General features: G+C 42.5%; 2 protein-coding genes across 7 annotated transcripts; one reads left to right on the top strand and one right to left on the bottom strand.

The window, feature by feature from the left end:
• Window positions 1-19,915: 19,915 nt before the first annotated feature.
• On the top strand, window positions 19,916-51,176 carry DHX8 (DEAH-box helicase 8). Its single transcript, XM_051994346.1, has 23 exons — window positions 19,916-20,083; window positions 22,559-22,644; window positions 23,342-23,414; window positions 24,587-24,672; window positions 26,312-26,418; window positions 26,967-27,290; window positions 27,712-27,856; window positions 27,982-28,185; window positions 28,775-28,862; window positions 29,294-29,391; window positions 33,729-33,876; window positions 35,546-35,727; window positions 36,131-36,325; window positions 36,532-36,717; window positions 36,880-37,090; window positions 37,255-37,436; window positions 42,339-42,479; window positions 43,525-43,680; window positions 45,064-45,201; window positions 45,600-45,728; window positions 45,908-46,104; window positions 46,712-46,891; window positions 47,686-51,176. Exons 1-23 carry the CDS (start codon window positions 19,972-19,974, stop codon window positions 47,903-47,905), a joined length of 3,588 nt encoding a protein of 1,195 aa, XP_051850306.1. The 5' UTR covers window positions 19,916-19,971; the 3' UTR covers window positions 47,906-51,176.
• Window positions 51,177-52,149: 973 nt separating this feature from the next.
• ETV4 (ETS variant transcription factor 4) lies at window positions 52,150-69,126 on the bottom strand. 6 transcript variants are annotated; one of them, XM_051994339.1, is made up of 13 exons: window positions 68,938-69,033; window positions 68,261-68,372; window positions 67,841-67,934; window positions 67,483-67,530; window positions 60,848-60,901; window positions 59,626-59,752; window positions 58,910-59,068; window positions 58,268-58,530; window positions 56,517-56,591; window positions 55,138-55,206; window positions 54,780-54,952; window positions 54,448-54,549; window positions 52,150-53,235 (listed from the first exon to the last, which is right to left on the bottom strand). In XM_051994339.1, the coding sequence occupies exons 2-13, from the start codon at window positions 68,318-68,320 to the stop codon at window positions 53,011-53,013; spliced, it is 1,449 nt and encodes a 482-aa protein (XP_051850299.1). In that variant the 5' UTR covers window positions 68,321-68,372; window positions 68,938-69,033; the 3' UTR covers window positions 52,150-53,010. The 6 variants fall into 6 exon arrangements, with proteins under 6 accessions (XP_051850299.1, XP_051850300.1, XP_051850305.1 ...); XM_051994340.1 differs by having other exon boundaries at window positions 59,626-59,749; XM_051994345.1 differs by lacking the exon at window positions 68,261-68,372 and having other exon boundaries at window positions 68,938-69,126.
• Between the last annotated feature and the right edge of the window lie 1,692 nt (window positions 69,127-70,818).

Genomic DNA, 70,818 nt, shown 5'->3' with positions numbered 1-70,818 from the left:
ATATATATATATACTAGGTATATTTATTTTATACATATTTATGCATCTATATATTGGAATTACCTGTGATTTTGCCAGAAAAGAGAACTTCCGGTATGGGATATCTCTCTAACAATCTATCTATGATGCAGTATCTAAGTCTAGGGAAATGTCTGAGGCATGTAGATGTTAAGGCAGGTCACATAGCTATGGGGATTTAAATCTAAGCCTAACTCAAGGCTCAACACTTTATCCACTCTGCTGCCTTATTCAATCAATCACTGGATGAGCAAATATTATGAAGTGTCTATTATGTGCTATTAATTGTACTAGGGCTAGGGAAATAAGTACACAGAATAAAATAATCCCTACTAGCAAGGACTTTATGTCCTAATGAGAGACAAAAAGCATGTTTAACTATATAAACACTATAAAGTGAATAAATAGAAATATATACAAAATAATTAAATAAATAAAAATAGTTTGGGAGAAAGGACACGAAGAATTGGAAAAATCAGGAAAGGTTTTATGTAGGTATATACATATATACATATACATGCAGATGCATATATACATGTGAAATCTAACATCTATATGTCTAGTTTGGGAGGGAGGGCACAAGGAATTGGAAAAATCAGGATAGGGTTTATGATCTTTGAGCTGTATATATGTGTAATATACATGTGTAATCAATCTACCATCTATATGTCTAGCTCTCTAGCTCTATCATCCATCTCTATCTGTCTCTATCTTTTGTCTGTGTCCATCCATCCTTTCGTCTCTCTCTCTTACTGTCTGTCCATTTGTCTATATGTTGAGTTTTCTGTTTATCTCAATATCTTTCAGGATCTGTGAGTTCTTCAATGTGGGTAAGCCCTCCACTAACAGATTGCAACCCCTCTACAATCTTGTAGATGATCTTTTGAGAATGGGGGATGAAAAATTCCTCACCTTGTAGCCACCCTGATGATCTCTCTACCAAGTTACATTGATTCTCAACTTTGTAGGACTGGACAGAGAACCCAGGATCGCCTTTATACCACAATGAAACATTGCAGTAAAACTTCAGTAAAGATTTTGTGGCCAATACAACATCATATATTCTATATATACATGCATATAATGACACATAATATGTGTTGGGGCAGATATTCTAGGCCAAATACTCAAAATAGCAGAACAGCTATTTAAGCTATAATTTTCTATATCCCAAATTAGCACATTCACATAAAGTCTGTCAATTATGTTGTCAATCAACCAATCAACACACATTGGTAAAGTACTCTCTGTATGCCAGGCATTGCAGATAAAAATACAAAAATAAAGCAGTTTTGGCTTTCTTTTTCCTCCTATATATATATATTTTAAAATTTCTTCTCTTTTTAAATTTTGAGTTTCAGCTTCTTCCCTGCCTCTCACCCACCTTCTACCCACTGAGAAGGCAAACAACATAAGTTATATGTGGGATATCATACAAAATATATGTCCATATTAGCCATCACACCCAAAAAATGCAAAAAAAGAAAGAAAGCGAGAAAAATATGCTTCAATATGCATTCAGAGCCCTCTCTGAATATACAGAGTTCTCTCTCTGTAAGTGGATAGCATTTTTTTTCATCATGAGTTCTTTGCAATTATCTTGGATCACTGTATTGAATGGAGTAACCAAATCTTTCATGGCTCATCATCATTACAACATTGCTGCACAAGGATCTTCTGATTTTTTTCATTTTACTTTGCATGAGTTTAAATAGGTCTTGCCATGTTTTTTTGAAACCATACTCAGTTATGTCCTAAGGCAAAAGAAAGATTGGGCAATTTTTAAAGCAGATTATCTGAGGTTATCTGGGGCTCTCAGTATTAGATTCTTTAACTGAATTCTTCTTACTGTGTATAAAAAATAATTGCATATATATTGTTTTTACTTGCTATTCTATTATTTATAGTACAGGAAAAATGATGCTAAGGGTCTTCTAAAGATTTAAAACTCATCTTTATGGATTATTTCTTTCAATTCTTTCCTTCTTTGTTGTTCTTTTCCTCCTTATTTCTTATAGCACAATAGCATTCCATCACAATCATATGCCATGCCTTATCCAGCCATTTTCCAAATGATGAACATCCTCTTGATTTACAATTCTTTGCCACCATAAAAAAGAGCTGCTATGAATATTTTTGTACATATAGGTCCTTTTCCTTTTCCTCTGATCTCTTTAGGGGTACAAATCTAGCAGCTGTATTGCTGGATTAAAAGGCATGTCTAGTTTGATAGCCTTTGGGGAATAATTCCAGATTGTGTTTCAGAATGGTTGGAACAGTTCACTACTCTACCAACAATTCATCAGTATACTATTTTCCTTCACACTCTGTGCTTTGAAGAGGCTTACAAGTTTCAAAGGGAGAGAAAACATGTATAGATATAAACATTTACTCAGTAAATGCCAAATAAATCTAAGGTAGTTGGGGAGGGAATCAGAGTGTGAAGGTAAAATTTTAACAACTAGCCTTTGGAAAAAAAAATAAAGTACATATGACTGGCTCAGGTTGAAAAATTTCAACAACTAGCCCTCTGAAAATAAATAAAGTACATATGATTGGCCCAAGTTAAAAAATGTCAACAACTAAGCCCTCTGAAAAAAAAAAAAAAAAGTACATGACTGGCCCAGGTTGAAAATCAATCAGTTCTCGTGATCCATATGAGCTGGCTCCAGCAAATATGGAGGAAGGTCACTAGCAGCTGCTGGGGACTGGGAAACGGTCTTGTAGGAAGTGATAATTCTTGTTTGTCCTTGAAGACAATTATGAGGTCAGGGAGATATATAAGTGATAGGGATTTAAGGGCAGAGAGCCATGCAAAGTCATACACACGCTCTCCTTCAGACCTCTCTGGGTCACGTGGCCAGATAGGATCAGGATGCGCGGAGACGGCCCTGAAGAGATGATAAGCTGTGACTCAAAGGAAGTAAAAGACTACCTAGTCAGAAACAGGGAAGGGAGTGCCTCCAGGTGTGATGGAGGGATAGCCAGTGCAGAGAAGGGGATGAGAGAGGGAGCTCTTTGTATGAGGAATCCCCAAAATAGAGAATAGAAAATAGAATGTGGTGCGGAATCCTGAACAATGGGGTTGGAAAATTAATTAAACTATTTTTATTTTATCCTAGAGACAATAGGATTTCTTGTATGAGGTAACTTGGTAGCAGGAATAGTACAGAGTCAGACTTGCCCCTGAATGTAACGGTCTTTGCACATGTCCAAACCACACAAGACGGAGACGCTCATGTGGAAAACTCCAGGAATCTGCTTCGGGGAGAAGACCGTGTGAGGAGGGTTAGTCTCTTTCCATTAGCTTCAGAGCTGGAACAAACTGTATCTTTAAAACTACAGTTGCTCAATTCTTTATGAGGGCACCTGGGGGAGGGTGGAAGAGGAAGTCGGTCAAGGTCCTGCTCACCTCTACCATGGGCTATTTGCTGAGCTGTGAGGGAGAAAGGTTCACCTCCCTTGCCCTCTGGGGTTCTGGGGCCACCCCAATCACAACTGAGGTACTGGTCTTTGTGTTGGTCCTTTCCATTTCTAGGTGCAAGTGATGGAGCCTCTGCACTTAGAAGCTAGAGCCACGGTGATCTTGAAGTCAGGATTTCAGGTCTTAGCTGAGAAACTGAGAATCCAGAATTCCTGGGCCTAGAGCCCAGCAGAGGTTTTGGTTTTGGTTGGAGTGTGCTAGATAGCACATTTACACAATAAATATAAATTAAAGACGAGTTAAGCTGTGAATTTCTCCTCAGAGACAGTGCTGTTATAAGGAGGGGCAGATGATGCTTCCCAGGTTTTCAGGGGGCAATGTTTGCATGTAAATGATTTTCTTGTAAAAGCTAATCTAATGACTAAAATATAAAATAATGATATAAACAAATATAAATAAAATAGAAAAAAACCATTAAAATTGAGAAAAATGATATTAGTGGGAACTTGAACAAGAATAGAGACTAAACAACCCTGGACTCTTAAGGAGACTGAAGAATTCTAAAGGAGGGTAAAATTTAATATACTTAGTCTTTAGGTAGTGGAGATGAGGGCAGCAACTGTTTTATAAACAATTCTGTTCACCAAAGGGATGGGAGTGGAGAAGCTTGAGGCAGAGACATCCATTACGAGTTCATTGCAACAGTCCAGGAAAGAGGCAATAAGGGCCAGAACTGAAGTGACAGCCATGTGACAAGTAAGAATGGACAGGATGTAAGACAGTCTGGAAGCTGACATGGCAAGATTTATTAACTGATTGGATATATAGGATGAAGGAGAATAGGGAGTTAAAGATAACAACACTGAGGTTTCAAATGTGGAAGACTAAAAAAGGTGCCCTGGATGGATATAGGGAATTTTGGAAAAGGGGATGTTGGGAGGGGAATGATAATGATAATGAGTTCTGTTTTGGACATGTTGACTTGGAAATGACTATGGGACTTCCAGTTGGTTGGTACACATTCTACATGGTACACATATGGGACTGTGAAAAGATGCTGAGTCTGACTGGACATATGGACTTGGGAGCCAACATTTATACGGTTCTTTAAAGTTTGCAAAACATTTTTATGTGTGTTATCTCATTTGATTCTATGAGGTAGAAACTATTATTATCCCTGTTTTACAGATGAGTCTAAGAAAGGAAAAATTATTTGCCCCAATCATGTAATTAGTAAGTATCTGAGTGATTAAATTTAGATCTTTTTGACTTAAAACTAAAATCTCCTCTATAGGTTGCTTGCTCTTTTTAGAAAATGAACTCATTTTAGGGAGAGCTGAGACTCTTTCTACTTTTCTCTTTGTATCCCCATTGCCAATACCTGGAACATAGTAGATGCTTAATAAATGTTTATTGATTGATTGATTGATTGATTTATTCCTAATTCCATATCTAGCCTCATTCCCTTATACCACATGCCATGTTAAATTGGCAATAGGCAAAAACAAAACCAAACCAAACCAAAATCCAATTTAAAATTATATGTAGTAGAGATAGATAGTTTTATACATACTTTTTCTTTACATAGAGAAAATGCCAGTTTGTTTCTGTCTGTCAAATTCATAATAATAAAAAGGAAGATTTGAAAAAATAGACAGGAGTGACACATATGTTTGTACCCAGTAAGGAAGGAACCAGTAGGCAAGAAATAATTGAAGATTAGAAGATAACTGAGGGGACAGAAATCTGCTGGAGATGACAGGAGAGATTGGAGGGGATCAAGAGCGCCAGCAGTTCAATAGAAGCCACTTGATTAACAGGACTTGGAATAATAAAGGAGGAGGGAGTCCGGAATCAAGGATGTCAAGGAATCTTGAGATGAAGAAAAAGGGAGAAGAGGGATCTTATAGCAAATTAATTGTTTTCTCAGTAAAGTATGAGTAAAGTCCTTCAACTGAGAGAGTAGAGAAGAAGAGATATGGGAAGTCTGAGGAGGGAAGAGATGGTTGAACAGCCTCTGTAAAGATAAGATAGAAAATCAATTAGGAAGCAGTAAAAGGATTACTTTGCTGCAAGGGGATGGGGGAGGAGGCAGTTGGAGTTAGATAATATGTAATGGGACCTCCTGGAGCATGCCCAAATCATTTACTGTGGAGGCTCTCTGCATTCTGTATTCTTTTACCACATAGCCAGAACAAGCCGTGACTTTAAAAGCTTACCATAACTTGGCTCTTTTCAATAATGAGATGATTCAGACCACTTCCAATGATCTTGTGATGAAGAGAGCCATCTACACCCAGAGAGAGGACTGGGTGTGGATCACAACATAGCATTTTCTCTCTTTCTGTTGCTGTTTGCTTACATTTTGTTTTCTTCCTCATTTTTTTTTTTCCTTTTTGATCTGATTTTTCTTGTGCAACACAATAATTATAGAGATATGTATAGAAGAATTGCACATGTTTAAAATATATTGGATTATTTGCCATCTAGGGGAGGGTGTGGGAGGAATAAGGGGAAAATTTGGAACACAAGGTTTTGCAAGGGTCAGTGTTGAAAAATTACCCATACATATGTTTTGAAAATTCCTTAATTAAAAAAAAATAAATAATTTTTTTCAAAAGCTACCATACTGGGACAATCTTTCTCTTTCCTTCACATTCCTTTCTGCTATGTTTGGAGAGCAAAGATTATAATTCATCCACCAAGATATATGCATGGGTAGTTTTTCAGCATTGACAATTGCAAAACTTTTTGTTCCACATTTTCCCCTCCTTCTTCCCATCCCCTTCCCCAGATGGTAGGTAGACCATGTTAAATATGTTAAAGTATATGTTAAATACAATACATGAATACCTGTCCATAAAGTTATTTTGCTGCACAAGAAGAATCAGACTTTGAAATAATGTACACTTAGGAAATCAAAAATGCAGGCAGATAAAAATAAAGGGATTGGGAATTCTATGTAGTGGTTCACACACATTTCCCAGAGTTCTTTCGCTGGGTGTAGCTGGTTCAATTCATTACTGCTCTATTGGAACTGATTTGGTTCATCTCATTGCTGGAGATGGCCACGTCTGATGGACGTGGAATTGATCATCATATAGTATTGTTGTTGAGGTATATAATGATCTCCTGATCCTGCTCATTTCACTCAGCAGCAGTTTCTGTAAGTCTCTCCAGGCCTCTCTGAAATCATCCTGCTGGTCATTTCTTACAGAACAATAATATTCCATAACATTCATACACCACAGTTTATTCAGCCATTCTCCAATTGATGGGCATCTACTCAGTTTCCAGTTTCTGGCCACTACAAAGAGGGCTGCCACAAACATTCTCTGCTTTCCTTTTTATCCCATGGCTCCAAGGTTCCTCTTGGTCTGAGATTTCTATTTCTGTTCTGTGTCATTTGTCCTTCTTAGTTTCAGGTATTTTAAGTCATCGCTATCATCCTTGGACTGAGTTATGACAGCCTTGGAGCTAGGCTTCCAGGCAGTTTGTTGCAGCCAGCCAGCTTGGCAGAGAAGTCCAGAGAAGCCAGGGTACGTAAAGGAAGTTTGGATTTAGAATTTGGGACTATCTTCTCTAGTAACTGAACTAAACCATGAACCTAATTTCCTTTCTTTCCCCAGAGACTGAGATGATGGAGGGGGAAGTATTAAGCCTCTTGCATTGGGGGAGTAAGTTCATTTATTTTGAAATAAATATTCCTTTGTAACAAATGAATATGACTGGTAAGTGAGTAAATGAAACTCGGGTGCAGGAGATCACCCCTGAACTTTAGGGTTTATTATCACTGGGGCTAGAGTCATTTGCAAAGAGTCCAGATATCTCCATACTCTCTAAGGATACTAGAGAACTCAGGAGAGGAATGAAAGGTGACATATCTATCTTTCAGAGCAGTGGGGGGCCTTAGTAGTCAGTGTTAAACATCAATAGAAAAGCCCATTCAAAAGTTACAGATTTAGTCTATCACCTAGGTTTTATTCAATAGTGTAGTATAGAATCAATATTCAGAAACTTTTTTTCCTAGTGGATTCTCTCTTTTTTTAAAGATAAGTTTTTAGTGATATTTTCTGGTTTTTATATCACCATCATATATCATGTATTCCTTCTCTTCCCTCTCCCACACAGCTATCCCTCATGACAAATAATCTTTTTTAAATGGAAAGAAAAAAAAGTCAATACAACTGATCAATGTATTAAAAAAGTATGAAAACATATATAAATACCTTTGGGTCTCCCCCCCCCACAAAGGGTAAGTCGGGATATAGAGAAGCTCTTAATAAGAACCAAAAAGCCCCTCAAAAATCAAAGACAAATAACAAAAAAGTATCAAACCCAAATCTGCTATTACAATGTGGATTGACTAATTTCTCTTCCTTGGATCTGAATTGAAATACAGTAAAATACAAACAGAAAGTGAAGAGTCAAGCTCTGTTGAGTGGATAAACTACAGGCTGATATTATAAAAGGCAAAGGGGATATGACTTGGGGAGTCATGATAATTACTGCAGTGAGAGGGAAAAGCCATTGACTTTGGTCTTGTGTGCCCCTAAGGCAGAACTGGCCCACCTAATTGCTGTGCCATTTGGAGGCCTAGCTGGGTGGAGCTCTGCTCTGGGAGGAGACGTTCATTTTTAGCCACCTTCCAGATTGCTAATTTTCACTGTGGAGGCATAAATCAACATAATAACTGTAATCTAGGATGAAGAGGCAGTTACTCTGGGGCAACTGCAGCTCCTGCTGCCATTTGGAGCATTCTACCTGACGCTGCTGGTTAGCCCCGAGAAGGGACTGGAGGGGATCAGCGGAACAGAAATCATTACATCCTCATCCCCAGGGAGAGCCTTATTGCCAGAATCACCCCTTTGCGCATCTCCCAGTCTATTGTTCATGGAAAGGAGCTGCAGAAAGGCAGTCACTCACATTTAGGATCTCAACCCCCTGCTGAATGGACAGCTGTTCATGTACCTGGGTCTCTGCTCACAACTTTTGGTTTAGTTTGGCTCAGAAATATGTCCTGTGGAGAACTTCAGAGATGTCCATAAGTGAAACCAGAAACTGCATAACAATTCGGTGGTTATTCAAGGGGCAGAATGAGAACTACATTTTTTGAACATGACCAATATGGGAATATGTTTTACTTGATTCTACTTATTTGTTACAAGGGTTTTGTTTTTCTCTCTTTTTTTTTTTTAATGGAAAGGGTAAAGTGATTGATGAAAGAGGGAGGTTCTAGTTTGAGGGTTGCCTCCTCTCCTTTGTTTTTAGGTCATTGAATCATTTTTTAAAATTTTTAAAATTTTTAAATAATTTTTTTATTGATAGAACACATGCCAGGGTAATTTTTTACAGCATTATCCCTTGCATTCACTTCTGTTCCGATTTTTCCCCTCCCTCCCTCCACCCCTTCCCCCAGATGGCAAGATTCCTTTACATGTTGAATGGGTTGCAGTATATCCTAGATACAATATATGTGCGCAGAACCGAACAGTTTTCTTGTTGCACAGGGAGAATTGAATTCAGAAGGTATAAATAACTCAGGAAGAAAAAGTTTATATTGAATCATTTTTTTAAAAAATGCACAGAAGAGAACAAAAGAAAGGTCAGAAGGAAATACAAAAATGGCAATTTTGAAAGTTATGCCTTAAATTGATCATATACTTAAAAGAAAAATGAGCTTAATGTAATGGAGACTCTCAGTTTTATATATAATCCACTTTTTCTGTTTTCCTTTGTATGTGGAAATACTCATTTTTATTTGGTATTTGTAAAGTTTAGAATTTTTTTTAATATACCCCTTATCTTTTTGTAAAGGGGACAAATAAATCTAGTGTCATAGCTGACATTTATATTAACATTTTTTTACAAAACATTTTTCAAAGTATTGTGGAGTAGTGTGTATAGGGAACTTCCTTAGGATTCAGTGACTCTAGACAAGTGACTTAATTTTTCACTGCCCTGGGCAAATCTTAAAGACTAAGTTGAAGTGATTTAAGACAATTCCAATAGACTTGGGATGGAAAATATGAATCACAGACAGTATTTTCACTTTTTTGTTTGTTTTTTCTTTCTTAGGATTTTTCCCTTTTATTCTGATTTTCCAGTAACAACATGACTAAAATGGAAATATGTTTTTTAAATTTATTACTTTATTTTTTATAGCTTTTTATTTACAAGATATATGCATAGGTAATTAATAGGTCATTGACAGTTGCAAATCCTTTTGTTTCAACTTTTTCCCTCCTTCCCCCCATCCCTTCCCCCAGATGGCAGGTTGACCAATACATGTTAAGTATGTTAAAGTATAAGTTAAATACAATGTCCAAGCAGATAATTTGCTGTATAAAAAGAGTCAGACTTTGAAATAGTGTACAATTAACCTGTGAAGGAAATCAAGAATGCAAGTGGACAAAATTAGAGGGATTGGGAATTCTACGTAGTGGCTCATAGTCATCTCCCAGAGTTCTTTCCCTGAGTGTAGCTGGTTCAGTTCATTACTGCTCTATTGGAACTGATTTAATTCATCTCATTGTTGAAGAAGGCCAAGTCCATCAGAATTTTTCATCATACAGTATCATTGTTGAAGTATATAATGATCTCCTGGTCCTGCTCATTTCACTTAGCATCAGTTCATGTAAGTCTCTCCGGCCTTTCTGCAATCATCCTGCTGGTCATGGAAATATGTTTTAAATGACTGTATATGTATAATATATCTGATTGCTTGCTATATTGGGGAGAAGAGAGGTAAGGGAGGAAAGGAGAAAAACTTTGGAACTCAAAACTTTACGAATGTTGAATGTAATGTTGAAAACTACCTTTACATGTAATTGGAAAAATAAAATACTATTGAGAAAAAAAGAAAAAGCATAAAGACTGAGTTGAAGAAAAAGGGTCCATCTGCATTGGTAAAGAGTTTCATATATATATTAGTGAAATCATTGGTAAATATGATTCTAATGAAATAGATAAGTTTCTGTTTAACATATATTAAATTACTTGCCATCTAGGGAAGAGAGTAGAGGGAAGGAGGGGAAAACTTGGAATACAAGTTTTTGCAAGGGTCAATGTTGAAAAATTATCCATGCATATATTTTGAAAATAAAAAGCTTTAATAAAAAAAAGAAATAGATATGTTTCAGTAGCAGGTGGAGTCTATCATCTCTCTCAGGAGGTGACTAGCATGTTCCATTATTTGTCCTCTGTGATTATGGGTTCGCCATTGATTTTATCAGTATTTTCATTAGTCTTTCAAAGCTGTTTTTCTTTATAACATTATTGTGATTATATGTTTTTTTTCCTGGCTCTGCATAACTTTATACAAGTTTTTCCATCTTTCTCTGAAACTATCCCCTTCATAATTTATTACTGCACAGTAATATTTTTTACATTCATATACCATAATTTGTTCATCCTTTCCCCAATTGATGGGGACACCCTGTTAGTTTCCAGTTCTTTGCCATTATAAAAAGAACTATTTTAAATACTTTTGTACATAGAAATCCTTTTTTTCTCTTTTTTTGATCTCATTGGGATATTAGCCTAGTTGTTATTTATTAACTTTATGAGCACAACTTCAAATTGCTTTCTAGAATGGTATCAATTCACAGGCCAGGAGTATTTTGCATGAAATTCTCCTAAGTGATGGAAAGAAGTTGACCTTGTGTGACTGAATGAAAGCTGGAGCTGGTGGGAGTGCTTTGAAGGAGAGACACATTCTTCATCCCTGCTTTCAGCATTACATGTTCCAGAGTCTCTTTAGAATTAACTTCAGAGAAAAGACAAAGACTCTTACAAGCATGTAAGAGAAACTACCTCCTCAATATGTTTCTGATTGCCAGCTTGTCCTAGAGACCTCAGGGAATTTCCTCCTGGGTGGGATTGGAACCTTTCTTTAAGTTGAGCCTGATTTCATCTCACTCTTCTCAAAAGAGCTCATTTACTATCATGTATTTTCTGGTATATTCTAATCTGTGTAATTTCCCTGATTTTCTGTTTGCTAATATAAGTGGGTTTACTGGGATTCACTAAATCTGATGGTCTTTTGTATAAATATCGTTTGATGGGAAGGAGTAAAGCTTGTGGATGTGTATTTATGGTAACTCTTTCTCTCCCCCTTTTAAGATATGTCAGCCAGGAGACATATGAACTGATGCAAAGTGAAGAGAGCAGAACCGGAGAGCACTATCCATAGTAACAGCATTATTATAATGATGATCAAATGTGAAAGTCTTAACCTCAGTGATCCAAGACAATTTCAAAGGACTTACCTAATGAGGTGCTCTCATCAACTGGAGAAAGGATGAACAATTATGGTATATGAATGTAAAGGAATATTATTGTGCTGTAATAATTTATGAAGGGGATAATTTCAGAGAAAATGGAAAAACTTGTATGAAGTGATGCAGAATGATATAAGCAGAACCAAAAGAAAAATATACAATGTTATCCATTGAGAGAGAGAAAAAGAGAGAGAATTGATGAACTACGAGTGCAGATTAAAGCATACTTTTTCTATCTTCTTTAAGTTTTTTGCTCTTTCTTGTTTTTTCCTAACCTATCAAATATGGAAACATATTTTGTATGACTTCACATGTATAATATATAGCATTTTACTTGCCTTCTCAATGGGTGGGGGAGAGAGAAAATTTGAAAATGAGAAATGAAAAAAAAACCCTGAATATGAAAAATAAAAATAAAATGGATGAAGGGGAGGGGACAGATAGCCAGGAAATTTTTTTGTCCTGAACCAATTCTACCTGTAAATTTGCAAAAAATCAGGAGAGTGGATAAATATGATTTTAGTTTGGTACCCTTCTGTATTGTTGTTTGTCCTTCATTTTTGAAGAGGACCATGACATCTGGGAAGTGATACCATGACATGCAAGTGAGTTGGATTTAAGTGAGGGAGGGCTGTGCAAGGTCATCTGCCTCATTTTCCCCTCCAGAGTCATCTGGGTCCAGTGGCAAGACGGAGAGAGAAGCCTGCCTTCTTGTCATTTCTGTTCCCTTCAAGACAGGAATTATAGTTACCCTTTGAGAGAGAGAGATTTTTTTTTTTTGCTTAGAACATGTCCCACAGATATTCACCAGAACCTGAAAAAAGCATTTGAAATATGAAAAAGCCACAAAAAAGACTGAATTTTTTTGGCACATTCCCCCAAAACATGAGAAGCCTTCTCTCCCCATCCCACTTGCTCAACTAGATTTCATTCTAAATATCCCCAGGTGACTCAACCTTTTTGTTCCCAGATTATATAAAGTGAGAAATACCAAGCTGAATTCTGACAAAGAAGAGGAGGTCTGCTGAAGGAGAAAGTTCTCATATAGTTTTATAGAACTTTAGATAGTTGAAAGTATAGAGCATCCGTTATTTCCAGGTGTGATGGCACCTTTAGAAAGAGAATTCTAGGTTAGGGACTTTCTGCACAGAATTTGAGCCTGTGCTTGCATGGCTAGGCTAGAATGACACAACTGACTGGGCCCCAGAACGACTGGGGCCAAGGGGAATTGCTTTCTTGGGAAACCCTCTCTCCCATCCTAGGCAGCTTTCAGATGACTTATGTTCTATTTAGTTTTGTCTGCCTCTCAGTCTGTTCTGTTTAGGCAGCAGAAAGCCTAGTGATTCAAAGGCAGGAGCTGCTATGAGCTCTGTCAGCAAACTAAAGCATTTGAATAGTCATCCAGTCTTAGAAAAAAAAATGGAAATAATTCCTTTCTCTATCTCTCTGAAGCTTTCCTAACTCAGAGGAAGGATTCATTCAGATGATGAAGAATTGGAGGAGGAAAGGCTGAAGAGAAGGAGGAAAAAGAGATTATTGAACTTCCTTCATTATTTCTTTTCCTTTTCCATAGCCCCAGCTATGAGAAGCTCTGATGAAAGGCCCAAATCATCACACACCAGCTTCTTTATGAGGTTTCTCAGAGCCCCATGTTGTGTCAAAAACAGCAGTCAAGCAGCAAATTAGGGGGCTGTCTTCCTGAAGTCTCACTGCATTTATAATAATAATAGCAAAAAGGTGAGACTGACACTCTTTAGACCCAAATTGCTCTGATCTTCTAATTTAGAGTTAACATGCTTTCCACAGCTTTTTGACAATAAGAAAGGGGAGGGGGGAAGCCATTTCAGTTGCCACAACACTTTTTATTTTGGTAACAGGAAACCTCCCTCCCCTATACTCTCTTGCCAACACCCTACCCAGAAAGCAGCATACATTTAAATTTCCTTTCCAATCTGCTGCTAAGAGGGCTATAGCACTTTCATTCTTTCCCCCTTCCTTACCAAATGTTAGCAGCTGGGATTAGTTCCCAAGGGGCATAGCATATATAATATAAGCAATGGTAATTGAAGGTCCATGGATCACTTTAGGGACAGGCATAAAATCAGAACCCCTACTTCCACAGAGAATTACGGAAGGAAATTGTTTCCCATCCATTATGTAAGTCTTCATAGGCAGTGACATGCAGATGAGATACGACATAGCTTGGGATATTGAGCTCGATGTATTTATTGTGGAGGCATCCCATTTACTTGTTAATCATCAATAATAACAGGAATCTGTCATTAAAGGTCTCTCCGAGAAAATTATGTAAAAATCATGGAAAATTAATTACATGGCTCCTTTTTATTTTCTTTATTTTTGAGTACCATTTAACTATGCACATGAAAAGATACAGAAAGGTAAAGTTGCATTGGCATCTCTTTATCATCTTTGTCTCTTAAGTGTTTTTCCTTAGAATTTTTAATATGCCTCAATGATAAAATATGAATTTAAATTATCCCTCTTAGTCTTTTCTGAATACCCCATTCTTTGTAGCAAATATCACCTCAGCACTTTAAGGATCTCTTCGTCTTCATTTATGTGCTTAATTATTCTACTGATATAAATCATCTTAATCTCTTATTAGATGAGCTTTTATCTTCTCTTTTCAGTCTCTCCCTGCTTGGTGCCTGACTCTCGGGTGATGAACCTTTCCCAAATCAGCCAAGTCAGTCCTCAGATAAAGTACATGTAATTGCTAGGCCCATCCTGGAAGCTTTTTCTAACTTTGTAGGACTTTCCACAGGATGCAGCTCCGATGGCCCAGAGAAAGCTCTTATACAGAGCTCTTTTTCCTTTTAGGAATTTTAATCAAGAGGAGACAGCATGGGAAAGGAGGCTGGGCTTAGAATCAGGGGGTCATAGATTCAAGTTAGCCATGTGACCCTTGGTCACTTAAGTAGACAACTCTTTATTGCTAAATTGCTAGTCTGCATCTGTGGAAGAAAGCTCCATGTCAGGAATTCCCTTCAGATAAAATCATAGAATACAACCTCCTGTCCTTTCCAAATAGTAATTTTAACAAAGCCTCTTGGAGGGTTAATAGATTCTGTCAACATGGCAAGCTGTACATGGGCCCAAATGAGGTTTTTCTGATGTGTCTATGATGTACAATGAGAACCTGGCTTGCATTATGTCTGAACCCATGAACCCAGAATCATTATTGCACCATGAAAAAACAATGGAAGACCAAAACACAACTAAAATTGGATATTAGACTTGATAATCACTTCTACAATTACCAAGCATTCTCTTTACAAGATAAAGAATCACTCTATATCAAATGATACTAAGCCCTCCCCTTATTTCTCTGCTACCATTTCCCCAAAAGCTACCATAAATAATTTTCTTTCTTTCTTTCTTTCTATTATAGTTTTTTATTTACAAGATATATGCATGGGTAATTTTTCAGCATTGACAATTGCAAAACCTTTGTTCCACGTTTTCCCCCTGTAAGCTCTCTGTCTCTCTCTCCTTCTGTCTGTCTCTCTTCTCTCCCTCTCTTTCTCTGTCTCTCTCTTCTCTCTCTCTCTTTATCTCTTTCTGTCTCTCTGTCTCTTTTTTCTCTCCCTCTCTTTCTCTGTCTCTCTTCTCTTTTCTCTCTTTGTCTCTCTCTGTCTCTGTCTCCTTTCTCTCTCTGTCTCTGTCTCTCTTTTCTCTCTCTCTATTTCTCTATCTCTGTCTCTCTCTATTTCTGACTCCTCTCTCTCACTCTCTTTCTCTGTCTCTGTCTCTGTCTCTCTCTCTTTCTGTCTGTCTGTCTCTCTTCTCTCCCTCTTTTTCTGTCTCTCTTTTTTCTCTCTCCCTGTCTCTCTGTCTCTCTCTTCTCTTTCTCTGTCTCTGTCTTTCTCTATCTCTGACTCCTCTCTCTCACTCTCTTTCTTTGTCTCTGTCTCTGTTGCAGCAGTGTTAAGTGACTTAACCAGAGTCACATAGCTAGTGTCAAATGTCTGAGGCTGTATTTGAATTCAGGTCTTCCTTACTCTGGGGCTAGTGCTCTAGTCACTGTGCCTCCTCACTGCCCTGAGCTATATTTTTTTAAAGGAGAAGATTCACAGAAATAGTAAGTTAAGAGTAAGAGGCAAGTATATGATTTTGGAATCTTAAATAAAGAATTGTTAGGATATATATATATATACATATATATTCATTTAAGTATATACATATATCCTAACAACTTTCTAGATATCTATAGATAGATCTATATAGCTGTCTCTCTCTCTCTCTCTCTCTCTCTCTCTCTCTCTATCTATCTATCTATCTATGAATGAAGAGAAAAAGAGAAGTGGGGAGAGGTGGGAGAGGGGAGGGAGGGAAGAAGGAAATACACTAGGATCCTGCAGCTTAATCAGGGCTGGGGTGGCATGTGTGGCTCTCCTGGGGATGCCCTTGTCCCACACAGAAGAAATTTACTCACTCCCAGATTTCAGAGGGAATATCTTGAAAAGAGTACAAAAAGATCACTCAGAAGTCTGAGAAGAGAGAAGTGGGTCCCCAGTTTCACCATCAAATCTCACCCCAATAATGGGTTGGGACGGAGGAGATTATTAGAAGAGTGTGGAAACAATAGGTCCCCAGATGGCAAGGCAGAGGGAAAGTTTCCAAATAGTTCTGGTGTCTCCCTTCAATTCCCATCACCTTATGGGGGGAGGGCTGAGTGGGACCCGAGTGTGAGAGCAGAACAGAAAGAAAGGCCAGGTATCAAGAAGAAATTCGATGGCCTTGCCTGCCACATCCAAAGTGACCCTGGGTTTGGTGGCCATGATGGAGTAAGGAGGGGCCTTGCTGAACCCTGGCCCCGTCACTCCTGGTCCTGAGAAGACCCGAGGGCGAGGCTTGAGGCGGAGGCTCTAGCCCTCTCTGGGCAGCCCCTCCTCCAGTGCCCTTTCTAGTTGCATTCAGGGCAAGGACCAGGGGGTTGTCTCAGAGGGCATTGTGGGCTCAGTGCCCCTGCCCCTTACACCTAAAGCACGAACTCCTGTGTTTCCCAGAAATGGCAGCAGGCAAGAGGTGGGCCTGCTCTTTGTTTCTCACTCGGGCCCTTGGGTCTTCCTTCTCTGCGATGCTTGGTCCCTGTTGTTAAAACTCCAAAAGCCACCTCCAAGAACTGGGTCATGGGAGTCTGGGGCCCCAAGGCTAACTTCTGCAATTTCCTCCAGGCTCTGGGGCCGAGGACAGTGGTTCCCTCAGGAAAAGTGGAGTCCAGATGAGTGTATTTCCTCAGGGCCTCTACAGGGCGCCCCGAAATAAGGCAGGAGTCTCCTCAGCTGCTTGGGCATCTCCCTAAGTCTGCCATAGTTAACCTGCTTAATTCCCGTCTTCAGTGAGGCAGGTTGGGAGGTGGTCCCTTCTCTCTCTATCTGCACTCCCCTCCTGGCAGTCCCACTGGGGGTCTGAGATGGGCACAGCATCAGCCTCTAGGGGGTATCTACCAGGGGAGGAGGCAGCCATGTCATCCCCAAACTTCTGGGCCAGATCCCAAATTCTCTTTTCCTCCTCTATGATATAGAAGGAGGAGATAATATTAATGTCTCCCCAGGAGAGACTGAATTGGAGGGCAATGGCTTTAAACCTCTCAAGGTTTACTTGGTGGGGTCCTCGGAGTACCGGCCCCGTCTTTCCTTAAAGTGGGAAAGATCCCACATGGAAAAGGGCATCTGCACTCTAAGCGTTCCTCCCCAAGGGTTGGCAACTTCCCTCAAGGGGCAGAGTTTAGAAGAAGCTAAATCAGGGTCCTGAGCTGGAGCTATACCTGAATCAGGCTCTTGGAGAGGAGAAAGGAGAGTTCCACTCTCAGGATGAGAAGGATTGAGGCGTGGGGGCTGGGCGGCCTCAGAAGGAGGCGGGAGGGGGCGGGTTGAGGAAAAAGGGATCCCACTTCTTGTATAAGAAGGACTTAGGAGCGGGGCTGGGCCATCCCAGAATCTGGCTCCCCAGTAGAGGGGAGTTGGATATTGTGGGACCCAAGGTCCTGTTTTTGATAAGGGGGTGGTTTTGGAGGCGATATGGCAGCCTTCTGACAAAGCTGCAATGGGAAGCAGATGCTTCTTGTGCCTCTAAAGGAGTGAAAAAAAGGGCGTCATCTAAAAGGTCAGTTTCTATCTTCAGTTCTACTGCATTAAACCTGACCAGTAACATTCGGCAATTTTGCCTTAATTTAGGGTCTTGAGACAAAGCCATGATAGCCTGAACACAAGGAATTTCAGTCCATTTACCTTGTCCCTGGTAAAATAAGTCAACTCTTTGACAGTACTGTAATTAATTGAGCCATTAATGTGTCATTTTTCCTGGTTCTCCAAGGTATATTGAGGCCAGGCAGTATTGCAAAAGTCAATGAGCTTTTTTTGTCTTGCGATCTTTCAAGCTGAATTTATCTGTGTTTTTTAAGAGATAGCCTAAAGGAGAATCTTTAGGAATAGAGGAAGTAAACTGTCCAATTTTTTCAACAGAGACCCTAAGCTTTCCCACTTCTCTAGCTTTCCATTCTCTGTAGACATCCCTAGAGAGAAAGATATGACAAAAACTTTCCCTAATTGAGGGGGCTTTTTGTCAAGTCACAGGAATTTTCTGGCCAAGCTGGGGGTAGGGATAGTTTGAGTTGATTATCAGACTTGAGATGTCCAATTGAATGAGCTACTAGAAGTGGTCCTGGACTAATTCTCAACTCAATAGAGAGTATTGTCGCTGGTCATCCAGAATAACAGAATGAAAATGCTCATCTTGATCCCCTGGGGCCGGTCTCTCCCAGAGGAGAGACCCTCAGTTTCCCTCCGGTAGCCCCCCCAAAATTCAAGGGGAACACTATTTGCATCAGATGGACAGAGACTGAAGTGTGCAGAATGATTCTTGAGGTATGGGACCTGGATGCTTGGAATGAACGAGGAATATATTAAATGTTTACCGTGTGCAAAGCACTGTGACAAGCATTGTACATACAAACAGTAAGACAGGCCCTGAAGATCACTTCAGGTCACATTCTAAAAAGGAAAGCAATTCCTAAAGCTGGCTATAAAGGACCAGTAGTCTTTCCGGAGCACAAGAAATGACAGTGCATCTCCTGAAAGGATGGTGGCACTTTGAAAAGAAATATGGAAGTGTGGAAGAGGGGTGGTTTTGTGGGGGAAAGATAACGAATAATGTTTCTGACAAGTTCCGTTTGAGATGCCTGCAGATCAGTTTGAATCGTCCCTTAACGATAGCTACCTTCTATAATTAATGTAAGGTGTGATTTTAGGTTTACAAAGCACATTGCCTGTTATCTCATTTGACACCGAGAGGTACGCAACATCATAACCATTTCGTAGATGAGGAAATTGAGGAGAGAAGTTGTGACTTGTTTATGGTCTTCAGAGCATAGATTTAGATGGAAGAAAACTTAGAGGCCATGAAATTCAACCCTCTGGTTGGGCAGGTAAGAACATGGAAGCACAGAGGAGTTGCGTCATGTACAGATTATAGGAATATATTGCACACAACCTAAGCAAGGTTAATCATTTTTTTGTTTTTAATCACTGGTAAAGGCAGGCTGAGGCCAGGTCTTCCCGAGTCTAGGACCGGCACCCAGGAAGCTGAGGCAGAAGTGAAGCTGGGGCTGGATTTATATATTCGGGAATCATTGGCGCGGACGCGGCTGCTGAGCTCAGGGAAACTGATGAGGTCACAGAGGGGAGTGTGGGAAAAAGAGAGACGCTCAGAACCAGAACTGAGGGGATCGGCTTCGTAGTCTCCCATCCCCCACCTCCGAAACCCCTCTTTCTTCTGTCGTTCTTTGCTCCCCCAGGATCTCTTCCCTACGCTCCTATGTCGGTCTGAGACTACGCCTGCGCAGCAGCCGGGCTCCACCGTCGGAGAGAGACGGGTGGGAGGGGGAAGGTGTGAGAAGAGGCGCGCGCCGCGATTCGCGAGCAGTTGGCGCCCTCTGCAACCCAGTTAGAGATACTACGCTGGTATAAAAAGTCTCAAATTTGCGGGCTCTCGTTTATGTCGTCACCGACCACTCGGGCGCTGTAGCCTTAGCCGCACTGACGCTTCTTCATGCACTTCCCGTGGGTTCTCTATGGTTCTTCCGGTGTACGTTCATTGGACACCACCTTGAGGAAGGTAAACAAGGAGGCGGGGGCAGCGGCCGACCCGGAAGTAGAAATATTTAACCAGCGGAATCTCTGGGTGAAGCCGCCGGCTTTAGGGTTAGGTTGGCCGTGGTTCGCGATGGCCGAGCCGGGACCCGCCGAAGAGCTCGCCAAACTCGAGTATCTGTCCCTGGTCTCCAAAGTATGCACCGAGCTGGACAACCACCTTGGGATCAACGACAAGGACTTAGGTGATAAACCTGAGGGGGAAGCGGCAAAACTTGTGACGTGGGGGTTGATGGCCAAAGAAACCACTTCCATCTCTGAATCTATGAGCTTATGAGTATCCCAGATCTATGCATCGATGAGTGTCATAGCTGAGTGTTGTAAATCCATGCGCTTATGGGAATCAAATCCACGAGCTCCACGTGTATCATTACACGAGTGTCAAAAATCCGTGAACATTATTATGATAGCTACAGAGTTGGAATGTTATGTGCTGGATTTAGTCAGGAAAACTGGCTTGGTATATTCCACCTCCATCTTATATGGTCTGTGTGACTACGGACAAGTCATTTCTCCTTCCAGCCTCTATTTCTGCATCTGTACAATGGGGGTTGAGGCGGCCAGGTGGTGCAGTCAGGAAGATTCCTCTTTCTGAAGTCTAATCTGACTAGTTGTATATGACCCTGAGCAAGTTACTTAGCCCAGTTTGCCTCAGTTTCCTTATCTGTAAAGTGAGCTGGAGAGAAATATAGCAAACCGCTCCAGTATTTTTGCTAAGAAAATCTCCAGTGGGATCCCAGAGTCAGATACGACTGAAAAGCAACGACAGAAATTTGGGAGTTAGTCTACACGACCTTTAAGGTTGTGGTTTGTGGCAATAACTAAAGTAACAATAATAAATAAATAGTCATGGCTAATGTTTATGTACTTTGAGGTTTGCAAAAACAAGTCGTTTTCACAACAGTATTGTAGGGCAGGTTAGCTCCATTTTACTGAAAAGAAATCTGAGCTGAAGTGAAATTTCTAGAGTCATACAGCTTGTAAGAATGTGAGAGGGGTTCCAAATTCAGGTTGGATTTGCCCCACCTCCACAGTGCTGTCTTTTATGCACCTAGTGAAATGTGAAATGTGTTAGTAATTTCTTTAGTATCTGCTTCTTTGGCTTTGTGATTCAGATGGACTAAAGGTCAGTAAAATGCTTTGCAGTCTTCAAGTTTATTAGCTTTGAACTGTTATTTCTTTGCTTGGTGCTCATTGTCTAGATTTGTAAAATGTCTGGAACAACTCAGGTGAACTTCAAGGTTCCTTCGAAATCTCAATCATTTGAACTCCAATCAGATAGATTGGAGCAGGGGTATCAAACTCAAATAGAAATAGATATCTGTAGCCACATAATTGTGTTAGAAAACCCACAAATTAATATTATCTGTGCTGCATTGTATTTTATTTACATTTTATTTCTTTTTTCATTTTATTTATTGGACTGGAAAACAGAATTATTGGAGGAAGACAGTAGAAATTTTTAGGCCTTTCCTCTTCCTGCCTGCTGCTAGGACATTGTGTGTCATTTCTGGTTTCTCTACAAAACTAGGGCCAACCGTAAGTGAAACAAATAGGAGAACTCAGAGCTTTTGTTTGTCTAAAATTCAGACTTCTGGAGCTGAGAAAGATCATGGAGATTATCTTGTTTAAATCAATATCCATATTGTTTTTCTCTCTTTCAACTTATGTTGCTGCCTAAACTGATGACGCCTCTTACTGAGTATGCCTTTTTCCTTCTCCTCTTCTTCATACTTATTCATTCCTTAGTATCTTTTTTCCCCTTCCCTTAAATAGTAAGGGGGTTATCATTTACTTGGGAAATGTGATGATGATTTTGCTAATCAGGTGCACAGAATTTGTTAATGCCTTAATGAGGTGATGGATTAAACTCACATTTGTTTGCCTAGTCAGAGCTCTTGGATATTTTGAAAGTCATTAATGAACAGCTCAAAATGTATTGATTTCTGCAACATTGGTGGCTGAATGGTAGTGGTTTAAGGGCTGTTAGGCTTTTTTGTGATCTCCAGATTAGGCATATAGGTTGAATATAACTTAGATTTGTAGATTACTTTTTAAGGTTTGAAAAGCATTTTCTTCATCACAACGCTATGAAATTAGTAATATAAGTATTATTCCCATTTTACCAATTAGAACACTGAGGCATAAGGTCTGAGGTCACACATCTAGTAAGTGATAGAAACTAGTAGCTCAACTGAGATCTCTTCTGGTACCTGTTCTGACACTCTCCATTGTTTCTACTTTGTTCACATTTAAGTATAATCAGTATTGTTGGAAACCTTGGGGAATAGACAGCATATTATGTGTTCTCTTTTTGACACTAGCATATTCTAACTCAGAAAAGCTGTTTATCGATCTAGTAGCTTTATGGGAGTGAGGAACTCAGGTTTGGGGAGAAAATCAAAGAGTTATTTCCCAGTTGTACTGCACTTGAAAACTGGAAAACAATCTTTTAATAGTAGCTTCCAGTCATATACAGACTTATAGGAATATATTGCACACAACCTAGGCAAGGTAAATCATTTTTTTGTTTTTAATCACTGGATCTTTGGTATTCAGGACTGTTAAGGGCAATATAGTACATTTTATTGTAGTGGGAAATGATTCCTTGTCTTAATCCCTGTTTTATTCTTATTTTAATATCACTTTTGTTTTCACAGCTGAATTTGTGATAAGTCTTGCAGAGAAAAATACAACCTTTGACACTTTTAAAGCTTCTCTCACCAAAAATGGTGCAGAATTCACAGTATGTATGATCTTGAGACTTTCTCATTCTTTTCAAGTTACTCTTGAATTAAAAATGAGACCCTTGTTGGGGAAGAGTTAGGGGTTTGTGTTTCCCAATCAAGTGGTTTGACTGTGATGTTTTCAAATCACCAAGCAGTCATTCAGTTTAATTTGGATTCTTGGGGCAGTTTTCTAGTTAAATGGAGTAAGACTTCCATCATTAAGTCTTTGTGGCAATTTCTTTCCTTGTTCTGTGACTGCAATAATCCAATTCTTCTGAACAGGAACAAATTGCTGGACTATATGGAGGTGGCTGTAAATTGAAAAATAAAATGGTCTTACGAGATCTAAAAATGTAATACTTTATAGATAAGTTGTCTAAAAAATTCTGTAACAACTCTTTGATTATTTTGAACATATAAGAATATTTAAAGATGTAATGTTTTCTACTAGTAATAGTCTGGCAATCTCACTGTGTTAAACTAAGAAGTGTAGCCTCCCACAACTACACATGAATAGTCAACCCATTTAGCAGACATTTATTAAGCATCTGCTATGGGTAGTATTATGTATAAATAAAGTATAGTTCTTGTTTTCAAGAAGCTTCCAATTTAATGCAAGTGATTAGGCCTATATTTCTTTTAGCAGACATTTTCATTCTTTAAGTATATTTGAACAGAAACACAAAGACTCTTATTCTGTGCTTGCTTTCAAAGGACTCTCTCATTAGTAACTTGTTACGCCTCATACAGACCATGCGGCCCCCAGCGAAGCCTTCTGCTAACAAAGGTAAGTCCTGCTTTGAACTGACTGTGATGCTCACAGTGTCTTTTAAAACCTGAGAATCCCAAAATATTTTTTGATGGGATCTTGTTGGCAGCTTTTGAGCTTCCAAATAGCTCCTGCTATTTAAATTTTCCATTTTGTCTAAGGCAAAATTAAAGCAATGGAAGTCATTAATAAATGAGTATTATACAAATAATAATGAAATTATAAAATCTTAATCTTTTCCCCCTTCTCCAATCCACTTAGTATTTTGAACTCAATGTCATATTCAGGTGTGTGTATATATGGATGTGTGAGTGTATATGTGTTTATACACACAAACATACTCATTTTACTGTGGGTGAGATAACAAAATTTGAAACATTTAAAGTTTAAAAAAACCTTTTTTTAGTTTTTTCCCCCCATTTAAAATGATACTGATGTACTTATCTCTTTCTTAGTTTGAGAGGACCTGGGATTAGGAAAAAAATATTAAATATAAGAAAGAGATATGTGTATATCAGTAATATATATATATATATAATAATATTATATATTAGGAGAAGGGGGTATGTGTGGGTCTAAGCTCAGGTCTTTTCAAGGTTGGGGTGATTTGCTGTGCTGCCTGAGCAATGGGATAGAATTATTTATTTCTTCACTTTCTTAAGGCAAGAGAAGAAATCTGAGGGAAAGGGAATTATTTTTTAGAAACCTCTTCTATTTGGGGAAACTTGGTTGGATTAGGTGTTGAAAACTTTGATGCATATTTCATGTTTAATGTTTCCTTAAGTTACTGAAAATATTAAATCTCTCCTGAACTATGGGAAATAAATATGAACCACAACATAGCATTTCCACTCCTGTTTTTGTCCATTTGCATTTTTGATTTTCTTCTCAGGTTATTTTTACCTTATATCTAAGTCCAGTTTTTCTTGGGCAGCAAAATAATTGTTTGAACGTGTATATATACATTGTATTTAACATATACTTTAACATATTTAACATGTATGGATCTGCCTGCCATCTAGGGGAAGGGGTGGGGGGAAGGAGGGGAAAAGTTGAAAAAGAGGGTTTTGCAAGGGTCAATGCTGAAAAATTACCCATGCATATATCTTGTAAATCAAAAGCTATAATTAAAAAAAAGAAAAAATCTACCTTACTGTGTGTTCTTTTCCCTTTTTGTTTTATGAAACAAGATCCAGTTATTAAACCCAAGACAGAAAAGGAGAAGCTCAAGGACCTCTTTCCAGCACTTTGCCGACCAGACAATCCTGCAATTAGGGTACTTATGGCCCAGTTTTTGGAATCATATGAGTTTTGTACAGTTTTTGTGAAGATGTTTCCAGTTGCTTTTATTATTTTCATTCTTACTAAAAATGTTAAAAGGTCTTAAGAAATGTTGGTGAGGATTAATTAAATTAGTAATGTAAATTAATTAGTAATTAAGTTAAGGAAAAATTATAAGAACTGGTGTTTAACCATATGTGTGAAATAATGCTTCTTTTTGTTTGGTCACATGTGTATTTAATTTTTTTTTAATATTCTGGTTTGTCAGCTGCAGTAAGAAAACATATATTGGAGACCTTTAGGATATTTAACATAGCCTTAAAAATAACTTGTGATTTGATATACATGATATTTTAGAAATTAAGCATATGCTTTTCACTTAAAAAATTGTTTGTTTCTCAAGTCCCAGCTTGGTAAAATTTTTGCCATTAATTGAAAACCAGAGAACTGAGTTGTGTTACAGAGATGTATGGAATATAAGAAAAGTGTTCTAAGAACTTTTGTGTCTGTTCATTAACTAGAATAATATCTGAGTCAGAAGTTATCTGGTTCTTTCTGTAGGTTAGCATATAATGTCAGTAACGAGACTTACCTTTTTATAATGCAAGCATCCACTTAATAATTGTAACTATTTTCTCATCACACGACGGCTTCTTAGACCTTTGAAAACAGCACTTGTGCCCTCTCTGAAGTCTTTTCTTCTCTCAGACACTTCAGAGTTCCTTCAGCCATTCTTCCCATAACATAGTTCTAACTCTCATTATACTGATTGTTTATTATGCTCACTTTATTTTATTCAAGGCTCCTTTAGCCTTGGATTCCAAAAACAAGCATTCTAGATATGATCAATGTACAGCAGGACTGTGACCCTTTTTTTAGTCTGGATGCTACTTTTTTTTGTCCATTCTCATCATTTTAAGTTATGTTGGAAATTCTTCCTGGCTCCTTTTCACTTTGGATTTATAGGCTTGAGTGTAATGGAAAGAAAGAACTAGGAGCCAAAAGAATTGTGTTCTAGATGCCATCTTGTACATTGATTGGCAAGGTAACTTTGGGCAGATTATTGAACTTTTCAAATCCTGAGTTTCTCTGTAGAATGAAGGTAGTAATATTAGCCTTGCCCATTTCATATCTTTATGTGAAGATCACATAAAATAACAGTGTACTTTTGAATAGGTTAAATATCTTCAAATAAATGTTAGCTTTTGTATGTGTGTTGCATTTGGGGTTAAGTGTCTTGCCCAGCTAGTATGTGAAGCCAGATTTGAACACAGGTCCTCCAAGGCCACTGCTCTATCCACTGCCATCTAGCTGACTCCCCATCCATGTCTTAATCGATGGTTTCATGAGTTTTTGTGGCCAAACAAAAATTTGAAACCTCTATACCCTCTTCTGGTGATGAACCTCTCTGAACTTAGCCAGTAGGGCTAGTCATTTAATAATAAGTGCACAGTGTATTTCAGGATTTGCTTAAAAGTAGAGCCTGTCAATAGCTTGTGTTTCTTTTCGATATAATCTGTGAAATCAGAGTCATCTCCTTGCTATTGTTAGAGAATCTTGGAGCAAGAATTCAGTAGATTTTTGTCAACGGTATTTTCTGACTGGTATTTTTTCTCACTCTGTTGTTCCTTTAGACCATGCTTGATGAAGATGACGTGAAAGTAGCTGTGGATGTCCTTAAAGAGTTAGACGCTCTAAAGCCTAGTGCTGCAGCACAAAAGCAGAGAGGCTCTGAACATCGGTACTTATCTTTTGGGTTTTCTTTTGGGATTGTATTCCATTTGGCAGTCTAGCCTAGTCTGAATACGTTTCTGGATTAGTCCTCGGGATCTATACTGGCCTTTCACTGCACCGATTTGGCCACTTTTACCATCTACTCCCACTTCCTCCTGACAAATGATTTGTGAACAAATGCTAGGAAGTGTAGGAAATAGAAAAAATTCCTAACAAAAAGTCTTGAAACAAGAAGCAAAGCAAATTTTTGTAAGTTTTCTGATTTGTTTCTAGTGATGGACAACTTTTATGGCTTTTATAGCTACTAATTATCAAAATCACCTCATTTTGAAATATTAATATTTTATGTGGAGGTAATAAAGTTGTGAAACCCTACTGTACTGTATTTGGCCAATTATCCATTTGTAACATTGTTCCTGTTATATATTGCCTGTTTTTTTTTCTGTTAAAAACTAATGATACCCTCTGACTTTATTTCCTCTAATTTCCTGTCCTGTTAACAGTGTTAGATTAGATATCTGAATATTCTAAGAACCTGTTTGTTATTTCTGTTAGTGATAGAACAAAGAAGAAAAAAAGGAGTCGTAGCCGAAGCCGAGACAGAGACCACAAGCGAAGACACCGGTCCCGATCAAGATCCCGTTCTAGGACTCGAGACAGGAATAAAGGGAAATCTAGATATCGATCGAGGAGCAGAAGTCAGAGTCCTGTTAAAGACCGTAAGGACCGTGATAAATATGGGGAAAAGAGCAATGACAGATGGCGAGACAAACATGTGGACCGGCCTCCTCCTGAAGAGCCTTCTATTGGGGAAATTTACAATGGCAAAGTTACCAGTATCATGCAGTTTGGATGTTTTGTACAGCTGGAAGGACTAAGGTAACATCCAAGACCTTTTATGCCCCTTCCAGTGTTAGTCTGAATGTCTTGTGCAATCATTTGGGCTTTTTTTACATTAAAAAAAAGTGGTTTGATTGAAAATCTTTAATATAATCAATCTTCTTTAATCTGTTCAGAAACTGTTTGGTGCTGGCATGTCCTGCCAGAAGGACTAACCCTTTCCTTATTGAGACACAGGTGGAGATGGAACTTAGTTTATTTTTAAGATGCTTCCCAGGGAAGAAGATTTGATGACTTTCTTAAGTATACTTGACTCTCCTTGTTGCTAGGAACTTATATTTTACTTCAAAGTCTTCCATTAGGATTTAATTTTTTTCTTTTGTTTTGCCTGTCATTAGACGGTTGAAATCATGTCATGTAGCTATATTTGTCTTCTACATCTTCCTTTTGTTTTGCACAGGAAACGGTGGGAAGGTTTAGTTCACATCTCTGAGCTTCGTCGGGAGGGCCGAGTGGCCAATGTCGCTGATGTGGTGAGCAAAGGCCAGAGGGTTAAGGTGAAAGTCCTGTCCTTCACTGGAACCAAAACCAGCCTGAGCATGAAGGTAAGGCAGGAGAGAGATTCAGCATAATAGAGGGTGTCTTTGGCAGGTGGGCATTGGGACACTTCTAAATTTGATACCTGAAAACATGAGGGTGGAAAGTAAGCGTAGAGGGTTTTTTGCTTTAGGATGTGGATCAGGATACTGGAGAAGATCTGAACCCAAACCGACGGAGGAACCTTGTTGGGGAAACCAATGAGGAGACTTCTATGAGAAACCCTGATAGACCTACTCACCTCTCCCTTGTCAGTGCTCCAGAAGTAGAAGATGACACTCTTGAAAGGAAACGCCTCACCCGAATATCAGATCCTGAGAAGTGGGAGATCAAACAGGTGGGGGCTCTGTGTTTCCTCTGCATGATTTTAATTATCAACTATTAGAATCAACAGGTTGTCTTGTAAATGGGAGTAGCAAGTTTCAGAAAAGATGAAGGAGGGGAAAAGGAAAGTCTAACAGCAACCCTGAAGAATCAGAAATAATAGTTTCTCACATTTATATAGCATTTTGCAGGCTTTAAGTGACTTCATTACATGCTTTCATTTAATCCTCAATGGATTATAATCTCCCTTTTAGATATGAGGTTACATAGCTAATAATTGGCCTAGTCAGACTGAGAACAAAGGATTTCTTTCTGTTTTGCTATTTAACCCAACTTTGTCTTAGTGGGTGATTTCAATTAATTGCTGAGGCCAATGTGTTGTATATTTTTGCCATTCTCCCCCAAATTACCTTTAATTACCTTTAAACTTTAGTTTAGATTTAAACATTTCTTTATAAAAAACAGACCTAAAAGAATTAGGACATTGACTTCTTGAGGTGGAGGAGAAATGACTTCAGTTCTTCATTAAAACGCTGTATATTCACCTTCATTTAGTTTTTAAACCCCTAAATTATAAGTGATGGTGTTTATCTTCTGTGTAGATGATTGCGGCCAATGTACTTTCTAAAGAAGAGTTTCCAGACTTTGATGAAGAGACAGGAATCCTTCCTAAAGTGGATGATGAAGAAGGTAACAAATCACTTGTGTGTGGGCCTAAAAAAAAAAAAAATCAAGAAGATATATTCATAATCGGGTAAATAGGACTAGCCAGTTTATAGCTTGGTTTGTGTTAGAAAAAAGGTACTTTGAAAGTGCTAAATAAATATTCAGAAAATGTTCAATATGCTTGACTTTGTATAAAAGTACCAAGAAGCAATTAGATTGAGATATGTGTCAACTCTCTGAAGAGCATGGGGAGGGGAAAAGAAGGAAATGATTTTTATTCCTTTAGGTACCAATTAGTTGAGAGACTGCCTTCTTTTAAACCTGATTATTGTTTAGGCCTTTGGCAATATGCTTGATGATGCTGATTTCTTTTTGTAAGTAAAAACACCTAGTTTTTGTTAAAAAGAATCTGTGTTTTCTTCTTTTGTTAAATCTTCTTTTTGTGGGGATTTTAGATGAAGATCTAGAGATTGAATTGGTTGAAGAAGAACCTCCATTCCTGAGAGGACATACCAAACAAAGCATGGACATGAGCCCCATTAAAATTGTTAAGGTGAGAAATGTTGGGTTTAACCTGGAAATCTCAGAGGGACTTCATTCTCTTAGGACAAAAAGAATACAGTCCCTTCCCCCCTCAATATATTATTTATTTTTGTCATTCTTTTCTTTTTAATTTTAAATGTCAAATTCTCTTTTTCCTTCTCACTTCTTTACTAACCACTATGAAGACCAAAAAAAAAAAAAAATCATTTATACATGTGAAATATACAAATCCTATTTCCATATTAGCCATATTGCAAAAGAAAGAAAGAAAATTATGCTTCAATTTGTGTTGAGTTCATTAATTCTCTGTCTAGAGAGAACTGATTTTTGTTATAAGTCCTTTGCAGTTGTCTTGAATCACTTTTTGAACAGTATGAACAGAATTGCCAAGTCTTTCAGTTGATCATCATTATAACATTGCTGTAATGACCTCCTGGTTCCTTTCATTTTACTTTGTATTAGTTCATATAGGTCTTACCATGTCCTTTCTGAAAGTACTTTCTGTAAAGGGCTGGAAGTCTGGACAAGTATACTTGAAACAAGGTGTTAACTCAGTGGAATTAATGAGATAAATGTTCTCTAGTTCACATATATACTTAGTACTTCGTATGATGATGTAATGGCTCTCTAACGTGTCACACATAATCAGTATGCTGTAATGACATAATTACAATAAGGCATATAAGGGCTAACAAAAACTGAAAGGGGGACATTCTATCTTTGACCAGTCTTTTGGTGGCTGTCCTGCTTTGATCACTTCTCCACTAAGAACAAGGACTCAGGCTGATCCCAAGGTCCTCCAGAAAGGTTGTCCAGAAAGCTAGCCTGTAAATTACAACTTTCCTCATCATTTCTTATAACAGTAGTTCTTTACAATCGTATGTCTCACTTTGTTCAGCCATTCCCCAACCAATGAGCATACCCTCAGTTTGAAATTCTTTGTCAACACTAAAAGAGCTATTATAAATATTTTTGTGCATAGAGGTCCCTTTCCTTTTCTTTGATCCCTTTGGGGTATAGACCCTAAGTATAGTATATATGTAATAGTGGTATTGCTGGATCAAAGGATATTACAGTTTTATAGCCCTTTGGGCATAGTTCTAAATTGTTCTCCAGAATGGTAAAACTAATTCACAACTCCATCAACAGTTTATTAGTGTATATATTTATCCTCATTCCCTCTAGTATTTGTCATTTCTGATAGGTATGAAGTACCTCAGAGTTGTTTTAATTTGCATTTCTTTAATCAATAGTGCTTTAGAGAATTTTTTCATATGAATTTAGATAGCTTTGATTTTTTTTTTTCCTCATGAAAGCTTCCTGTTCATATCCTTTGATTATTTATCGGTTGGGAAGGGCTTATTTTTATGAATTTGACTCAATTCCATATATATTTGGGAAATCAGAGAAACTTGCGGTAAGATTTTTAAAATATTCATTGTGGTATCTTTTAATGTAGTTTCCTGATCATTTCTTTTAATTAGGTCTGCTTTTTCTGAGCTCATGATTGCTATCTGTACCTTTTTTTTTTTACTTCTGCTGAAGTATAATAGATTTTACTCTAGCCCTTTATTTTAACTTTCTGTGTGTCTTTCTGTTTTAAGTTTGTCTTTTGTAAACAACTTATTATTGGATTCTGATTTCTAATTTATTCTATTATCCAGAGTTCATCCCATGAACATTTAGAATTATGGTTACTATTTCTTTCTTTTTATCCTGTTTTTTTTTCTATTTATCCTCTCTATCTTTATTCTGCCCCTCCTCAGAAATCTATTTTACTACTGATCACTGCTTCTATTAATTCTCCCTTCCTTTTATCAGCTCATACCTCTTATCCCCTTCCCTTCCTCTTAATATGTTGAATTTCTATATATAATTGAGAGTGTGTGTGTGTGTATGTGTATTCCTCTTCCTCTCCCTTCCCCTTCTTCCAATGCAGCTTTCTTTTTCAGTTGTTTTTTTTTTTTTTTGAGATCATCTCAATATAATTAGTTCACTCATGCCCTCTTTTTGTGTACTCCTTCTAACTTCCCTTATAGTGATAAAATTCTTAGAAGCTATGTTTATCATCTTTCCATAAAGAAATATAAACCTGTTTAACTTTATTGAATCCCTTTCTCTTTCATGTTTATCTTTTTAGGCTTCTTTTGACATTTGAATGTCAAGATTTTTTATTTAGCTCTAGTCTTTTCATCAGGAATGCCTGGAAGTCCTCTTTTTAATTAAATCTTTATTTTTTTCCCCATGAAGGATTATACTCAATTTTGCTAAACAGGTGACTCTTGGTTGTAATCTTACTTCCTTTGCCACTTGGAATATCATATTCTAAGCCCTCCATTCCTTTTATCTGGAAGCTGCTAAATCTTGTATGATCCTAACTGTGGCTTCATGATATTTGAATTGTTTCTTTCTGAATGCTTGCAGTGTTTTGTTCTTGACTTGAGAACTCTGAAATTTGGCTATATTATCTCAGAGAGTTTTTATTTTGGGATTTCTTTCCGGAGGAGATTGGTAGATTTTTTTCAATTTCTACTTTGCCCTCTGTATCTAAGATAACTGGGATGGATTTCCTTTATGAAATATGATGTCAAAGCTCTCTAAAAAAAAAAAAAAAAAAAAAAAAAACTATGGCTTTCAGGTAGTTCAGTAATTCTTAAATTATCTCTCTGATTTATTTTCTAGGTCAGTGATTTTTTTGATGAAATAGTTCACATTTTCTTCTATTTTGTCATTCTTTTGATTGTTTTATTGTTTCTTGATAAAATATGGGGTCATTAGCTTCCATTGGAGCTTTTGTACCTCTTTTTACTTTTGACTTATTTTGCTTTTTAAGGAATTCTTTTCTTAAGTGAGTTTTTGTGCCTGTTTTACTGCTTGGCCAGTTCTAGTTTTAGGGTGGGTTTTTTTGGTCCATTTTTTGTGCTGCTTTTACCAAGCCATTAACTCTTTTTTTCATAATTTTCTTGTATCACTCTAATTTCTTTTTCCAATTTTTCTTCTATCACTCTTATCTGTTCTTGAATGCTTCCAGGAATTCTTTTTGGGCTTAGATCCAATTAGAGTTTTTCTTTGAGTGGCTTTTCTTGTAGCTGTTTTCACATTATTGTCTTCTGAGTTTGTCTTCAGTTTGTCTTCTGGTCTTCCCAGCCATTGTTGTGACTTTATGGTCAAATTATCCGTTCTGTTTCTTGACTTTGAAGTTTGTGTTAAGTTTGCATTCTTACCTATTGGTGGGGAGGTACTGTGCCAAGCTTTAGGCTTTTTTGTACCATTTGCAAAGCTAGTTCTGGGAGTCTGCAAGTTTTCAGTGATTCCAAGATAGTGTGGTCCCTGATCTTCTGGCCTGTGCTCTGGTCTTTGCTCAGAAAAGGCCTTTTTCTCCCCTGCAGGTGCAAGCACTAGCTTAGCATTGCATATGAACAGTAAAGTTGTCAGTCAGTGCCAGCTGCACCCAAGGCCAGCAAAGGCATTTCTGACTGATTTTCTGACTCCTTTCCCCTCCTCCTTCACTTTACTATCTCTGGGCTCCTGAGTTGCTGATACCACTCTGAGAATAGTCTTGAATGGTTATTTTATCTTTGTAAGCCATCACCCTTTTAGAGGGGATGCTATAGCTAGAGTTTTCCCAAGAATCAAGATCCTGAGAGTCCTGAAGCACATTTTATCATTGCCATGTGGTTCGTTTTGCTATCACTGCCATTACCTGATTTCTCTGGCATCTTGAAAAATGGAATAATCACCTTTAAGCTTCAGAATACTTTTAAAAGGTTCATTTTTCTGCCAACAGTAAGGCTCCTAATTCAGTTTCAATTGATCAAGGATGAACAGAAGCAGCTATACCCAAAGAAAGAACACTGGCTATAAACTGCTTGCATTTTTGTTTTTCTTCCCTGGTTATTTATTCCTTCTTAATCCAATTCTCCCTGTGCAACAAGAGAACTGTTCGGTTTTACACACATATATTGTATCTAGGATATACTGTAACCTATTTAGCATGTAAAGGACTGCTTGCCATCTGGGGGAGGGGGTGGAGGGAAGGAGGGGAAAAATTGGAACAGAAGCGAGTGCAAAGGATAATGCTGTAAAAAATTACCCTGGCATGGGTTCTGTCAATAAAAAGCTTAAAAAAAAAATAAAAAATAAAAGTAAGGCTCCATTTCAATTCAGGAAACCTTTTCTTAGTGCCTCCTGGGTGCAGAACAGGTGCTGGAGGGAGACACAGTTTATCTCTGATTCTGTCCCTTCTCTTAGGCAACCTAGAGGCTGGTAGGGGAATTGAAGGATAAGCTGCTTGAGTGGGGTAGGACCTCAGACAGGAATGCTCATGGGTTTTTCCTCCCATTCTAGAATCCCGATGGCTCCCTGTCCCAAGCAGCAATGATGCAGAGTGCTTTGGCGAAAGAAAGGAGAGAACTCAAACAGGCCCAGCGTGAAGCAGAGATGGACTCCATTCCTATGGGACTCAACAAACACTGGGTGGATCCTCTGCCTGATGGTATGAGCCTGGGGGAGAAATGCAATTAAATGTTTTCTTGTTGAAGCTCCCAGGGTTAGAAGAAAGACATGAGTGGTCCAGGTTGGAAACTAATGCTCCTTGTTTTTTTGATGGGCCTTAATTTCATTGTTGAATTGTCCAGTTAAAACAAGGTCATCTTTATAAATGATTAAAACTGAAGCGAATTCTTTATTGATGGGGGTGGTGTTCTGAAAGTTGTTTATTTGCCTAGGAAAATGTCCCACAGGGAAAATACTTTGTTTTTGCTGGAATTGAACATTTTCTTATGATTTTTTATGCCACTATCATTTCCCAAATGCTTTAAAAATATTATGAAACAGCATTTGATTCAGTAGAGTAAAACACCTTTAAAGATTTTCTTCCAGAAAGGTTTCTCTTCTCCATATTCAAAATCATTCTAAATTCCTTACATGATATAACATTAAAAATAATCAGACACTTGTTCCTTAAATATCTCATCTTAAACATCAGGTGGAAAATAAAATGAAGATGTATGGTCACCAAAGGTGTTTGATGTTTGGCATTGTCAGAGCACATCCATTGCAGAGCCCTTGTTGAGGAAGGATTCCTCCTGATAGTAAGATGTTCTTGAGAAAATCTTGTGTCTAATGGTGTGCTGATTGCATCCATTCCTGGAACATTGCTGTCTCCTAGGAGACAGAATCACCTCAAAAGAGTTTTAGTCTGACATTCTGTATTGGAAAGAACAAGTAGATGAAGACTGTCTTTTGTCTGATCTTGTTCTAGAGGATACCCATCTGTGTGTGTGTGTATCCACATGTGCACCTGGTCTAGGAAAATACAGGCTGGTCATGTGGCAAGCTTGAGGAATGATGGGTTGTGTGAGCATGCCATTGCTATCTTAACTGATATCAGGAGAAAACAAGACTGATCTCCATTGAGTTGGGTAGACTCTCTGGTGTATTTATAGGAGATATTGAACAAGAGTCATTCAGAATGAGCAAGCATGAATAGGTTGTGATAAGTGTCTTTGGGACAGCTACGGGCCAGAGTGCCAGGCTAGGAGTGGCTAGGCTGGAGTCAGGAAGACATGATCCTGAGTTCAAATCTGGTCTCAGACTCTTATTAGTTGTGTGATCCTTGGGCAAGTCACTTAATCCTGTTTGCCTCAATTTTCTCATCCTTAAAAAAAATATTGAATAGCAAAAATGCATCATTGGAGAGAATGTATACATTGAAGAAAGCACAGATATATTTGCGTATTTAAAAACATTTAACAATAACTGATCCCCCATAGAACTCTTTTGTAACAAACAAAAATGGTTAGCAAAACAATTTGACACAGCAGCAAGGACAGGTAGCATATCCAAACTCTTTACTTTTCTGTTGAGAGTAGAAGAAAGGGTGTTTCATCATTTGTTTTCTAGAACCAAGATGACCCGCAGACATTGTGTGTAACCTGAAGTCTGTTGCCATTTATATTATTCTAGCCATTGTTGGGATTGTTTTCCTGGTAATAGAAAGCAAAATTTTAAGAATTCTGAGCTGATAACTAGATTTTGCAGGGATTTCAGGCTAATTGAAATGTGTACTGAGCTTCACCTAGCTTGTTAGTTTTGTACTCCGGGCTGCAGGCAGTGGAGAAGTGTATTTGGTGTCTTGCTAAATGCTTTGTTTTTCTCTCTAGTGGATGGAAGGCAGATTGCTGCCAACATGCGGGGCATTGGAATGATGCCTAATGACATCCCAGAATGGAAGAAGCATGCTTTTGGGGGCAACAAAGCATCTTACGGTAAAAAGACCCAGTTGTCAATCATTGAACAGAGGGAGAGTCTTCCCATCTTCAAGCTTAAAGAGCAGCTTGTTCAGGTGAGAAGTTATTTTATGGCCAGGTGGAGAAAGAGTTCTCCTAAAAAGGAGAGGAGGCCTTTTGAGGGCAAGGTTCTCTTGAAGAGAGCATGTAGGAATCTAATGATGATTTTCAAAATGTAGAGTAAGACATGCTTAAAGGAATACAATTTAAGTATGAAAACATTTTTTAAAAAATCTTTGTCTCATAAAACCTGTCCTCTATTAAAAATGAATACAGTTGAACCTGGAAAGTAGAACAGATTTCTCATTTGTCAGGATGTTGTGCTAAGTGGACCAATAATAGTACTGGACCATATACAATTGTATTGGATTGTAAACTATTGAGTTAGGGCAAAAAATTGTGTTTCTCTCAGATGGAGATATTCCAACAATTTCTTAATCTGTTTTTAATGCATCTTAGGCTGTTCATGACAATCAGATCCTGATTGTTATTGGAGAAACAGGTTCTGGGAAGACAACACAGATCACACAGTATCTTGCTGAGGCCGGTTACACCTCCAGGGGGAAAATTGGATGTACACAACCTCGAAGGGTTGCAGCAATGTCAGTGGCCAAAAGAGTGTCTGAAGAATTTGGATGTTGCTTAGGACAAGAGGTAAGAGGCCAAAGAAAGCTGCTTCTGATTGGCTTGGTGAAAATCTGGGAAATCTGAATTTTACTGTGTTCCTCTACTAACAAATAAATTAACATCTGGTTATGTAAGAGAACTAGTTCACCTGGATACCCTGTTGTAGTCCCTTGAAGAGTGTAGTGAGAAGGAAATTTAGGTTTAAGTGGGAAATTCTTTCTTGCCTGTTCCAGGTGGGTTACACTATTCGTTTTGAAGATTGCACCAGTCCAGAAACAGTCATCAAGTACATGACAGATGGGATGTTGCTCCGGGAATGCTTGATTGACCCTGATCTTACTCAATATGCAATCATCATGTTGGATGAGGCTCATGAGAGAACAATTCACACAGATGTGCTCTTTGGATTGTTGAAAAAGGTACCTAGATAGCTCCTGGGGGTGCCATCTTCCAGAAGAAGGGAGCAGGATTGGTGGGAAGTTGAGGGAGAGATGATTGGTCTCATGATAGATTGTGAAAATCATCTTCTTTTGCTTGTGTGCTTTAATATAACCTGAGCCCTTTTTTTCCTTTTTCAATAGACAGTGCAGAAACGGCAAGATATGAAGCTGATTGTTACTTCTGCAACATTAGATGCTGTGAAATTTTCCCAGTATTTCTATGAAGCTCCCATTTTCACCATTCCAGGCCGAACATATCCTGTGGAAATTCTCTACACTAAAGAACCTGAGACAGATTACTTGGATGCCAGTTTGATCACAGTCATGCAGATCCATTTAACTGAACCACCAGGTGAGAAAGAAGATGGGACTGTTTTACTTCTAGGATAACATATCTGCTATGAATGAATCTCTTCTCCAGCACTGATCTCTTGAAGGGCAAAGGTTTCATGAGAAATGTAACTGCCAGCTACTGGTTGACTTTCCTGCCTAAATACCATGACTTATTCCATGCAGGTGACATCTTGGTGTTTCTGACTGGTCAGGAAGAGATTGATACAGCCTGTGAGATTTTATATGAACGCATGAAGTCCCTGGGACCTGATGTACCTGAATTAATCATCCTCCCTGTGTATTCTGCTCTACCAAGTGAGATGCAAACCCGGATCTTTGACCCAGCTCCTCCTGGTAGCAGGAAGGTAATATCCAGTTGATTAACATTGCTTATGTCACTGATGTTTTTGGAGTTGTCATGCTGAGAATTGCTTCCTGTTCTCTTGATATATATTGGACCATCTGACTGTTCCTCAGTCATCTTTGCTAATTCTTCATTCAAATCATCCCTGTTCCCAATGATTTTTTTCTCAAGGCTCTATGCTGAGCCCTTTTCTCTTTCTGTTCTGCTACATCACTTGATCTCATCAATTCCTATGAATTCAGTAATCATAGATCTATACAGATGATTCTCAGATCTTTCATAATCCTAGTCTCTTTTAGCCTACAGGCCCACATCACAAGCTGCCTGCTAGATATTTTGAAGCCATATATCCATGACCAAATTATCTTTCCCCTCAAAAGCTACCTTTTTTCAAAATTTTCCTATAACTTTTGAGGGCATTGCCATTCTCTCAGTCACCCTATTTACAACCTTGATGTCATACTTGACTCCTCACTGTCACTCACTCCATATATCCAATCATTTGCCAGAACTTAACATTACTACTTACACAATATTTCTCATGAATATTCTTGCTCTCCACTTACATAGCTACCACTTAATTCAGGACTTCATCACCTCTATTGCAGTAGCCTTTTTAAAAAGTACATTTTTATTGATATAGTTTATCTTTACTTCACTTCTCTTTCCCATTGTCTAGTCATCATATGTAATAACTATATTTTTGATCTTTCACTCTTATCTCTTCTTTGGGGCCTAGTTCAGTGCTTACATTTTTGCATCATTCAGTTTCCATTATTGTTATAGTTGTGTATTTTGTTTTCTTGATACTGCTTTACTTTATTTGATATCAGTTCATATAGGTCTTTCTGTGCGTTTCTGTATCCTTTATGTTTATGATTTTTTACAACATAGAATCTATTACATTCATATGCTGTTTGTTTCACCATTCTCAGTCACTAGGCATCTACTCTTGTTTTCTTATCTTTTGTAAGAACTTGGAAATTTAATTTTTTTTCATTCAGTAAAACTTTGATCATCTCTACCCTCTTTATTCCCCAATGAAGAATAAAGGAAGAACAAAATCCCTGTTAAAAACATATATTGTCAAGCAAAACAAATCTCCATGTTGGATATGACCTAAATAAATAAATACATGTATGTATATGTGTTTACATGTTTATATATGTCTGAAGAGAGAAATATAAAATCAGGGTGCAGAATGGGGTGTGAATATGTGTGTAGGGAAGGGAGGAAGGGGGAGAAAGGGAGAGAGGGAGAAAGAAAGTGAGAGTTATGTCTCATCATTGGTCTTCTAGAATCTTGACTGGTCATTATAACGATCAGAGTTCCTAAGTCTTTCATTGTATTAATTGCTGCCCTGGTTCGGTTCACTTCATTCCACAAATGTTCCTACAAGTCTTCCCAGTTTTCTCTGAATCTGTTCCCTTCATCATTTCTTATAGCACCATACTATTTTATCATATACTATTTTATCATACTTACATATCATAAGTTGTTCAGCTATTCTCCAGTTGATGAATACCTCTCCTGTTTCTCATTTTTACAACTTCAAAAAAGTGATGTAAATATTTTTGTGCATTCTTATTTAGAGGTTTTTGTTTAGGACTAATCTCTCATTTAATCTGCCTTTCCTCTAATTTCCTCTTATTCCTTCCCCTATTTCCTTCTTCCTTTTGTTTCTATTTTCCTGTTGAGTGACATATTATTCCTGTGTCCAACTTTGCATAAATGGATATGTTTGTATTTTGACCAATTCAGATTAAAGTGATAATCAAATTTTAGCTATTCTCTCCTTTTCCTCCTCCTCCTCCTCCTCCTCCTCCTCCTCCTCCTCCTTGTTATTCTTAGTTTTGAGATAATTTTTCGTTGCTTTTCTCCACTTAGTGTAATCTTCTTCCCCTCTTTTTCTACTTTTTTTTCAAATTCATCAGTCTATTTAAACTTCCTCTCTGATTCCTGGTGATAATAGGAAATTTTCATTTGGGGCCATCTTTGAGAAGATGACTGATGAATTCTCTCTATGTCCATGTTGCCCTCTTGTTCTAAGAGTTCTGGGCCATTTTCTTTTAAGCTTTCTTGAAATAAAATGTCATGGTATTCAGGTAATCTAATGATTCTTAAAATTTTGGGGGGTTTGTTTTTGCTTTGAAATACTTTTCTCTTTTTTTTGAGGATTTTCAGTCTTTGATTTTGTTTTAATATTTCTTATTGATAAATGGAATAATTTGCTTCTTCTTGGTCCATTCTGACTTTCAAGGAGTATATTATCTGGGCAAAGTTTGGTGTCTCTTGTGGCAAACTGTTATTCCCTTTCCAGTTCTTTTTTTAATGTTCTTTTTTCTTTTTTAGTTTTATACTCTTATCACTTTAATTTCATTTACAAACCGTTCTTTCATCTTTTCCAGAAATTATGGTTGAGTTTGTGCCAAAACTATGTTTTTCTTTGGAGCTTATTTTGGAGTGTTCTCTTCTTCTGGATTTGAATCTTGAGTATCCTTGTTACTAGCTTTTCATAGTAGGATCATCTTTGCTTTTCTCATACTTCCAGCCTATTTCCTGACTTGAAACTTGATGTTAGGGTCAAGCTCTGCATTTTGGTCCTGTTGGTTGCTTTCTTGGGTTGTTGAGTACTGCATTGTTCCAGGACCAGGGACAATCCATGTGGTTTGCTCTGTGGCAGTCTGATTGCTTTCCTCCTGGTCTGAGCTCTGTAAGCTTCTGACCTGGTTTTAGCTCTGAGGAACAATAGATTGCTGCTGAACTGTCAGCCATCAGAGAAGCTCTGCTAGTACTGAATGATGCTGCTTTAGGCTTCCCTTTGGTCTGTGGTTTCTGCCCTGGTATTTCTCTGCAGACTTCAGGCTGAGCTCTGCTCTGTTCCTGGGGGTCCAAGGCACATTGCAACTGCCTGCTTCTCTCTTAGCCTACTCCCCAAAGCCCAGTTCTGCTCCTTGCCTCCCTTCAGCATAGGTCCCCTCCTTTTCCCACCCTGGATCTCTGGTGACAGAGTTGTCAGTTGGCATAACTCTTCTTGTGCCTTGCACAAGGTCCCTGTGCCCAGGATGAATCTGGTATCTCTTCTTGCCCTGGGGCTTTGCTTCTCCCCAAGTAGAGTGCTTGTTTCTGCTCAGTGCTCAGTCCTTTCCCTAGTGTCCACAGGCCTCAGTCTTCCCTAGCAGCAGGATTCACTCTGCTGTGTTTTTTAGATCTGAATGGAGAAGTTGTGAAGTTTTGTCTATGGGTGCTTGCTGTACTTCTTGCTTCTCTACCATCTTGGTTCCCTGAATTCTATTAGCCTTTTAATTGATCTGTGATCCTCAGATCTCAGTGCTTATCACAGAGCTGACCCTAGATAGTTGCTTAATAAAGTTCGTTGACTTCATTGACTTTTTCCCACTCCAGTTCATTGTCTATAGAATTGTTGATTTTCCTAAAGTATGACCATCTTCCCCCTTCCCTTTCCCTCCATCCAATGACCTCCTCTTACTTTCAGGTTCAAAATAAAGTCCTTCTTTTAGCATTTAAAGGCTTTTTACCATCTGGCTCCTTCCTACCTTTTCCATCTTAGCTGCATGCAACTTTTCCTCACCTCTATCTCCTACAATCCTGACTTCCTTCAAGACTCAGCACAGATCCTCCCAGGGGGACTTTATTGGTGCCTCTCCTGTCAGCTTAATCTAACATCCCTCCTTTTTCTGTATCTTATTCTTATTCACTTGTTTTTCAGTTGCATCTGACTCTTCATGACCTTATTTGGGCTTTTCTTGGCAAAGATACAAGGGTGGTTTGCCGTTTCCTCTTCAACTCAGGGTTAAGTGACTTGTCCAAGGATCATCTCCAGCTAGGAAGTGTCTGAGGTCAGATTTGAACTCAGGAAGGTGAATCTCCTGACTCCAGGCCCGGTGCTCTTCTTGTTATGCCACTTAACTGCCCCTTTCTGTTTCTTTTATGTTCTGATTTATTTGCAGGTTGCTTTCCCCCATTAGAATGGACTCTCCTGGAGATCTGGGACAATATTTTTGCCTTCTTCTTTTCCCCAGGGCCTAGCACAGTTTATGACCCCATAGTAAGCCCTTAAAAGGTATTTGTTGATCGATCGATGGCAGCTGTCTTTTCTAAGCATTAAGTTTCTGTGGCTAAGCTGTAGATAGGCAGTCTTTGGGGAGCAGTGTGATGCTGGCATGCTGTAAGCTGTGCTATAGCCTCCTAGCAGTGACTTTTCCCAAGGCATCATCTTTTATTAGCTAGACTTCTGGGTAGAAGAATTGTGGTAGTGCCAAGGCGAGACTAATAACCTTTTAGATCATGTATATTGCTACACCCAGCTGATGAAATTTCTCAACCTCCTTTTATGGCTGGAAAATTTTCTCCCATGTTCCACATATGTGAAAAGCCCATTTTATAGTTTAGGTGTCCCTGAGGGCAAGAGAAAAATCTCCTTTTGCATTGGCTAATGTGATACTAGAAAATCGTTGCTTTCCCAAGGCACTGGAAAAATTAAAATTTTAGTAATTGTCATAGGGTCTTGACAGCTAGATAGCAATTTTATCCAAGTGAAATGGTCTTTGATCAGTTTTAGTTTTTCTTCCCCTCCCTCCCCCCCTTCCCCCTCCTTGTTCTTTTTCTCTCCAGCTCAGGGATGATTTTTCCTCCTCACAGAATGTGTGAGCTGGAAAAGACCTCCTCCTTTTCCCCTCTCCCTACTATTCCCTAATCCTTCCCAGATAGAATTGTCTTCTCTATTCATCAGTTCGAACCTCTAGAGGGGAGATGTTATATATTTCCTTGGTGATGTGTCTTAGTGTCTCATACTCTTTTGAATTGCAAAGTTTTGCATATCTGCATTACTCTTTGAGCAGAAAAACAGTCTGCCACAACTAATTGTGCTTCTCACCTGCAGGTTGTAATTGCTACCAACATTGCTGAGACATCTCTGACTATTGATGGGATCTACTACGTGGTGGACCCCGGGTTTGTGAAGCAGAAAGTGTACAACTCCAAGACTGGAATCGATCAGCTGGTGGTGACTCCCATCTCTCAGGTACATAGGCTCAGCCCTCTTAAGAGTAGAGGTCAGCTCTCAGATGGGACTCACCAGCAGATTTCCTAAAAGATTTGGTTGCTTTTCTTAAAAGTTTTTGCATGTTCTGCTTTTGGGCTTTACAGTGTTTTAAGGATAAATTTTCTAAGTGATGACGTTATACCTTTTAAACTGGCTGAGGGGAGTGTTTTGGGGATGTGCTTGTGCATTTTAAATATATAGAATGATATTTTTCAGTTTCTAAAATTGTAGCTCCTTTTCAGAACTACTGATATGGACTCCACCATACTCTAGCCTAGCTTACCTAGGTGGAAGAGCACATGAAAAAAATACATAGATACAAATGACCAAAACACTAATAATTTTTGGCAGATTTGTTTTCCCGGTAATAGTAACATTCTACTAATCAAATTTTAACAGCAAAGAACCATATTAGAGAAGCAAATTGAAAAATTGTTGCTGTTAACCATTTTTGTTTCAGTGGGAGACTCGGAGCCTCTTAGACCATCAGGGCCGCTCAGCAGGAGTATTTTAGAGAATCCCCCTCATCCAGTCAGCTGGATGTCATTCTAAGGTGCTGCTTTTTAGGGTGTTTTTCTGGATCATGTGGGCTGGGTGCAAGCTGAAAGCACTTAGCTTGTCCCAGTCAGTCTTTCCTCCAGGGACTGCCTTTTTGTTTGCAGCTGCAGCAGAGGTTTGCACAGCCTGGCACTTCTGTAGTTCTGCTGCTAGGGCTTAGAGGCTGCTCTGTCAGGGCAACTCTCCTGCTCTAGTCTTTGCCAGGCTGCTGTGCCCATAGCTGTGCTGCAATTGATGTCAGTAATTGCTTCATTGTGTATCATTCTTCAGCGGCTGTTTAAGTATTCTGCCATAAAGAGAATGAGAGTTAGGACTTTCCTGGTCTTAGAAATGATCTGAATGGTAGTGGAATAAACCAGGCCCCATTTATGATTTTGCTAGTAGTTTGTTGCCTGCTCATAATGCTTTTCTCCCACCTCAGTAGCTGTTAAACAGGTGTGCTGTTTCTTCTTGTTCACCTTTCTAGGCACAGGCAAAGCAGAGAGCAGGGAGAGCAGGAAGAACAGGGCCTGGAAAGTGTTACAGGCTCTACACGGAACGTGCCTACCGAGATGAAATGTTAACCACCAATGTGCCTGAGATCCAGAGAACTAATTTAGCCAGCACGGTGCTCTCTCTCAAGGTAGCCATCATGTCCCATTGCATGGAATGATGTTGTCATTCAGTCATTCACTTGTATCCAACTCTTCATGGTTCTGTGGACCCACGCTGTCTGTGGGGTTTTCTTGGCTAAAATTCTGAAGTAGTTTGCCATTTCTTTCTTCAGTGGATTAAGGCAGAGTTCAGTCACCAGTATGTGTGTGAGGCTGAATTTGAACTCAGATCCCTCCAAGCCCTGTCCTGGCACTCTGTCCACTGAGCCATATAACTGCCTCCAGGTATGAGTGTTAGCACAACCAGTTAGGAAGCTTTTAGTAAATTAAGCTCAGTTTCATGAATCTCCTTTAATACTTAAGTAACATCAGAAACCAGTTATTTTGTGTCAAATGCAAATGGCTGAAATTAGGGGTTGCATTGTAGCCAATATGTCTTCTCTAGCTCCTTTTTCTTTTTTGGAATTACAGCACATTGATCATTTGAGTTTTTAGCGTTTCAGTTAATACCATTAACAAATTTGAAAAATGTCATTAATATCAAACCAAGATCCTATGACAGTATAGCTTCTTAAAGAGTCTTAGTTTTCAAGCTCTTTCTCTACTGTTTTGAAAAGTCAAAACAAAACAAAATAAGAACACACACACACACACACACACACACACACGAAATTAAAACTAAGCTATAAGATCAGAATACAGACTGGTCCTTTGGGAGCTTAGTTTTCATTCTGAATAATTTCTCTTCCTTTCCTAGTCCTCAGTGGAGAGCTTCATTCTCTCTTGGCAGTGGCAGCTGCATGAGTAATTTCCCAGATGATGGCATTGTCCCCACGACAGTTGATGTTACTCCGGAGCCCTGTCATTTTATTGGTGCAGAATGCTCCACCAAAATTTATTATTTATCCTCTGTGAGAGGGGGGAGGACAGAGCTTCAGGAAAAAAATTTGCCACCTCTCTGCTTTCCTAGCAAAGGGGTTGGGATGACCAAAATGACTGTTCATTCAGTAAGACAAGTACAGTGAATATAACTCTTAGGATCTTTAGGGAATAGAAAAGAAATAGAAAACATTGCATCTGTCCTTGAGGTTGTTAAAAGCCAACTAGAGAAATTAAATAAGACAGCACACCATCTATTCTGGGGCATGAATTTTGAATTTCTGTGAAATATTACCCTTTGCTGAAATCTAATCAGGATTTTTGGAAGGTGAAATGATGATGTGTTTCTTTCTTCTAACCCCCTGGGGCCCATTCTTTGGCTTGTTGGCTACTGTTAATTTCTGTGGTCATCTTTCTGTTTTGCACTTGAGGAACCAAAGGAAATATCTGAAAGTCTCTGCTGGGCCCCTGGAAATAGATCTTTGGGATGGCCATTAAATGGGGTGATGGTGTTTCTATCCCTTCTAATCTAGGCTATGGGCATCAATGATTTGCTTTCCTTTGACTTCATGGATGCTCCCCCAATGGAAACTCTGATTACAGCCATGGAGCAGCTGTATACATTGGGAGCCCTGGACGACGAGGGCCTGCTCACCCGTCTGGGCCGCAGGGTAAGTCACGGTCCGGCCTCACAGCCCCCTTCCTCACCCCTCTTTCCCTGTCAGAGAGCACTTGGGGGTCCCTGGGTGGGCACGGATTCATTCTCAGCCTGTCCATCTCACTTGGTCACCAGATATCAGCCAGGAGTCCTGCTTTATTTCTAGAAGAAGTGCATCCTTTCCCTAGGCTAATACAGTCTGGTCCGAATCGATTTCCCCCAGTGTGAGTTTTATGGGCCCAAAGCTTAGTCTTGGTGAATTGCCACCTGCCTCCTGACAGCTATTTATTCTTCCGCCCTTTCAGATCGGGGAGGAGGGTTGGGGAGGCTGTTCCCAGGGTGGGTCTTCCTGCCTGCCCACCAGGGAGGCCTTCTAGAGAAGAGTAGAGCAGTGTCTTTTTCTCCCTCTAGATGGCGGAGTTTCCCTTGGAGCCAATGTTGTGCAAAATGCTGATCATGTCTGTACATCTGGGTTGCAGTGAGGAGATGCTCACCATTGTGTCCATGCTGTCAGTGCAGAACGTCTTCTATAGGCCCAAGGTGAGGGGTGAAGGCATGCATTCTTAGTGCGTCCCCTCGTGACAGGCACACTGAGCTGACTTTGGGGGGAACCTTTTTTGGAGGAGGCCTGGGAAATGGCATTTTGGATCTGGGATTGAGTAGGAATGAGTACCTGTGGTGAAAAAAAAAGAATAATTTTGTGCTCTATTGATTGGCAGGACAAACAAGCCCTTGCAGATCAGAAGAAAGCCAAATTCCATCAAACTGAAGGTGACCACCTCACTCTCTTGGCCGTGTATAATTCTTGGAAGAACAACAAATTTTCCAACCCCTGGTGTTATGAAAATTTCATACAGGCTCGCTCCTTGCGCAGAGCCCAGGACATCCGTAAACAGATGTTGGGCATCATGGATAGGTGAGTCTAAAATCTGTCTTTTCTTCCACTGTGCAAGACCTAGAATCATTTACTGCAGAATCTTTTGGAGTGACGTGTCATAGAGTGAGTGCTTCTGTTCTTTTACCATGATTATTGTCCTTCTAGTCCCTTTACATACAGCTGCCAACCTTCTCTCACAAAAATCCAAAAAACAAGAACAAAAAAAAAACAACAACTGGCATACACCAACAAAAAAACCATCTCTTGATCTACTCCATTTTTTAAAATGTCTATTCTTTTGTTACAAATGAGTGTGGTGATGCAGATTTTTGCTTTTAAAAGTTCCACTGTGATTACAAATAATAACACATAATTTTACAAACCTAATGGAAGAAATTGGCCTTAAATCAGAACCTTAAAAGTAAAAATTCCTATTTTAGAAAAGTACCTGAATGATTTGGACTTATGCTTTGCCCAATCTGTAAAGCAACTGTCCCTCTTTGATATTTAGTGGTGGAAGTAGGAATTTCCTAGTGGGAGTAGGGAGAGGAGCTATATTGAATATGTGGTTATAAGTGTTTGACCAATATCTGACAACAGACTCGTCCCATGTCTTTCTTCTGTTTTCCTTTGTTCTGCTATGTAGACATAAGCTGGATGTGGTGTCCTGTGGCAAGGCAACAGTCCGTGTACAGAAAGCCATTTGCAGTGGTTTCTTCCGAAATGCAGCCAAGAAAGACCCACAGGAAGGCTACCGAACTTTGATTGATCAGCAGGTGGTCTACATCCATCCCTCCAGTGCACTCTTCAACAGACAGCCAGAATGGTAGGCCAGAATACATAATGTAGGGCACTCTTAATTGGTGGAGATATCCCATCTGTATATTTTTTGTGTCTAAAAAGGCAAAGCTCTATAAATGTGCTGCCTTCCAGGGAAAGTCTTGATTTCTTTTTATTTGTAAATAATTATGTGAGATCCCTTCACAGTATGGATAAATTTTCGCTTAAATTTACAAAGCTAAAATATGTATCTCTGTGCTCTTTTCCAGCACTTCTTCTAGTGCTAATATTTCTAAGAGGATCAGAAATACTAGTTTGACCTCTACAGGTCTTATAGGGAAATCATATTTTCTTCCAGTTCTTATTAATCTAATTGATTTTTCTGAGGCTGTGTATCTCTGGGTATATTCACAATTATCCTAATGTGAATATTCACCTTTGGTGTGAGCCACTAATTTGCATGATAGATAAGATTCTTTGGTTCATAAAAGCCAAATTTCACCAGGTTTCTTAAAACTTTTTCCATTTGTGACCCCTTTTTTGCCTGAGAAATTTTTATGTGATCTTAGGTATATAAAATAAGTTTGCAAATCAAGCATTTGCTGATAATAAATCATAATTTTGCAACACATTCAGTTATAAGACCGCACATAGGGTCAAGATCCACAGTGTAAGATGCTGGGGTCTATCGTGCAGTGGTACATTAATGGTAAGTAGAGTTTGGTGGAATAAAAAACAAGATGGAAACCAAAGGGTGAACAGGTATGGTTTCATAGGTTTTGTTGTGGACCAAGGTCACATAATATTGTAGTTTTAAATTTTGTGTTCATCTGTCCGCAGGGTGGTATACCATGAGCTGGTGCTGACCACCAAGGAGTACATGCGGGAGGTCACCACCATTGATCCCCGGTGGCTGGTGGAGTTTGCTCCGGCCTTTTTCAAGGTCTCAGACCCCACAAAGCTCAGCAAACAGAAGAAGCAGCAGCGGCTTGAACCCCTCTACAACCGGTATGAGGAGCCAAATGCTTGGAGGATCTCCCGTGCTTTCCGGCGGCGGTGACAAGGGAGCCATTGACTGTGGCACAAAGTATTCCGTTTTGAGTTCTCGCTGGAGGACTGAGGCCCAGGACTCCAGTGACTTTTGTTTAAAACCCCCTACCAGGAGCACAGCCGTCCTTGAGTTGAGAGGCCTCAAAGCCAAAACAGGACATCCTGACCTGCACTCTCATTTATTTTCTTATGATGAAAGCCTCAGAAGACAGGAACTCACCCTGGCCATGAAATACATGCCACCCCCTTGGCTGGGCCGAGCTTGTGAGGAGCAGGTATGTCCCATCTTTTTCTGCAGAGCTGGACCAGGACGAATTGTTACATTTCTGAACAGCCTGTGCTACAAGATCCTCAGGTCAGAGGACTCTGACAAGCCGCCCATCAACCCATTGCTTTTTGAGAACTTGGAGCCCTTTGGTGGCACTGCCCAAGCTTTCCATCTACTTTCCAACCTGTTTCTTCCAGCTTAACTCTTTGAAAATATGTATTTGTTTATTTTTAAATACATTTGTATATATTTTTTTCCCTGCAGTTTTTCTTTTAGCTAAAACGTTAGTATATTGGCCAGTCTTGAGGGGAGGAGGATTTAGAATGTGCAACTTGGGAGCACATGGTAGAGGATCTCTGCATTTCTCTGCCCCCCCACTTTCCCTCCCCCCCCCCCCACTCCCCTTTCCCAGAATCAAAGCCCTTCACGCCTGGGCTGGACTTGAGCAGGACACACATGTCAGCCTGGGAGTCTTGTCTTTCAGCGCCGTCTCTAGCATAGTTAAGAACTATAGGTCACCCAGTGATTAACCACATCCATTTCACAGAACTCTCCAGTCTAGAGGTCTGAGTGGTTACAGATGTTGAATATGGGGGGATTTTCCTCCTATACAATGTGTAATGTGTCTTATTTCCTCTTCAAAAATGCTAGGTGACATCACAACTTTTTATTTTATTTAATTTCCACTCCCATCACTCCCTTCCACAAAACAGGCCTAATATTCCCCCAGGAACTCTTGTGAATTTTAACAAAGAGGCTTTCTATGGCAAAACACACGTGGCCACACAAACACCTTCTTGGAGATGGTTTGTGGAAGCTTAACAGCTGCACTCTAGATCCTTCTGAAGCAGGACTTGAATTTCCTTTTTCCCTGCTCCCCTTTCCTAGAGCTTTGTGTGGCCATGCTTCATCTGTGCTCACTCTTTCTCTGACCCCAGAAGGGCAGATGCAGCCCTGTTTGTAGTGGACAGCACCTGTATGAGACATTGTGCTTTGAGAGCTTCTGGGAAACAGAAAGGGCTTCCCAGAAGTGGTCTTGTGTGAGGCAATCGTCAGGGCCTACAGTGTGTCCTAGGATGGTTCAGATGTGGAGTCTGTCTCCCACTGTCTGAGCTATCACTGATCTTTAACTGATTCTAAATTCTCTCCATTGGACTTCAAGTGGTCATTAGACCCTGTTCTCTGAAAGGAAAACATCTCTCCCTTCACTGCTGTCTTGTTTATTGGTTGGGCCTCCATCACTGGCTTTGCTTTCCCTTCCCTCCAGTTAGGAAAGGGAGATCAGGTTTAAATGCGGTTTAGAGAGGGAATCAGAGGTCTGTGAACTGACTATACTTTGTGCGTCCTGGGCAGACTTATGACAATCTCATTTCTGTTAAATGAGAAAATTAGGCTTAGATAATCTCCAAAGTCGTTTCCAGTTCAAAACCCTCAGTCTTCTGTGCTGCTAACTTGTGGAAGAGTAGCAATTAGAACTGGCAATATGTCCATATCTGTGCCTGCCTTCTTGCTTTTTCTTTGCCCCTAAATTGAGCTGAACCCTTTTTGAGCAAATCTGACAATCCTGGGGAGCCAGAGTCCCCATTTAGGAATTGCTTGGGGCTGAGGTGGCAGGAATTACTTAAGGAGCTGAGGAGGTTCCCCCTGTCCCCTTATGAGGTACATCTTTTCATTTTCTGTGTGGGGAGGTTGAACTTGAAGGGTCCTGGGAAGTTGGGACCCTGAAAAATTGCAAAGATTGTCCAGGGTTTACTGTGGAATGTCTAGCAGAGAAAATCAGCTTGAAAGTCTTAGGAACTGAGGCTGTATGTTCTGTAAAGCTTGCAGAGTGAGGCTAAGTGGGGCCTGGGGATAAGGGAGGCTGGGCGGAGAGCAGCACAGCTCAGCAGCCTTCTTCTCTGTCCATGTCCCCTCAGATTTAGCAGTATGACAGAGGAAGTCAGGTGTTCCCAGACAAAGCTGAAAGTGCACTCTTTCATTGTCTTACCCCATGGTCATTGAGCACAGCTTCCCCTTGCCCTGTCAGTGCTAGCCTGCCAGAGAGGACAGTAGGTGACTTGGAGGTTTCGTTGGTGGGAGGGGGCCGCTTGCTGGGCCACCTATCAAGCCCAGAGACAGCTGAAGTGGTTTGGGTGGCCGTATAGAATGCCTCCTGGCCTCCGGCTCCGTGTGTGTTCTAGTGACCTCCTCTTGGAGAGCTTGGGTGAGACACAACCTCGTGGCCTTCTCACCCCTCGCCCACGCCGGGGCCCCTGCCGAGTCTACAAGCCCTCCTGACCTTCCTCCAGGAAAGATCAACACGGATTGTGGAGCTGGGGCCTGTGTAGATTCCTTCGCTGGAGCCGCTTCCCCACCCTGTCCATTTCAGGAGATGGTGTTCCCAGGAAGAACGGTGGTCAGGAGTGGACTGTGGCCCTTGCACAATGGGGTGCTTGTTGCCCTTCCCTTAGTTCATTTTTTTCCTGACTTTGGGTGATGGCTGGGGAGAGGATATGGATCTCATGCTGTGATCTGGAATCTTCCTGGTTATGAAAGTCTATTATTCTCCGTGGCTCAGCAGGTAGCCAGGCTTGGGAGTTTCCTGCTCCTTTCATCTGATTTGTGATGTGTATGCACATGCGCCTGCATATGCATGTGTATATTGGAGCTCTGTGGGGTGTATACTGGGCTGAGGAATCCTGGCCTCTCATTCAACTCATTGTAACCTTGCTTTGACTACCTTCACTGTATCTGAGATGATCATTTCCTCCCAGTGGACTTTCATTTATTTGGTCAAGCTTCTCAAAGTTTAAGCATTAGAGCAATTGAAGAGCAGCGAACAATGGCTAATCGTGCAATTAGCTTTTCATGGGGCATCAATCAGCAATTTAATTCAGTCTATGGACTTTTTTCCTCTTCTTTTTCTATCTGCCTCTTCCTGTCTATTTTTCCTTTCTCATTTTCTCCCTCCCCTCAATGTAGCCTCTGGCCACAATGTGACATTGATGTATCTATTAAATGAAGCTTTATGCTCCTTGTTTGGAATTTTTTTTTTTTTAAAAGCAAGTGAATTGGAAGCAAAACCCTCAGAGATATAAAATGAAACAGGTTTTTGACCTGAGTTTGGCTCATAATCTGACTTCTTCCCTTCCCCTGTGCCAGGCTACTGAATCACTTGGGATCTAGTTAACCAGCTTGTGTGTCAGCCTGCATTTCTTGGTTCCTTCTTTGCTTGTAGTTGTGGTTTGAAAATATATCTGGAGATCACCTGTTTTTGCTTTCCCCTTTCTCCACCTTCCCAAACTAGATCTAGTCATAATGGAGGGGAGGGGGAAGGAAAAGCTTCAATTTTATCTGAGTTCTTCCTCCTAGTCCTATCCTGTCCTCCCACCATCCCACCCACCATAGCAACATCACCTGTTTCAGTTACACACAGCTCAGGTATCCTGTTCACCTCCTTCCCTGCAGCCTCCCTCCCACCCATACAAATTCAGCTCCGGGAATCAGATTTCTTCCAAATTTGGAAGAGGAGAAAATTCTTTTCTCCTAATTCCTCCTCCCTGGTTATCTTACCCTCTCTGGCCTAGCTCCCAGGGCATACTTTGGCTTTCCCCCTCACATCCTGCTGCCCCCTCCCTCTTCCATCCCCAGCAAAAATGCAGCGATGACCCTCACCCCGCCTAGGAGTGGTGGGAGGAAACCCTGCCCTGCTCTCTACTCTGGGAGGAGATACCAGCAAGAGCTAGGGATAAATTGCTAGTGTACCTATGCATTGTGGGAATAGACAAGAATTGATTGAGAGAAGGAAATAAGGTCAATTTAAAAAAATGTTAGAAAACTAGAGCTAGAGGAAAGTATTTTTTCCTCTGGAAGAAAATTCTTGGGAGCCCCTAGATTTTGAGAACTATAGACTGTTCTATATTTCTCTGATCTTCATCCCCAGCTTCCCTCCCATCCATGCCCTGGGAGAGTAGCACTGAACCTGGCAACATTAAGGACACAGAGACTGACAGAGCCTGGCAGGGGCCTTTATTAGGATCTGGAGAGAAGAGGGGATATGGATGGGAGGAGAGGCTGATATGCTCTCCTTTGAGGAAGGTACCCTCTCTGGCCCATCCTGAAGCTTCCCAGTCTGAGGCAGACCCCTCCAGCCTTCGTTTCATGAAGAATTGGGATAGAAACCCCTCCCTCAGGGAACACAGTGACCCAGTGAAGAAAGTTTTTGCCATTAGCCACCTGCAGGGAAAGGACAGCTAGCCAAGGTAGAAGGCCAATCACTTTCTTAGTTCAAAAAGCATTTTATTGACCCCAAGGGGACCCACTGTAACCAGGAGGCTGGGATGGAGATGGAAGCAGAAAGGTGATCTTGGGATTTGGTCATTGGAGAAAGGGGCATATCTAGGCCTTCTGCTTCTCTTCATGGGAATTGATGGGAGCTTTCTGAACCCCAAAGATCCATTGGGCTTGGAGGTGGTACCGAGAGTCAGTCCTCTTCTTCTGACCTACCTGGCAGGGGCAAACCTTGCCTGCTCTCTCTAGTGGGGGAAAAGACAGGGTGGGCCATGTAGGAAGAAGTGGGGAGAGCCTGAGCGGAGTCCTCTGGGCAGAGCCTTCTACTTATGGACAAGTTCTTTTCCCACTCCATCCAGCCATTTGATTGAGCACCATGGATAGGGTCCATTTTAGTTGGGGAAGGGAAAAGGGATGACCAGGGCTAGGGAACTGCCCCCCAAAGTTTCCTGGAGTGTCAAAGAAGGGAGTAAGGGCTCCTGCCAATACCAAATGTATCCATATGTACAAAGAGGATGGTCATAGTGTCCCCTGCCCCCACCTGGGGGGTTTGTGGGTTCTTGGCAAGGTGTCAGAAGCTAATAGGAGTAACCGCCCTTCGGCCCATAGGGCTGCACAGAGCCCCCAAGCTCTGGAAGGTACGCAGGGCTGTCATCCAGGTGAGACAAAGGGACGGTGTCCTCTTCGCTGACCGGCCGGTCGAATTCAGACTTGAGAGTCGGGCGCTGATTGTCAGGGAAGGCCAGAGAGAAGAGGGCCTCCGGCTCACACACAAACTTGTAGACGTAGCGCTCTCCAGCCACCTGGGGATAGAACGAGTATTTGGGGCGACCAAGTTCGGGGGATGGCACGGGCAGCAGCAGGGATGCCCCGGGAGTCTCCATCTCTGCCCTTGCAGCATCCCCACTCAGTTAAGTGTTCCATGGCCAACCCTGCATTTCCTAAAAGGCATCGTGGAATCCCACAGGATATGACCAAGAGTTTCATGAGAAAATACAGGCACATGAGCTAGACATGAAAGTCAGGCCATTTAGTCCAGCACTCTCCTTTTTAGAAATGAGAAGAAAACGTGATGTTGGCAGCACAGAGAGGTACAGGCAGGGACTTGTCCTTAGTTGACAAAGGTTGCATTTGAATCCAGGCCCTCTGTTAGCAGAACTAGGGCTCTACTGGGGACACCCCAGTCAGAGCCTTCCCTTTCTATGCTATCCATGCTATCAGGAGTTAAAGGATGTTAACTTTTTAAAACTTATTTTATATTTATATTTATATAATTTATACTTATTTTAATTAATTTTTTGGGGGGGAAGCTTTTTATTTTCAAAACACATGCATGGATAATTTTTCAACACTGACCCTTGCATAGCCTTGTGTTCCAAATTTTCCCTTCCTTCCCTCTACCCCCTTTCCTAGATGGCAAGCAATAGGATGTTAACTTTTGAAATTTTCTATGCATTAAAATTGCTTTTTAGATAATTGCACCCACCCTGGCATGGATTCTGTCAATATAAAGTTATTATTAAATAAAAATAAATAAATTAAAAAAAAAAGATAATTGCACCGGGGGAAAGGCAAGGTTAATATAAATTACCTCTAGCCTCCCTTTCCCATTCTCTCTCAATTCTGCACTACCCCAGTTTCTTCTCATCCTTTCCATCAATATATTTAAAGCCCAAGTTTCCTGTGGCAAAAATAGCTTGGGAAACCTTGATCTAACCTCTGAGCCTTTTAGCCTTGACCAGTTCAGCTGTTGGGAACAGGTGGAAGAATAGGTTGCCAGATAAACTTTTAACTCCACATTCTGCCCTGCTCTACCCTTCTCCCACCTCCCTCACCCGCCACCAACTACTTCCTTGGGAGAGGATGTTAAGGATGTACCGCCCCTCGCCCTCACACAGCTTCCTTCCTTTCCTAAGCTTTAGAGTCCATTCCATCTTCTCCCACAGGGCACCTTCCCTGGCACCCTGCCCTCCCACCACTTGCCACCTCGATCTTAGCCCTTTGGAGAACCCAACCTTCTGCATGATCCCCTTCTCATAATAGTAGCGCAGCGAACGGCTCAACTTGTCATAATTCATGGCCGGGCGATTCTTCTGAATGCCCCAGAGCCGGGCGACCTGGGAGAGATGGGCAAATAAGTCTGAGACTCGGGAGGCAGGGAGGATCAGGAGGCAGAAAGGAAGGGAAAAGAGGAAGAGATCTAGGAAAAATGCCTGGTTTTCATTCATCCAACATGGTGAGACACCCCCACCCTAACCTCACCCTCCTCCAAGAGTGACATCGCTGATGTTGAAGAAATCTGTTTTCAGCACTCCTGGTTAGTGGGGGGAAGGGAGGAGACGCTTACCTCTTCTGGTTCAATGAGCTTGAACTCCATCCCTCGGCCTGTCCAGGCAATGAAGTGGGAGTTAGTTGGGTCATCCAGCAGAGCCACCAAGAACTGCCAGAGCTGGAGGGAACCTCGGCGCTGGTAAGGGGGCCCTTCTCGGAATGCCCCAAGGCCCTCCTGTTTGATGTCTCCTGTGAAAAACAGGGAGATGAGTGGAGTCCTTCCTGGGTGCTGAGATTCTCCCTTTCTGGAGAGGGAAGGAGATAGAAAAAAAGACTCCCAGCCTCCCTGCGCTGGACAGAGGAGGCTCAGATAGAAGTCATGAGTGGGGAGACCTTCCTCTGCTTCCCTGCATCCATCCAGTCCCCCCTCTGACCTTCAAATTTCTCTGGGACCACACAGACATCCTCAGGGAAAGGCCGAAGAGACTTCTCAAAACCATAACCTGGTGGAGAGGGGGGAAGGGGAGGGAGAGAAAAGGTAGAGGACAAGTCTTAGAGATCTGGGGCTCCAGACCCCTCCAACCCATTTACAAGAGGGAAGCACTGTGACAAAAGAGAGAAAAGTGGAAAGGGAACTGGCTCTTGTGACCACAGTTTCAAATAGCACCAATGATGCTTGCAGCTTGTAGATTCTGAACAGGTCTGCCTGCTTCAGCTCTCTCATCTGTGAAGGGGGAACAGTGGATGGAGCACTGAGGCTGCATTCAAATCCAGCCTGAGACCCTTAAAAGCCCCTCCTGGGCAAGTCATTCCACCTGCCTGGGTTCTCTCCTTTGTAAAATAGCACCTTCCCAGAGTGGTCATGAGGATCAAACAATTGCAAAGGGCTTAAAATGGGCCTACCATATAGTGCAATACGTTAGCTATTATGAAGGAGACTAGGTGGCCCCTGAGGTGTTTGGCTTTTTTCCCTCCCAGCTTTAAATCCATGATTCTATAAATGTTTGTGAGATGCTGGAGGTGGGGAGGAGGAAGAGAGACAGAAACAGAGAGATTAGATGGCTCCTGAGGTATTTTTTTCCCCCAGCTTTAAATCCATGATTTGTAAAATACTAGAGGGAGGGAAGAAGGGGGAGAAGGACAGAGAGGGAGAGAGAAACAGAGATAGAGGAAGATAGAGACAGAAACATAAATCGAGAGAGAAGAGGAAGAGGGAGGAGACAGAGACTGAGACAACATAAGAGATAGAGAAGAAGAGAAGAAAAGGGAGAGGAGAAGGAGAAGAGGAGGAAGAGGAAAAAGAGGAAAAGGAGTAAAAGAGGAGGAGGAGAGGGAGGCACAGACAGACACAGGACAGATAGAAATCACATTTCACCAAGAAAACACCTCAGGGTGAGATATTACTGTGGCTTTGGCGCCCAGAGAATACTGGATCTGGAATCAGAAGACCTGGGTTAAAATTCTGGGTCTGATATTTATTGCTTCTGAACCTCAAATACTCTAATAATGATGACAATAACAGCGTTCTAAGCTCGTTGTTTTACAAATAGCTCACAGGACACCTCACAGGTTTCATTGTCCCCATTTTACAGATGAGGCACAGGGCTGAGGAGCCTTGCTCAGGGTGGCCCAGCTGGGAAGTGTTTGAGACTGGATTTCTGGCTGCTGGCCTCTCTAAGCCACTGGGCCCCGGCCCAGTAAAACGAGGGGAGCAGTGGCTGGGCAGGGGACCGTGTTCGCCTCAGATCTGTTGCCCTCCTGGCGGCGGGAAAGCTGGGGCCGGGAGTCGGGGGTGGGGGCGCAGCTGCCTTACCCATGGCTCCATCACCAGGGGAGGGGCCAGGGAAACCGTCTGCGTGTAGGTACATGGACTGACACCCAGGAACATCTGTGGGGGAGGGAGAAAAGCTTTCCGTCAGGGGAGCGGGGGGGCCAGCGCCTCCCATGCAGGCGCTCCCTGCCCGGGCCTTCCCCCGTCCCTCTTCTCCGCCTGCGGGGGGCTGTCAGTTACTCGGGTGCCCGATTTCTTTCCGGTCTCCTGAGCAGCCCCGGGACGGGAGGGAGGGCAGCTGTAGCCCGGAGAGCAGGCAGGGCTGCTGAGTCGGGCTTTCCCTCATTTGAAAGGAGGCCAGGATAATTCCAAGCCCAGAGGAAGCCTCTGGGAGCGGCTATTTCCTGTTTATACAGGGGGAGGGAGGAACGGGAGAGCATGAATGGAGAGCAGCAGCTCCCAGAGAAAAAGGTTCGGGATCTTCAGGCGGTGAGGGGCGTCCCCAAGAAGGGCAGATGTCGGGGGGGGGGGATTAAGTTCCAGATGGACTCCTTCCCATTCCGGGAGGGAGCTTTTGTCTCTCTGGTTCGGAAGACAACAGCCCAGGACCCCGATCCTATTGGACCAGCCCCCCTGCATTTACAGCCCATAGGGTGAGGGCGCCCCTCCCTTCCCAGGCACTAGGCTCCCCCACCCGGAGGGGATTGGATGGAAGGCAGTTCTGGGACGATTCCTCCCCCCAGTTCTCACCTATGAGTGAAGAGCTGGAGGTGAAATTTGACACCCCAGGGATTGGGGAAAGGGGGGCTGGGGAGGGGGGACTCATTCATGCCTCCATTTTGTGAATGGAATTCCTGACTCCATTCAGAGGGAGCTGAGGGGGGAGGGGCCTGAGTTCAAGGGCACGTAACCCGATCCCCTTCCACTCCAGCAACGTTTGAAGGTCAGTGGCAAGAGCCCAGACTTCCTCCTCCGCTTTCCAGAAGGGAGGCGCCCTTCTTGGGAGAGAAGGGGGCCTCTGGTGTCCGGGCTCACTGTGCACACGCACGTGTTTGTACATAGACACCCACGTAGGGACACACCACAAATACCTCGGATAGGCCCGTATGCACCTGCGTGTCTGCGCACGCGCGCGCGGGGGGGGGGGCGCATCCCCTTCCCCTCCCCCCCATACACTCACGCGCGCTTCCTGCCCTTTGCCAAGGTGTGAAAATTGGGAAGGAAACAGCTCAGGTACTTCGGAGCCAACGGCCCCTCCCTCTCTGGCTCCCCGAATTTGGAGAGTCTCCATTCGTGTTTCTAATGCAACCCAGTCTTACTGATAATAAACCCAGGCCCTGGACTGGTGTACACTACATAGAGATGGATGGATACACTCGCATGTGATAGATGTATGTGTATATCATATGTTTGTAGGTGTCTGTGAACATGCAGCTCATCTGAGGCATACAGCCGCCTGCGGAGACAGAGGCTTTTATCATCCCCATTTTACAGGTGAGAACACTGAGGCGCAGGAGTGAGGCGACTTGCTCCCCTCCAAATGTAGCTAGCATATGTGCATCTGTGTTTATATATATAATACACATTATTTTATATATGTATGTATGTGGGTGCATTTATGCATTCAGGGGCCCGGAGGGGATTACCCGAACCTGCCTTTTCTTTCCCTCACCATTTGGGACTTGCCGGCAGGGTCGGCTCCCCCTTCTGTGCCCCGCCCCCTTACCAGCACTAGTAACAGCCTTCGCCCCCACTCAGACTCCCCTTGCCCACAGACCCCCAGCTCCCCTTACCTGAGTCATAGGCGAAGTCTGTCTGCTCCTGCTTGATCACCACCCCTGCCCCTGGGTACCTGTGCCCGCTGCCGCCGCCGCCCCAGCCCCCGCCCGCCTGCTCGTACAGGGGGTCGTGGTATTCCCGTTTGAAGTTCTGTTGGGGATAAGGCAGGCAGGGCTCCGACAGCTGGGGCTGGCAGGGGGCTGCAGGGGGCTCCCGGCCCCCACCTTGGGAGGATGGGAAGGAATGGCACAGCTCTGGGGGCTGCTGGAAAATGGGGCTGGATGGGATATGGGAGGGGACGGGGAGGAGAGAGGAGAGAAAAGAGAATTTTAGCTGATCCCCCCCTTTTTACTTTTTCCCTTATTTTTTTCCCCTTCTGCAGGGGACTTTCCTCAAGAGCTGGGGAACTGGATTAGGTTGGGGTGAAAGTACAGATCTCCCCTTGCTCCGTACCTTTTCCTCTCTACCTAGGATTCCAGATTTAGAGCGGGAAGGAACCTTAAAAGTTACTGAATATGTTACCCCTTCATTTTACAGATGAATTCTATCCGCTGCACCACCCTGCCTGGGGAAAGGTAGCCAGGTGGAGGCTGAGGGAGAGGGGATCCCCTAAAAGCTGGGACTGTGGACCCCCAGACCCACTGTCCTCCACTCACCTATGCTCCATGACGAACCCATGGTTGGGGTTGGGGGGGGCTGCCCCTGGGGGTCTCAAGAAACTCCGTTCTGCCCGGGGAAAGTGCTGCAGAGGTGACTGTCCTGGGGTGCTGTGTGTGGGAGACTTGATGGCAATCTGTCTGGGGGCATCATAGGCACTGGGGACAGGCAGACATGGGAGAGAGACAAGGCAAGTTGGAGGAGCTTTCCAAGGCATAGCCCGCTACAGTCTCCTCAACCTGCCACTTTTCAAACCTTAAAAAGCTATCCAAGTATAAATTATTATCATTATGTCATTCTCAGTTCCATCTCCCTCCTCCTCCTTACATTCACACACTCCCCAGGGACAGTGAGGTCACAGCCCCACATTATATAGAGGGATGGGAGGAGAGGCTGCTGAATGAGGAGGAGTTTGAACCATCAAGACCCTCTGTCTCATATTCTCCTTAATCTAAGCTGTCCTCCCCTCCCCACTTTCTGCTAGGGTAGATTTTGGGGGAGCTCAGTCCGATTAGATGAGGTTCTTTCTCATGAGGGAAAATGCCGTCCTCTCCCCCCGCAGTCCCCGCGAAGTAATTTTCACAGCTCGTCCCTGCGACGGCTGGGCTCTCCAGCTGTCTGACTTTCCTCCCTTGTTAGAGTTCCAGTCGGGTGATTCCCCGTCCTTCTCTCACAATCCCCTTCCGGACAGCCCTCTCCCCGGCCGGGGACTCACCTGGTATAAAGGCACTGCTCGCCATGGGGGTAGGAGAGCGGCGGCTTTCGGCTGCAGGACAGGGTCGGGTCTGTCCGAGGACTCTGGGGCTCCTTCTTGATCTTGGTGGTGGGACTGTGGAAAGCTACTGAATGGGGGAGGGATTGGAATCGGCGAGAGATCAGTCACCTGCTGGTTTCCCTCGCCCACGAAGATGTGTCCTGTCCCCTTCTCTAAGACTCAGCCAGCCGGAGTATACCTCTCTGACCCCATCTCCCTATCTGAAAAGGGGGCGCAGGACCTAAGTCCCCTTTCAGCTCTAACACTATGGCCACAGCCAGAACTTGGGCCATTATTGCTGTGCAATATACTCCGAGTGTATCAATAAGCCGTGCACTCCCGCACGCCTGGACCCTGTAGCTAACGTAGACATTAGCCAGAGACAATGCCCAAAGTTAGACATTAGCCAGAGACGCTGTTTAAAGTCCAATAGTCACCATAAACGCAAACTCCAGAGAACCTGTGCAAACAGATTTGTAATTTCATAATCATCCTGGCTCGCTTAAGGAATTAAACTATTTATACCTTAAGCTGAGTGAAAGGAAGGCTTTTCTTATGTGACGCTTCCACGTTGAACCTTAGACCTCATGTTTATTCTTAGTTCAGTGCTCAAAAGCAGATTTAACATTATACCACATTCTCGATTATCTGTGGATAATGACCTCATTTCCTCCACTGCTCAGCTGGGTTTTAAGCCCTCAATGAATGGAGTCAGAGAAGAGGAAATGTATAGAGGCTTTCATTATATTCTGGTGCCAAATACTTAGAATCTAGAGTCAAACATTTCATATCGTGTGCTGCTTGGGATTAACTGTCCCTGTTCCCTTCTCCTTGAGAATAAGGACCATATATGTGTTTTTGCTTTTTTTTACATCCCAACACTTAGCACAGTGCCTCGCCCATGACACATAAATACAGCACTTGATAAGTAAATGCTTGTTGTTTCATGGTTGATCTCACAGAAGTGTTTCTCTCCCCAGAGCTTCCTTCTATTCAGATACTTCTGACTGGTGGTCAGAACCTGATGGTTTTCTATCTTTATGCGGAAAAAAATGGGGATCCCTCCCCTACCCACACTTTTATCAGGGAAAAAGGGAAAATGAGTTGTCTGATGTATACGTAAACTTCCCTCGGGTTATTCCTTCCTCTCCAACTCCCTTCTAAACAGGGCCCACGAACTCACAGTTTTCAGAGTGGAAATCTGGCACAAACTGCTCGTCACTGTCGGGAACCTGAGCTGCAGAGAGAGAAGGTTTGGGAGTGAGCTTGGAGCTCACATGTGAGCCCAGGGTCGGGGTGGGCAGAAGATGGAAAGGGAAAGGATCTGACATTTTCATCCAAAGATTACTAGGAGCCCACGTTAGACAAGATGCACTTTTGCCCTTTTATTGACAAAGGGCTTCATGTCCTAAAGCCCCTCTGCTCGCTTCTTCTCTCAAGGGAAGACTCAACTAGTTTGTGGCTGAAACATTCCCAGAACCTGTCTGAGGAGATTCCCGTGTCTTTTCCTACAAGATTTATTTTAAATCCCCCCCACCCCAAACTGAAACAGCCTTCCTCTTCCCCATTTTTTTCCCTAACTCCAGAACTTAGAAGTATCATGAGAGGTAGGATGGGGGATGGGGATATTACCTATGTACTTAGTGGCAACAGGGGAGAATTATGGGAAAGAGGACTGGGGGTTTGGGGAGTTAGGGTGCCTTAGGCCCTTTATCTACTGCTGTCTCAGGGTGTGGAGGGGAACTGGCTGGAGCTTCTAAGAATCTTAGGAGCTGGGAAGTCTGACACGTTGGCACAAGTTTTAAGGGTGTGATGGGGGGGGTAACTGTAGGGAATTTGGAGCAGCATGATAGGAATAGAGTGGGTGGAAGCAATCTCTTCTGTGGAGAACGGAAGGCACAGCCCCGTCCTCCTGAGTCTGGGCCTCCCAGGTAGAGTGCAGTGGGGAGACTAATGGTGAATGAAAGGGGCAAATAATTTTCTGACCCCTAACCATTCTCCCAGTCCAGGGCAGAACATTACAGCTGTTTCTTTGTGCTATCACCGGTGTTTCTTAAGTGAGAACAAAATGAGATGGAGAAGAGAAAAAATAGAGGAGAGTTATTTACACACTTAGACACACACACAAATCAATTTGCCACCAAGTTCTTTTAAAGCACGAAGATGTCTAGTGCTTTTGGTTACAGATTCATGGTCTGCCTGAAAGTGGGAGAGCTTGGAGTGGACATCAAAATATGAACAGCCACAGGAATTCGTAGACCTTTCCATCACAAAGGAAACAGTAAAACAATTCAGAAATGATTGCAGATATCAGTACGAAAACAAGAGTTTGAAATCTGAGTTTAGATTCTTCTTTATATGACTTGTATAAATACCAAATAAAATAATATCTACAAAGGGCTGAGAACACAGTGCCCAGTACACAGTAGGCACTTAATAAATGCTTATTCCCTTCCTCTCTCCTCCTTCTTTGTGTAACCTTATACAAATCATTTAATTTTCTTGGAACTGTCTTCATCTGTAAAATGAAGACATTGATTTAAATGGTTCCTGCTCTTTAGCTCCTTGGACTTTCAATTTTAAAATCCATTTCTACAAGTCACACACCTCCAGATTTTTAGGAACTCATCTATAGAGTTAAGGAAACTAAAGAGTCCTCAGGACCTTAAAGATGCAAGACTTCATGGTCCAGTCAGAGTTCTTATCTGTTCTGGGAAGAGGCAGATCCCTTATTCTCTTTTCCATCCCACTCCCATCTTGCCCCATCTCCAATGGGGATGGTAGCCATGGCTGCCTAGAGGAGAAGGGTAATGGGATACAAGATGAAGAAAATTCCTCCCCCTCTCCCCTATCCACTTAGACAAGGAGGGTCTCTAGAGAGGGAGGGGAGTGAAGGCACAGAGCCTGGAGAAAGGTGACGCACTCAGAGCCCCCATGGGACTTCATTAAACAGCTGTTTCCATCGAAGTAATGGGGCCAGGGCTGCCCTTGTTGACGTCACTCCCTCCACTATTCCATTAAGACCTATGCTAACCTGAACCCAAAGCCCATATTGCAGCGCTCCATAGGTCCTGTCCTATCACCCTTTCTTTTGCTTCATATTCGGGTTTTAAAAAGCTGTGACAGACATTACCCCATGAAAATCCCCAAGGGAGGAATTCTATTCATCTCCTGTTATAATCCTGATTGAGCAGCTAGTTGGTGCATCGAATAAAATGCCAGGTCTGCAGTTAGGAGGACCCGAGTTAAAAGCTGAACTCATACTAGCTTTGTGACTCTGGGCAAGTCACTAAATCCTGTTTGACCCAATTTCCTAATCTGTAAAATGAACTGGAGAAGGAAATAAGGAGTTACTCCAGTATCTCTACCAAGAAACCCCAGATGGGGTCGAGAAGAATCGAGCACAACTGAAATGAGGGACCGCCTTGTCCTGATTAAGCCACTAATTGTGTGACATTAGGCAAGCCTCTCCCCTCCTCCGGATCTCAGGTTCTCCCTCTGTAAAATGAGGGTGTGAGGCCAGAATAGATGACTTTATAATTCTATTCTTCTCCTGAAAAAGGTTTAATTCTGTTTAAAGAAATAAATGAATCTACAATCCTAGTAAGGTTAAGCCAGGACTAAAAATGGCAGTCCTACAGAGTGCTTCATTGCTCAGCTTCTCATCCCCCAAGCCTTCCATGATCCTGCCTACATTTCCACCCCATACCTAAGGAGAACTTGGAGTGTTAGTGGGCAGAGTCAGAAACATCTCATCTCAAATGCTGCCTGAGAAACTTAACCTCCTTCAGACTCAATTCCCTCATCTATAAAAATACAGATAATAAAAATATTATATAGCAAATGACTACCAGGATTGTTAACATGAGGCTCAAATTGCTAGGTCAGCTATCATCATCATCATCACTGGAATAAAAAGTTCACACTTTAGGAAGAGGATGAGGAGGGAGAAGACAAGAGAATTGGGGGATGGATTTGTTTGCTTATAGATTTTCAGAATATTCAAATATGGCAATAATAATGGCACAAAGACTTCCTTTCCTGGACAGCAAAAGCATTTTCTTTAATGGCCACTTTTGGTTCTGAGATCACAATGATTTGTTTTATTTATTTAACTGAATTATGACTTCCCTGTCCCATTCCAGCCAGCTACCAAACTCTATAGCAGATGAACCAGAGGGTTATATTTGATGGTTTTAAACTTATAATCTCATAAGACCCCTTCCAGGTCTCAACACGAGGCTCTTATGACTTCGGACAGGGGGTGAGGATGGCTGTTGAGGGCAGGGAACTGCCAAGGTAGGAAGACATCTGAGGACACTCTTTTGTTTCCTGCCTCTGTTGATGATTAGCTGTACAACTTTAGACAAATCATTTCTCTCTGGGTTTTACTGTAATTTAAAGGAGTTGAACTAAATATCCTTCAAGGTCCCTCCATGTTCTAATGATCTTCAAATCTATGCAATTCAGGAAACTAGCATGGAAATGGGGAAAGTTAGAAAGATAAGGTATATGGAAGGATGCTCCACAAAGCTTAATGGAAGGTCTCCCAACCCAAGGTCTGGAAGAGTTAAAGTACTCTTGAAGGCAGTTAGCAGTTCATCTATATGGCTCTCCCATATTTTCCTCCTGTCTCTATGTCACAGAATAGGAATATGGAGGAATCTGAGTGTATACCCCCTGACTCCTGCCCCCATCCTCTGCTAAACATTTCAGGATTTCCCCCCACTCTGAGCCGTGCAATAGCATTCCAAAGGAATAATGGGGGGAAAGGAAGCAAGCAGACCCTTTTTCCAGAGCCTCTGCCCTACTATATAACCACTTGCCTCACTAGCCTCAGCTGCTCTAGACTAGCTTTTCAGGAACACATCTATGGCTTGTATATATACATGCACTCCCCAAATATCACCCTCTGTTCTACAGGGAATCACCTATCCTTAAATTGGGGAGGGGTAGGAAATAGTTCCCATCCACACTCTGTGAGATGGCCAAGAAGTCAAACTAAAGAGGACTGGCAAAGACCAGGGGGGAGAAGGGGAAATGAGTAAATGCTCACACACAGCATACCTTAAGACACAACTACATACACAAACATGGACACAAATCCAATCCTGCACATACACATATTCCTTAATTCCTTCCGTCAGCTCTAGCCACCTCAATCACGGAACCTCAGTCAGGTCACACATGTCTATCCACAGGCCAAAGGGACCAAAGGGTGAAGGGGATCTCAATACAGAGGGCTTGAACCATATGACCCATGAAGCCGGATGAAATATTCTCATTTCCACGGAACGGAACCCAAGCTCGGATTGTCTACCTCGTGCTGCCCGCCGAAAGCCCCACAAGAGAAACCTTATACAGGATGGGTCAGTTCCCCCATCCGCCACCAGCCAGGTGGTCCCTCAGAATCAGACCCAACTTCAGGGCATTTTCCCTGCACTCTCTTTTCCCAAATTTCAACAGAGTCCTGGCAGCCATCCTGAAAATGGAGGTCCTTTCCGACCCTTTCAATATGAGGCTCCAGAAAACCAGGCATAGGAGTCCTTGTCATCGTTTCTGGGCTTACGAGTCCCCAGACACACCCTGCCCAAGCCCCTATAAGCTATCTACGCCTGGTGGTCCACCTGACCACGCTCCCTCGCCTCTCTCTCGGTCCCCTGGCCCTGGCACAGCAGGGGGGACTCAGTAAGGATTATACTGCGGATAGCCCCTTGGCAGAAATGGGTGGCTCTGCCCCCGGAGGACTGAGTCAAAGTGGGCTTGTAAATCCTCTAGGAAGCGGTGGGGGAGGTCGGATGGCGGTCCACCCCACATTTGGCCCAGGGTCCCCTACGATCACCACTTTCCAAAGAAGCGATTCCTGCCCATCCCCCCCACCACACCCTTCGAGCTCCAGCCTCCCTCCCCACCTATTCACACTATCTGAGGGCCCCCCTGGACTAAGAGGGGACACTGACCTTGCGGGAGAAGGCAGTAGAGAAGGCCAGGATGGTGACTTGACGGCAGAGGGGGACATGGCCCCGGCAGCTGCATCTGTCTCCGCAGAGAGAGTGGGAGTGAGCGGCCTCAGCATCCCCACCTCAGGCCCCTTCCATCTCCAGCTGGGAACCGGAGCCGCTCCCTCAGAAGGGAAAGGGAACTAGGGAGATCCCAGGCCCCCTCCCCCTGCCTCTTATGCTTCCCTCCCCCTCTCTGGTCATGCACTGTCCACCCACTGGATTTGAATGTACAGGGACTTCAGAGGAGCAGAAACAGAGACTACTCCCTGGGACCGTTATTCCCAAGTACTCCTAACCCCTTTTGTCAAGGGGTGAGTTTTCCTCTATACGGAGGCATAGGAAAATATTTCCTCCTCTGGTCACCCCTAAACCCAGGCCACAGAAGGGACTGGCCGATGCCTCGGGACTACTTGAGGGTCACAGGAATTGGGGAACTTCAGCCTGACAAGCCTGGAGGATGTTAAACTATAAGGAATTAATGAAATGAAGATAAAAACAGGAACCCTGAAAATTCTGCTGCAATGAAGACCCGGCCTTACTATTCTGCCGCGTTAGGTTTTAGCCCCGGAACTCCAGGAGGGAAGGTGTTGGAGACCGAGAGATAAGATTCTGGGTTTGTAATTGTAATTCCAACTAACAGTGATCTACTCAGCCCACTTCAGAGATTAGGAGAAAGTCTGATTTACATAATACCGCCAAATGCCCCAAGCATCAAAGCAAAAGTTCTTTCCAACTTGCCCCAAGGTTCCCCTGCAGTTTGGAATATACAAAATATCACCTGAATAAAATACCAGAGCTTGAGGGGTGATGGGGAGAGGAAGAAGAGAACAGAGAAATCTCTCTAGAGTTTTTGGGTCATCAAGACGTAAAAATGAAAAGAGTTTAAGACGGAATGTTAATCCTTCCAGCCAGACCCACCCAGAATGTTTACAAACAAAACCATTAATAAGCCACCAATTTTATCAGAAACAAACCTATGGACATATACCATGTGGAAAAAGATGACCTCAAAGATCCTGTCTATCTTTAAATCTAATATCATCAGAACTTATTAAAATATTTCAACCATCCTTTCCAAAACACAGCAACCAACCACACCCAAATCTATATTCTACCCCTATCAGATACAGCTTCTGACCTTAATACAATACATCCATCAAACACCATCAAAACCCTCCAGCCTCTGGTTGGAAAAAGATGGTTGAGAGAATATCACTTGGAAAGTGGAGAAGGGAAAGAGGGGAAAAAGAAGAAATATCTGATTTATGACCAAGGGAATTTAGGGACAGATCCCTGGCCCCTGGAGGCAAAATAGACAGAAAAAAAAAATCATTTCAACTTTTTTCTTCTTTTGTCTTACACACTGAATAGCTGATTGTCTAGTGGGGTGGGGGAGGGGTAGGAAGAATCAATGTTTTGGAAACTCTTGAAGATAAGTAACAAATTAACTGCTCCTTTCCCCTCCCCGCCCCCACCCCAATACACACCTCAGTCTTCCTACAGGGCCAAGCAGACTTTGCAAAAGAAAATTTCAACAAGGAAAATGGGCCTGAGGCCAAGTTCCATTCATAAGCAAATACCCCGCACAATGGTCTGATTCATCCCCAGGCCTAGTTACACAAGCTTAGAAGCCCGCTCAGGGCAAGAGAAAATAAATACATCAATATATATGTCCACACTTTAGGCTGGTGGGGGTGGGGTGGGGAAGAGTCGAAGAAAAGGAGGTAGTTTGGGGGAGTCCCAGAGCTGCAGGGGGGTCGGGGTGGGGGAGCAGGATCAGAGGGAAAGAAGGGCAACCAAAAAATCCTAAACTCACCTTCTGTAAGCCAGGTCTCTTGGAATTGGCTCAAGTCCTGGAAGAGATCTGAGGGTTGAATAGAATAAAATGGGATGGGGAGGTGTTGGTGGGGTAGGAAGACCGAGAGATGAACTCAAAGCCAGGGAGCTCCCCCTCCCAACCCAACCGAGGCTGAAGGAGCCCACTAAAGTGGGGTGCACTCGGGGAAATAACACTTCTGTCCTTCGAAAGGAAATGCCACAAGTGTTGGGGGTGGGGAGGGATTACATACTGAGCCCGGGTATTTATTTGGAGGGCCTGGCTGGGGATTGGGAGGATACCGTGTGGCTTGGGATGGGGTGGGGGAGGTACAGGTCCCCAGAATCTGGCACTTCACCTTCTGACTCCGGGGGCGGCAGGGAGCCAGGGTCCATGAGTTTCCCCTGTGTGACCATCAGAGCTCGGCTCAGACTCCCATTTCCGGGCGATTTCTGGGGGTGGGGGGAGGCGGGGGGGAGAAAAGGGCCCAATGGACCCCGAGTCATCCTCTAGAGTGGTGTAGTGGGGGGATGGATCTGGATGGGGCGGAGGCAGCTAAGGGTGGTCACGGGGCTGGGGCGTGGAGGTCTGACCTAGGTCCCCCGGGACTGGCAAAGAGCCGGTCCCCGCTTGGGATGCATGGGGGTAGGAGGGGCGAGGATGGGGGTGGGGAAAGGTCGGAGGGACAGGCGAGGGCGAGGAAAGTTGGGGAAGGGGGTCGGAGGAGGCAAGGGATAGAGGTGCCCGCGGTGCCAGAGGGGCCGAGACCCGCGCTCACGCTGGAGAAGGTGTATGGCACTTGCTGGTCCACGTATCCGCCTTTCATCCTCCGCTCCATTCGGCTCCTCCCTCAGACCTCGAGCCTCGGCCCCACCGAGGGGGGGAAAGACCTGGGGTAGGAGTGGGGATGGGGGCGGGAGGAGAGTGGGAACGGGGCTTCGCTCACAGACCGCCCGGGAAGGGGCTTGGGAGAGAGGGGGAGGCCAGCGGCTTCAGTTGGGAACCCAAGGTGGGATGGCCAAATTTCTTCACCTCCGGAGGGAATGAGGGCTTCCCCACTGCCACTTCCCTCCCGCCAAATAAACCCCCACCTGCTCTCGGAAGCTTTACAATTCTTCCTTTCTCTTCTTTCTGCAACCCTGGTCTGCTGAGATCGGTTACATAAGACTTATTTTGTGTGTGTCTCTGTGCGTGTGAGTGCGCGCGCGTGTGCGTGGGGGTGGGGGGAAGGCGACTGATGCACCATCCTCATGCAACTAACTCAACCCGCCACCTCTTTGCTGGACACATGGACTCCCAGTTCAGCAACTCCCTTCTAACCTCTGTTTCCCCTCTCCTCCCCCACCCCAAATTTGCAGAAGCATGTATGTGCGCGCACGATTGTGTATTATGGTGTGTGTGTGTGTGTGGGCGGGGAATCACACTTCCTCCCCCTCCCTTCCCCCTCACCCTCACCTGAGGAGGGGGCGTCAGTGCAGTTGCCGCTTTGGGGTCCGGAGCATGTCCCCGGATTGGGAAGTAGGGACTTCGGGTTTCGAGACAGAGCAAGGCTTCCTTAGTCCCCAGTCCCAAGCGCACCAACTTGTTTTCCGGCCGGAGCAGACAGTTGTGTGCCCGGGGGACCCCCCGATTGGTGCATTTCCTTCAGCACGGGCTCAGCTTTCCCCGTTCCCTTTGTTTCATTGACTTTTGTGAATGAAACCCCAGGGCCGGACACGCCCGCCAATCAGGATCGTAGCCCGTCCGAGCTCGGGGGCGGAGTTTCCCAGCAACCCGGGCCAATCGGAACGCAAGGCCTGGTTCAGGGCTTCATTCACGGCTTGGGCTCTCATTCATAAAAAAATAAACTTGCTGCTCTAGGAGTTCATTCATAAAGAGCTTCGTGTAAGGGAAAGGAGCGGAGCTGAGCCGAGCTTAGGGGCCGGGGCGGGTTCTCAGCTAAGCTTACCAACAGGCTCGGGGACGGAAAGGCGGAGGGTGTCTTTGGCTCCGGGATTGTGTGTGTGAATGTGTGAAACACACCCGTCTGGGTTTGTATAGGTGCGTGCGCAGCGCGCTCCCCACCCCCAAGAAGAAGTGTACCTCTGTGTGTGTGTGTGTGTGTACATAGAGGGAGCGCACAGGTGGCCGGACAAGCATTCCCCCAAGGTCCTCACAAACTCCACCGCCACACTTTCCCTGTCAGTGTTTCCCTCTCTCACCTAGGGGTTAACCCCCACCCCCACCCGGAAAACGTCGCTTTGGTGCCTCCAGGGTTTCACTGGCCAGCTTTGCAGCCAGGGGGGAGGGGGCGGGAAGCACCAGGCGGCCGGTGGCCTTGGAGAATGGCCAGGCTTCAGCGGGCAGAAAGCCGTGGTGCCAGCGGGACTGGAGCTGTGAGGAGACACAATAGCGATGGCATCTCCCTTCCTGGAGGGGGTGGGGAGTCCAACAAATCCAGGGATTTGGGCTGGGTGGCCCAGAACGATGACGTGGTAGGGGGAAGGAGGAAGAAAATGGAAGTGGGGTGGGGTGGACTTTGCCTCTTCGGGGGCCGCCGGTCACACGGCCAGCACCCAGGCCAGACTCCGGCTCCCCCGTCGCCGCTCTTGACTCGCTAGGCTTGTTTTCACCAGAAGTGCCCTGACTCCATTGGAAGTAAAGTGCGTCCTTCTGGGGCAGCGGCCGAACTAAGGCCCCAAAGTGGGGGCCGGGGAATTCTTAAGTCGGTCTCAAGGTGGGGGGGGGGGAGGGGGAAGAGGAGGGGAAACCGCCTCTGATATCGCCCCCAGGCTCTGGAGCTAGGGCATTAACAGGAACATTTATTCCTTTCTCTGCCACCAAAAATATGTAGCCAGGACCAAAACTTTGGCCTGGGAGGAGGTGTCTTTCCTGAGTGACTCACACTGTTTGTGAGATGTCTGGGCATAAGCAAGAGATTAAAAGTTATCAAACTTTATTTTTTTAAAGTATTAAGTACAAGCCGCCTATTGGGGAATGAAGAGAGGAACAGAAAGAGAGCAAAGATGAAGTGTCCAAATACTTTAATGTTTGCAAAGCACTTCCCCCCCAAGAACTCTGAGGTTCAGGCCCATGGTGCTTCATTTCCCTCCCAGCAGAGAGAACTGGCTCAGTCTTGCTGAAGATACCCCTTCCTTATATTGCAGATATTATCTTGTTTATAGGCACACATCTTGATAAATGTCCATTAAGGGCCCTCTCTCCACCTTCTGAATTCAAGACAATTGCTTTCCCCAGCAACTGCCACATTTCCACTCCAACGATGAATCCTAGCAGAGAGTTTACATTTCCATAACATGTTAAAGTTATTAAAATGTATTTTATTTTAGAGATCTT

The sequence above is a fragment of the Antechinus flavipes genome, chromosome 4 (genome assembly GCF_016432865.1).
Source record: "Antechinus flavipes isolate AdamAnt ecotype Samford, QLD, Australia chromosome 4, AdamAnt_v2, whole genome shotgun sequence".
In the NCBI taxonomy this organism is placed as follows: Eukaryota; Metazoa; Chordata; class Mammalia; order Dasyuromorphia; family Dasyuridae; genus Antechinus; species Antechinus flavipes.
Note: the sequence above shows the minus strand (reverse complement) of the source record. Positions and strands in the feature narration are given on the sequence as shown.

What these genes read in the sequence shown, in the direction of transcription:
- ETV4 (XM_051994339.1), bottom strand. Translation starts at nt 68,320, where the DNA reads ATGGAGCGGAGGATGAAAGGCGGATACGTGGACCAGCAAGTGCCATAC. An exon ending in GAGCAGTGCCTTTATACCAG is followed by an intron (nt 59,069 to 59,625) that starts GTGAGTCCCCGG and finishes GCCTGTCCCCAG; the next exon opens with TGCCTATGATGCCCCCAGAC. An exon ending in AGACTTCGCCTATGACTCAG is followed by an intron (nt 56,592 to 58,267) that starts GTAAGGGGAGCT and finishes CCTCCCCCACAG; the next exon opens with ATGTTCCTGGGTGTCAGTCC.
- DHX8 (XM_051994346.1), top strand. Translation starts at nt 19,972, where the DNA reads ATGGCCGAGCCGGGACCCGCCGAAGAGCTCGCCAAACTCGAGTATCTG. An exon ending in AAAATGGTGCAGAATTCACA is followed by an intron (nt 22,645 to 23,341) that starts GTATGTATGATC and finishes TTGCTTTCAAAG; the next exon opens with GACTCTCTCATTAGTAACTT. An exon ending in AGAAGTGGGAGATCAAACAG is followed by an intron (nt 28,186 to 28,774) that starts GTGGGGGCTCTG and finishes TCTTCTGTGTAG; the next exon opens with ATGATTGCGGCCAATGTACT.